Source organism: Odocoileus virginianus, chromosome 15, assembly GCF_023699985.2.
Source record: "Odocoileus virginianus isolate 20LAN1187 ecotype Illinois chromosome 15, Ovbor_1.2, whole genome shotgun sequence".
NCBI classification, from domain to species: Eukaryota; Metazoa; Chordata; class Mammalia; order Artiodactyla; family Cervidae; genus Odocoileus; species Odocoileus virginianus.
Window position 1 is genome coordinate 10,427,053 of NC_069688.1, and position 72,089 is coordinate 10,499,141.

Consider the following 72,089-nt stretch of genomic DNA (forward strand, 5'->3'; position numbering starts at 1 on the left):
AGACATGGTCTTTGTTCCTTAAGAGCACAGACCCCAGAGCTCTCTGGTTCTGCTCAGCTGTGAGTGGGAATCTAGTTTCTGTGCAATAGTGCAACCAGATATGAATGCCCAAACCCGGAGATCAATGTCCCCCTTTATCCAACTGCTTATAACATACACCAGAAATCTTTGTAAAATCCTAGTGTTACCCCCTCAGCCTCCCATATCAGAATGTGGATGAGTTACTAATGCCCAAGGGGATTCTGGTGCAAATGGTCTGCAGAGAAGAGAGCATGTGGGAACCGCTAGTGATGGAGGTCCAGTGAAAGCTGTGCTGAGCCCAGGATAGACACGGCAAGTAAACCGCTGCTTTTTAAAATATATCTCTAAGACCAATTTGCTTTCTCTTCATTTGCCTCTTCCCCCTAACATGTGCCAAAAACACACTCTCAAGAATGTCCAGGTGTTTGAGCTCCAATCAAGCAATTCATTTCTTCTTTCAAACAAGAGCTTCTGTTCTCCTTCCCCACTGAATGTGAGCTCTCATGACTTCCCTGGTTTTGAACAGCACCTGATGGGAAAGAGACAAGTCAGGCCCAGGACCACCTCTGAATAAACAGCTGCCCAGCATGGAGAAGCTGTTCTCTCAACCGGCGGGCCCCTCACACAGATGACCCTACGCCTGTTGTTATGGTACCAAAGCTAAGTGACACCAGTATTGAGGATGTCTGTAAGAGCCTGCTCAAAGAAAGGTCCATGACATTCACTTTCCAGCCATGATTTGTTGCAAAATAAAGACTAATGATTAGTAATAGTAGTAGCAATAGCCAGCATTCACAAGACACAGAACATAAGCCCAGAAATCCCTAAGAACGTCACATATGTCATTTCATTTAATCCAAGTTACTGATTGAATTATTGGTCCCAATTCTCTATGCTTTTTTTTTTTTTTTTTTTTTTTTTTGCCCTTATCCAAGCTCCTTTTCAGATATCTTTGTAGTTCTTCTCCCTAGAGATGGAGTGTACTTCCCTACCCCTTTCCCTCAGACAAGTTTAGACTAAATCAGTCAACCCCCCAGATATGAGTAAGAAAAGTAGTTGTGATGTGAAATCACTGAGTATTGGGATGATCTGTTCCATAGCAACAAATAACCAATTCAGTCCCCTAGAATGCACCAGGATCCAGACCCAGATCTGTGTGACTTGGAAGATTTTCCCCTCATGTAGCTCTAGATTTCCCCTCATGTAGAAATTCCATGAAATATCTGTCCCATTACAGTATAGATCAGCAGGACATTCTGGTCCAGACTGCAGTTTCATCTCATATGCAAATGTAATGATATCTGCAAAAGAAAAGCCCCATAAAATACTCACTGCTAAAATGATGTTAGGTATATAATTGAATCTTGGCTTGATTGAAAAGCACCTCAGCATTTTTCAATGTCTCAAGGCCATTCATACAAACAGCACTTAGGAAAATAATCAAGGAATGTCATGGTTCTTACTTATCTAAATTTCTTGTGGAAGCCATATGGTACATGTCAGAAAGAGAGATAACCAGGCATCATCCAACTCCTGTTGGAAGTACACACCACCACTAACATAGGATTCTTGCCTGAAAATCAAACCTGAATCCAGTCAGGTGCCTAAGTACCATTTACAGAAAATGGAATAAACCACAGGATGCAACCTGAAAATCACAGACAGAACCAACAACTCAGTTTCTTCAACAGATGACATGTGAGGGGAGAGAGAGGCTCTGAGCTGAACTGTGTCTCCTATAAAATCACACGTTGAAGTCCCAACTCCAAGCACCTCTGATTAGTACTACCATTGGAGGTAGAGTCTTCAAAGAAGTAATTAAAATAAAATGAGGTGGATTTCCCCAGTGGTCCAGCGGTTAAGACTCCATCTTCCAATGCAGAGGATGCGGGTTCGAACCCTGGCTGGGGAACTAAGATCCCACATGCCACAGAGTATGGCCAAAAATTTAAATAAATAAAGTTTGAAAGAAAGGAAGGAAATAGAATTTTTAAAGAGTTAAAATGAGGTCATTAGGGTGGGCCCTAATCCACTGTGGCTAGTGTCCTTAGGAAACAATAGGACACACAGGTACAAAAGGAAGACCATGTGAGGATAGGAGAAGCTGGCCATCTACAAGACAAAGTGAGAGGTCTCACAAGAAGCCAGACTCCCAACACCTTCCTCTTGGGTTACTGGTCTCCAGAGCTGTGAGAGAAGAGCATTCTGCTGTTTAAGCCCCCTCCCCTAACCCACCAGCCAATGTACTTTGCTATGGCAGCCCTGGCTAACTAACACAGGAGAGGGGAATCTATGATTGAAAGAAACCTAAGAGATCACTGCCGCAATGGACATGAGTTTGAGCCAACTCTGGGAGACACTGAAGGACAGGGAGGCCTGGCTCACTGCAGCCCATGAGGCCACAAAGAGTTGGACACGACTTAACAAATAAACAACAAAAGAGATACACCAACCAACTGCAATGGACAGACTTCATTCAAATAACGATTCAAACAAAACACTGAATTGCACACACATGTTTGCCGAGCACATAGTAGGTTCTCAATAACTATATAGATGGATGAATTCATATTTGTCCCTTATATCCAGAGTTGGCGATTTGAGCATTATTCAAACATTCATGGAGGTGAAATCAGCTGGTCTTTCATCCCAATTTCTGATACTACCCAGAAAAAAAATCTTACCTCTCTTCCAAATGTGAAGCCTTTCTGTGAGCCATAGGTCTCCTCTTTCCTGCCCTCCACACCTGCTCCATCACCTCTTTCCATCCCCTGCAGTTTCCTCCCTCATCATGCTCTCTGCTCACCCCAGAAAGCCCAGGTCCCCCTCCTTTCTTAAGAACTTGCTGCTCCCTTTGCCAGAGACCAATCTGGCCCCAGCTATCTGCCCAACCCTCTCTTTCACTTTGTTCGGGTCTCTGCCTAAATGGTGCTTCTTTGAAGTGGTTTTCCTGATGCTCCCTGCTATAAGGAGCACGTCCAGTCTCTCTAGTCCTTCTCCTTCATCCTGGGTTACTGCCTTATGCTTTTTGGCAGCACTGTGTGGCATGTGGGATCTTAGTTCCCCAACCAGAGATTGAACCCATGCCTCCTGCAGTGGAAGCGCGGAGTCTTAACCACCGGACCTCCAGGGAAGTCCCACGGCTTCTGTTACAGCACAGATTATACATTCATTTGTACCTTTCCAATCGTCCATCTCCATCCAACAAACTGCAAGCTCCCTGAGAGCAAGGATTCTGTTTGAGCTCTGCTGTGTCTGCAGTACCTAGCACAGACCTTGTCGGATGGCAGAGGCTCCATCAATCCTTCGGCATGAATAGATAAGTGACAGCTGCTGTTTGAGCGGGACTTTCTGGTTCCCGTGACAACTATCATTTTCTATTTTCCTTCTTCCCTTTAAAAGGACTCAGCAAGGAGCCCGGAAGCAGAGGAAGCTCTGTCAGCTGGCCACGCGGCCCCTCGGCATCTTCTCCCACCGGCCAGCCCAGGCTGCTGCCAGACAAGCCCACAGCCACTCTGTGGCCATCTGCAGACCGCCAGGCCCCAGGCAGCGTGGAGCCAGCAGGGGTCCATGTGGCACAGGCTTCACACCACCGGGACACATGCGACTCTCTCCTGCTGGCACTGTTGCTTTGCGTCTGCCCATGTGTATCTTGGCTTGCAAAGCCTCTGTTTACAAATCTGGGTCGAAGAAGGACAGGAATCCCAACAACTCGCGATTCACAGAAGCCGGCCTGGGCCTCCCGTTCCTGTTTTTCCTCGTAAGAAGACAGCGTGGAGAAACGTGGTCATCAACTTGACTTTGAAGCCACGCAGATCCAGGTCACATCCAGCTGTCACCTTTATATACCAACCAAGTGACTTTGGACAAATCACGTAACCTCAGTGAGCTGTGATTTTTTTCATCTTGTAAAGGCAGTTATGCCCACTTATCAGAATTACCACCAAGACATTGAAGAGAGTGGTCCATGGAAGTCCTTCAAAAATTTGACAGTATCATTTACATTTCCAACATGCCCCATTTCAGGCGGAAATCCCAGAGTTGTCCTTGACCCCATTCCCTCACCAAGACAACAGAACTCTACTGGAACCATTCCACCTCCTAGTATGTATCATGAATCCCCCCCTTCTTCTCCCTCACTATGAGGGGCCCCACAAAAGACTGGTGGATACAAGAATAGACCCAGGAGATGTCAGTCTGGAATTCTAATCATGTCTCCACCACTCTCTAGCTGGGTGATCTGAGAAAGTTACTTCTCTTCCATGTGGCTCAGTTTTTGAATCTGCCAAATGGGGATGACGGGGCTAACAGTGGAGCAAACAGGGTTGATAGATTACTTTAAAACCTTCCCCACCTTCTTCCCCTCCCACCCCACTGCGACCTCCCATAAGGAAACCGGAAAGCCGAATCTCAGAGTTCCTAGCTCTCCTTGCAGCCAGGAGTGTGTGTGACTCCTTCTGGCCCCAGAGATACAAGTCAAAGTCAGCCACTAAGTTCTGACAGAGCTCGAGATTTACATGATCAAATTCTTGCAAAAGTTTAGGGCAAGTCTTGACAAATAGTGCATGAGTGCTTGAGGGATGAAGGGAGAAGGGCACAAGCTGTGCATAACTCAGAATTCAGTCAGAGGGATGAGGTGAGGACTGGGGTAGTCCTAGGAGGTTCCCAGGTGGTGGATGGCTCTAGAAGAGAGGATAGGATGAGGGTGGGTGCAGGACGCAGGCTTTGACCAGAAAGGGAAGAACCTGTGTTCAGGCATCCTTGAGCACTGGGCCTGGACACTCCCACCCAGGCTGTCCCAGGACTGTGTCAGAAGAAGCCAGTGCCTGGAGGAAAGCCAGTAAAAGGGTCGACACCAGGGACCCACCATCCACCAACAGACTGTGAGGTGCTTATGAGCTGGCCTCCACATCGCCTGGTCTACCGACAGAGCATTTCAGTCGCCATAAGTGTGAAGAGTGCCTTTCATCTACGCTGCCTGGTGGCCTGCTGGCCAGACAGGGTAAAGCTTTGCGGGCAGCCTGAGGGCAGAGGGCTGCAAACAGCAAGATTCCCGGGGCTGCTCTGGAAGAGCAGCAGTAACCACAGCCCCACTCGGGGTGGGGGTGGAGAGAACTGCCATGCCTGAAAGCCCCCCATGTACCCTGGCCCCAGCCGCAAGCCTGAGCCCAGGCCCTCCAGTGGTACAGAGGTGATGGAGAGCAAAAAGACGAAAATTCTCCTTGAAGGGACCTGCCCTGGCCAAAGAATCCACTCCTCAGCTTCCTGAATCTGGGCAAGAGCCTCCCCCCGACCCAGCCTCCCTCAGGTCAGAACTGCTGATACAGGGGGAGAAGCCGGTCAGCAACCAGTGGGGACCGGTTCCCCTGAAAAAGCAGCTCTGGGGTGTCCCACCAGGGTGACCCATCACTGCTTGGAGGATGTGTCCAGAGGCTGATGCTGATCCTGGCGGGCGCTTGCCCCAGCTTGGAGAGTTCTCAAATATGTAAAAGGTTATATTATGCTGGGCACTCAGTAGCCCTTTTGAAAACATGTTTTAAATGCCTCCAGTGTCCAGTTGCTTGCGGGCTTCACCTGGAACATGACCATGGGGAGTGTTGTTTCCAAAATGCAAACCACACAGAGTGGCTTTCCTGCTCAGAGCCTTTGGTGGCTCTGCTTTAACGATGAAACTGAAGCTTAGCCTGTTTATCTCTGTCTTGTTTTTCTTTGTGTGCTGGACATCTCCCCCTAATTTATACCCCCCAAAATTTATACTTCCAGGTATGCCACTCATACCTGATTGCCTCTGTATATAATTTCATTCATTCATTGAACAAACATCTGTTAAGCAGACACTGAATGCCTTTATGTCAGATGCTAAGGTACAATGAATGAGAATGACTTCCTGTCCTCAGACACCATAGCCTTAGAGGCCGAAGTTCCCGTACCCAGCAGCACAGCACAATCTCCTGCACGACTTCTTAAAGGCAGAGCAGTATCCTGAGACAGGAATAAATCAGCAGGCAAAAATGCTACAAAAGAAAGTGGGAGCTGAGTTCAAATTTCTCCTGTTACCTTCCCAGGACTCCATATGATGAGTGGGAAAACCTGGGTTTTGGAGCTGAAAAGATTGGTTCGAAACAAAAGCATCCTTATATTCTGACCTGCTGAAACATTCCACTTTTACATCTTGTTGCCTGCTGAAATTCCTAAGAGTGCCCCCTTTCACCCTCAAAAGTGCCCTGGCTTGGTTGATAAATTGTATGGTCACCTTATTCTAAAATCAGCTTTACCCATTGTATATACGTACTATATCTTCTTTATCCATTCCTCTGTTGATAGATATTTAGGTTGCCTCCATGTTCTGGCTATTGTAAATAGTGCTGCAATGAACATCGCGGTGTGTGTGTCCTTGGAATTATGGTTTTCTCCAGGTACAGTTAAATATGGGTAAAATAGTATGTTTAATATTATGTGACTTTTAGCACAATAAAACAAAAAAAGCTCTGAACATCAAAGTATGGAGGAGCTTCCTGGTTGATGATATGCTGGGAGAGTGATGCACCCTGATTCTGTAAGGAAAGCATAGCAACTCTGTATTCAGGACCCTGCCAGACCTTGTTCTATGCGCATCTTCATTTGGCTAGTCCTGGTTTGTATCCTTTATGAAAAAAAAAAAAAACTGTAATAATTCTCAAAAAATAGGCTTTACCATTCCTCCCTGTGAGAACCTGGGGAGATTGTTGAAACTCTCCAGCCTCGATCTTGCCGTTTGTGTCCCAAGCTGAGTCATCCTGTGTTAGAAGGCGTAAAAGTGAGGTCACGGCGGCAGCCAGTGCCTGGGCGAGCGGGTGCCTGATGCAGAGCAGCTGCCATTATTCTCTGCCTTGTAGGAAGGAGCCCTCATTTGCTCTGCGTTGTTTCCTGACAAATGAAATGAGACCTTAACGACAAGAACACATTCAGATGAAAAATAGAGCATTTATGTTTGTGGAGAGAATGGACTTGCATCAGCTAGACATCCCTCGGATGGTTGCTGGCCAGGATGGCAAACTTATCTTGAGTATCTCTGTGACAATATTTAACCTTCAGCTCAACCATCTAGAAAGTAAGGCTGTACCACCCTCTTTGTTGGCCAAAATTTCTTATACAGTTGGATCACATGCCTCCAATGATCCCAGATGTAGGCTATTTTGGTGTCGGGGGCCAAGCAGGGTTGATAGAGAGACTGACACATTATCTGTCATGATGACCATCTGCTTGGCCACACTCATGATTCATCAGATGGTGAGAAGGACCTGCCACAGCCTGTCTGCCCAGTGACTCACGGATGCCCACCAGGAAGCCCCCTTTTTTACGTCCTCTTTCTGAGCTCTTCGATGAGCATTTGAGGCCAAAGGGAACCTGGAGGAGAGAAAGACAGAGAGCTCTGCCTGCTAGATGGAGTGTGGTCTGAGGAAGCAGCTGCGAGAGGCAGGCAGAGAGAAGGAAATTCCAACACAGCTGGACCCCCCAGGGTGGAAACTTACAAACAACCAGAAAAAGGAATGCTAATAAAGAAGAGTAAGTATTCATAATATGGCAGAGATCCTTAAAGGTGAAGGATCTCAGCAAGGACAAAAAGAAAGGCCGGAGCTTCCCAGAAATGTAGAAATCTCTTTGGATGAGGTCATAGGAAGGAATAGCAGATTCTTTACAGGTAAAGAATCTGCTTGTAATGCAGAAGATCTGGGTTCCATCCCTGGGTCAGGAAGCTCCCTTTGAGAAGGAAATGGCAACCCACTCCAGTATTCTTGCCTGGAGAATTCCATGGACAGGAGAGCCTGGCAGGCTATGGTCCATGGGGTCACAAAGAGCTGGACATGACTGAGTAACTAACATACACATAGCCACATGAGCAGATTGCTTAAAAGTCTAAGTATATCCATCAAACATGAAATGGATCAACCTGGAGACGGTGTCCGGAGAGTCTAGAATGAAAGAACAAGATGGGAGTTATCCAGCCTTGTTCTAGAAAGACAGGTGTTGTGGCTGGTAGCAATTCAAGTCTCTAGAATTATTCTCCATTCTCTAGCATGAGTCTAAAAGCAGTGATTCATTTTCATACAGTGTGGTGAGCACAACTAAGGCCTATACAGAGGGGAAAAAAAGCACCTTATTTTACTGGTAATGTAGAGGAGCCTGAGGGCTACAGGATACAGGGTCACAAAGAGTCAGACACAACTGAAATGACTTAGCACGCACGAATTCACTGGAGCTTCCAGGTGGTGCTAGTGGTAAAGAACCCACCTGCTAATGCAGGAGACATAAGCAATGTGGGTTCGATCCCTGGGTCAGAAAGATCCCCTAGAGGAGGGCATGCAACCCACTCTAGTATTTTTGCCTGGAGAATCTCATGCACAAAGGAACCACAACTGTAACCACTTAGCATGCAGACAATGTGTTCGTTCATGCCACTTGTATGCTGAAGGCATCATATTACGTGCTATTTTCCTTTGAACAGGATTAAGTCAAAGTATATAAACTTCTCTCTTCAGACACACCAAGCCTCAGTGCCCATGCAATTGTCTCTGCCTTCAGTCTCCTCCAGCCAACCTCCATCCACCCAGATCCTTGCCTGGCAGCTCTCATTCCAACGCCTCCTTCACAGAGCGAGGCTTTCCCTGACCACCATGTCAAACATCATGGGTATCCTGGTGGTTCTCACTCTGATCTGCTGTCTGTTTCTTGTAAAACACGTCCAGTGTCTCATCTCCATACCTTGGTTTGTTTGTTTATTATATATCTCTAGCCTCCAAAACGTAAGCTTCATGAGAGTAATTCCTCTGACTTACTCTTGCCTCAATCCTCAGCATCTTGCCCATTGCTTGGCTCACAATAAGGTTTTTGGGTTTATTTTTTTTTTAATTCTTTATCAAAGTATAGTTGCTTTATAGTGTTGTGTTCATTTCTGCTGTGCAGCAAAGTGAATCAGCTATTCATATACATATATCCTCTCTTAGACCCATAGAAATGAACTGTGGCCTTAAGAGTAGCATTCTTGCATGAGAGAAACAAATATGAGTTGTGGCTAGGGCATGAATTATGTGTCAGCCTGGGTATGGCCGTGGGAGGATGTGAAATGTTTGCTGATAATTACACCCCTCTCCCCTCTGACTGAGCCGCAGACTTAGGAGTTAGGTAGGAACCACCTCTTTGCCTTTTGGTGTAAATGTGGGTGGGAGAACATGTCTTCCTCTTCTGATGGGCTCCCTCACCCAGTTGCAGCTACAGAACTTCAGGGCTTCCTCTCTCCTCCCCTCCCTCTCTTCCTTACCCCTCTCATCCTTCCCTCGCCCGACTCAGTGCAGCCTGCTCCCATGGGCTGAACTTATGTCAAAGGCAGGAACCAAGAGAACACATGTGACTCCAGAGAGAGAGAAAAACAATGAATAGCAGGTTAATGAGAGTCAGGGTCCTGATCTCAGCCTTCTAGGTGTTGTTATTCAGTTGCTCAGTCACGTCTGACTGTTTGTGACCCTGTGGACGGCAGCGTGCCAGGCCTCCCTGTCCTTCACTATCTCCCAGAGTTTGCCTAAACTCATGTCCCTTGAATCGGTGATGCCATCCAACTATCTCATCTTCTTCCACCCTCTTCTGCTCCTGCCCTCAATCTTTCCCAGCATCAGGGTCTTTTCCAATGAATCAGCTCTTCACATCAGGTGGCCAAAGTATTGGAGCTTCAGCTTCAGCATCAGTCCTTCCAGTGAATATTCAGGGTTGATTTCCTTTAGGATTGACTGGTTTGATCTCCTTGCAGTCCAAAGGACTCTCAAGAGTCCTCTCCATCAAAACAGTTTGCAAGCATCAGTTCTTCAGTGATCAGCCTTCTTTATGGTCCAACTCTCACATCCGTACATGACCACTGGAAAAACCACAGCTTTGACTATACGGACCTTTGTTGGCAAAGTGATGTCTTTGCTTTTTAATATGCTTTCTAGGTTGGTCATAGCTTTTCTTCCAAGGAGCAAGTGTCTTTTAATTTCACAGCTGCAGTCACTGTCCACAGTGATTTTGGAGCCCAAGGGAGAAAAAATCTATCACTGTTTCTACTTTTTCCCCTTCTATTTGCCATGAAGTGATGGGACTGGATGCCGTGATCTCAGTCTTTTGAATGTTGAGTTTTAAGCCAGCTTTTTCACTCTCCTCTTTCACCTTCATAAAGAAGCTCTTCAGTTTCTCTTTGCTTTCACTATTAAAGTGGTATCATTTTCATATCTGAGGTTGTTGATATTTCTCGCGGAAGTCTTAATTCCAGCTTGTGCTTCATCCAGCCTGGCATTTGTCATGATATACTCTGCATATAAGTTAAATAATCAGAGTGACAATATATTGCCTTGTGGTACTCCTTTCCTAATTTTGAACCAATCAGTTGTTCCATGTAAGAATCTAATTGTTGCTTCATGACCTGCATACAGGTTTCTCAGGAGATAGGTAAGGTGCTGGTATTTCCATCTCTTTAAGAATTTTCCACACTTTGTTGTAATCCACACAAAGGTTTTAGTGTAGTTAATGAAGCAGAAGTAGATATTTTTCTGGAATTCCCTTGCTCTATGATCCAATGAGTGCTGGCAATTTGATCTCTGGTTTCTATAACTTTTCTAAACCGAGCTTGTACATCTGGAATTTCTCAGTTCACATCCTGCTGAAGCCCAGCTTGAAGGATTTTGAGCATAGCCTTACTAGTATGTGAAACAAGCTCTTCCCCAGTAACATATTGGACACCGTCTGACCTGGGGGGCAAATCTTCTAGTGTCATATATTTTTGCCTTGTCATACTGTTCACGGGTGCGGTTCTCACAGCGAAAATATTGGAGTGGTTTGCTATTCCCTCCTCCAGTGGACCACGTTTTGTCAGAACTCTTCACTATGATGGGTCCATCTTGGATGGTCCTGTATGGCATGGCTCATAGCTTCATTGAGTTACTCAAGACCCTTCACCAAGACAAGGCTGTGTTCTAAGAAGGGGATTCCAGGCTTACCAACAAAAAAGTCATTATTTCATGGAAAGAAGCAAGCCAGGATAGAAGCTTCCTCTCCTAGTGTTCTGAAATTGTAGAAGTTTCTATGTGGAAGTGGACTAACACAGGGATGGTTGGAAAAGAGAACAGTTCTCTGTTCAGTTAATGTCATGGTCATGCATGTGTCTGGGTGAAAAGGGAAGTTAAGAACCACCATGAGCAACCAGGAGCCTCTGGAGGTCATAGGTTATGTCTTTAACCATTACTTGGATATCACTGGCCCTAGCATTTATCTCTGCACCTGGAAAACTGTAGTGGTCAGTAAGTGTGTGCTTAACAATGTGTGCTGAAGGAATGAGAGATTAAATGGATGATTAAATGCATTGCAGGTTGAGTAAAATATATTATACATCAGCCTTTTATCTGGTTAATTGTAATCTAATTTTAATTACTTATCACCTTAAGATACACATCCCAAAATTGAATTTACAAATATTTAAGGCAGAGAACCAGAACTTAGACGGCAGTGACCCCACTAATTTCTGCCCACATTGTGAACCCTCTTAGGAAAACTTTTATGTCCAAACCCGCTGAGTTGCTTAGAGTGAGTGATACACATTATCTGTGGTCAAGCAACAGGCTACTTCTGTCTGCCTCCCATCTCTTGAGCAGGGGTTCCTCATTTGGGTCCATGGATTCGACAAGGATCAGGGGACATAGTTCTGTGGAGATCTGTGAGTTTGGATGAGAAAAAATACAGCTTTATTTTCACTCACATCTAACTGAAATTTAGTACTTTCATTATTTGGCAAAAATATAGGCAAAAAATCCCAATGTATAAACAATATCTGTTATTTTTGTCATCGACAAAAATCCACAGATAATCTCCTATCATATGTCACATTGTTGTTGGTACAGGTAGACCTCATTTCATTGCACTTCACTTTTATGGCACTTCACAGATACTGCAAATTTTCTTTTTACAGATTAAAGTTTTGTGACAACCCTGAGTTGTCAGATGATGGTTAGCTTTTTTTTTTAAGCAATAGTATTTAATTATGGTCTACACCTTTTTTTAAAGACATAATACTATTGTGCACTTAATAGACTACAGTAAGTATGGTATAAACATAGCTTTTATATGCACTGGGAAACAAAAAATTTATGTGACTCACTTTATTGTGATATTTGTTTTACTGCAGGTGTCTGGAACCAAACCTGCAGTATCTCTGAGGTGTGCCTGTACTCAAGTCTACTTCAAAGTCACCTGAGCTACTGAATCTCTTAGATCTTATTTAATGCCTCCATAAATAAGTGCATATTGTGCTTGTGTAGCTGGGCTTCCCTGGTGGCGTGAGTGGTAAAGAACCCGCCTGCCAATTCAGGAGACATAAGAGATACGGATTTGGGTCCTGGGTCAGAAAGATTCCCTGGAGGAGCACATGGCAACCCACTCCAATATTCTTTCCTGGAGAATCCCATGGACAGAGGAGCCTGGTGGGCTATGGTCCATAGGGTTGCAAAGAGTCACACATGACTGAAGCAATGTAGGAGGCACGCAGATACTTTTGTAGCCAGGCTATAGGATGGTCCTTTAGGATCCTCCCCAACCCCACTCATCAGCTATTCATGCCCTGGATAGTCCTCTCCTGTGATTGTGAGCTGAACCTAGTGACTTGCTTCTAAAGAACAGAGTATGGTAAGAGTGAGAGGATGCAACTTATAAGATGAGGGTATCAAAGATGGTGATTTCCGTTTTAGTCCCTATCCCTCTCACTTGGCCACTCTCATGAAGCAGCCACCATGTTGTGATCTGCTCTGCAGGAAAGAACTAAGAACCATCTCGGGTCAACAGTCATTGGGGAATCAAAGCTTTCATTTGACCTCCCATGAGAAACCAAATCCTGCCAACACCCACGAGTGAGCTTTGGAAGCAGATCCACCTCCAGTCGATCTGAAGATGACTGTCATCCTGCTCAGCTCCTGGATGCAGCCTTGTGAGAGATCCTGAACCAGAAGACTCAGCTAGCCACACCCAGACTCTGGACCCACAGAAACCGTGAGAAAAGAGATGTCTGTTGTTTTAATATGTATTTGATTCTCAGTAAAAGATAACAAATATAGTTATCTACCATCTGTCTATGTATCTATCATCTATTATCTATCAACTATCCATTGACTGATAACTATCTCTCAGTTCATTTCCTTTAAAGAGGGGTCATAGACTTCACCAATCTGCCAAGTGGTTCATGCCACCCAGATGTTAAGATCCCCTGCCCCAGACTCTGTTTTGGAGAAGATATGGGTTCTGGAAGGGGCATTAGGTTATAGTGTACATCTGAAGCCACATCCTTCTGACTTTGGGGGTAGTAAACAGCAGGAGTAAGGAGGACCAGGGGGTGGGGTTTGGTTCAGCTGATTAGGTATCACAGGTTGGAGCAGAAGATTCTCATCAAGATAGCAAGAGATGCCAAAGTGAAACAAGGGAGCAGAGAACCCACGTGGCAAGTTTGAGCCAAAAGTCAGAAGGGTGACAGAGAAAAGGGCAGGCCAAGGATGGGGCTGGGTGAGTCAGATCTGGGGAGAAAAGAGCTGGCCTAACTGTGCAGTCTAGGAGTTCCCAGGGAATTCTACACCCTCCAAGTGCTTTTTAAAGGGTAAGGCCAACAAAGAAAATATATCCCATCTCATTGAGAGTATAAATCCTATCTGTGTGATTGGCCTTGTACCCTGCTTTCCTGCATTGTTACCAAAGCCTGCCTTCTTGTCTAGATGGTAAATTCCTTGAGGGCAGGACCTAGGGATCAATGTGCCCCAGAGATCAATCACAGTATAAATTTTCATGAATCAAGTACCTGCCAAGGGACCACTCTGGTCCTTGGGAATGAGAGATGAATTTGATTCAGTCTCAGTCTCAAGCCATTCATGGTCTAGAACAGACTTGTGGACTCTGGAAGAAGGCGAGGGTGGGATGTTTCAAGAGAACAGCATCGAAACATGTATATTATCTAGGGTGAAACAGATCACCAGCCCAGGTTGGATGCATGAGACAAGTGCTCGGACCTGGTGCACTGGGAAGACCCAGAGGGATCGGATGGAGAGGGAAGTGGGAGGGGGGACCGGGATGGGGAATACATGTAAATCCATGGCTAATTCATTTCAATGTATGACAAAAACCACTGCAGTGTTGTAAAGTAATTAGCCTCCAACTAATAAAAATAAATGGAAAAAAAAATAAAGAGCCAGATAAATACTGACATTGATCTTAGAAAACCCCAACTCAAATATGAACTGTACTTCTAATCAGGTCTGGTGGCTCTCCAAGCCTTGATTTTACATGGAATAAAGGAAGGGAGTAACTCATTTCCCTGGTTTGTGGAACATTAAATGAGGTGATATATTTAAATTGCCCCATACATGGCCTGATATGTCACAGGAACTTCTACCTTGCTTCCTATCCTCCTACTGCTTCCAGTCTTCGGTCTCAAGGCCTCCAGGGTTTATGTGAGGTCTGATTCCTGTGTGGGAGCTGTGACAGACTTCTGAAGGTGGGTCCCTCTCCCAGCAGGCTTGCTTTCTCACCAATAGATGATATGAAGCTACACAACATGTTCTCTGAGCTCTCGGAGGCAGGGGCCATGTGTAACTCACTTTTGTAACTCCAGCAAGTAGGAGAGTGCTGCCTCCAGCGAGGGCCTGCTCAGCACGTGTTTGATGAATGATTAAAATGAGAAAAGAGAAATCCTCAAAAACCCTCCAAAACTGAATGCAACAATGCTCTGCAAGAAAGGTTACCATGAAGTGGAAGGGTAAGGGGTTTGGCCTGGCTCTTAAAAATGCAGAAGACTTAGATGAGTAGAAGAAAACTGGAGGTGGTAAAAGGAGAAAGATACGGAAGACAGAACACCAGCCTTAGAACAGGGGCGTCTCTGGGCAGGAAGGAGAGGCGTGTGATGGGGGGAGGGCCACAAAGGGAGCTTTAGTGGCCTCATTTTAAAAAAAGGAAAAAATAATGGAATTCACTGGTAGTCCAGTGGTTAGTGCTACAGCTTCCACTGTGGGGAGCGGGGGGGTGGGGGGGGGGTGGGCATGTGTCAATCCCTGGTGTGAGAACTAAGATCCCGCATGCTGTGTGACATGGCAAAAATAAATAAAATTTAAAAAGCAAACCAAAATATCAGAGGCAATTGTGACAAAATGCCAACATGTGTTAAATTGGACTGCTAGGTGCAAAGGTGATGATTATTCTATTCCCTATGCCTCCTGTTATGTAAGAAATATTTCATGGTAAGAGAGGAAGGAGAAGCAAACACAGAAAGACAGGGAGATTGTGGCAAGTACCCAACAGGGAAGCCCTGGGTTGGAAACCTTCTTCCACAGACTACAGTGTCCCCACTATGGGGGCAGGGAACAAGTTGGAGCTGTCCTTGGTCCTGAACCAAAGCCACCCCCTTGCTGACTGCTATTTTTGTTTATCTGAGAACACTGGGGGTTTCTGCCCAACTCCCCCAGTGCTCATAGGTTTCCTGGGTATTCTCCAACATAATATTTTTAAGTCTGATTTTGCCCAACTGCTGCAAAAACAGAAGTCTAAGAAAAGAATCTGGGTATTTTTCAGCCTAATAGTGTCTACTACTTATCAAGTTCTCACATGCACCAGCTTCTGTGATAGTGGCTTATATACATTGTCTTATACTATTTTAATGATCCCCATTTTGTAGATGAAGAAACACACACAGAATGGTCAAAGTCAGATGGCCCATGAACAACAGAGTGGAGATTAAGCAGGCCACATAAGTATACTTCCCAGGAATTAGCTAATCAGTCCTGTAGCATATGTAAATGAGGCCTTAGCTCAGAGGAAAGTATCTCATGGAGTCACTGTCTTGATACTTCCTAGATTTTTTCCATATACAAAAGCAGAATCATGGATTCCATAAAGAGACAATGGAAGTAAAGGAATCCTGCTGCTAAGTCGCTGCAGTCGTGTCTGACTCTGTGAGACCCCAGAGATGGCAGCCCAACAGGCTTCCCCATCCCTGGGATTCTCCAGGCAAGAACTATAAACTATCAAATCCTCTACAAACGTTGGCAGCTCATTCTCTTTGTTTCTGATAGTAAAGATAATATGCCTTCTGCAGCTATTAACAACATAAACCATATTCTGTTGTTCAAGGAAGTAAGCCATGGCCAAAGAAAGAAAAAAGAAAAAAAGAAGAAGAAGAAGAGGAAACTGAGAAAGCCCCTGAATGGAGAGGGACAGATCTGGATATATGGGCCCTTTTTCAACATGTATTAGCAGTGTGATCATGAGAAAATTATTTGATAACCTCCCAGTCTCCTTGTTCTCAGCTGAGAAATAGTTATGTTAACGCATGCATGTATGCTAAGTTGTGTCCAATTCTTTATGACCCCATGGGCTGTAGCCCACCAGCCTCCTCTGTCCATGGGATTTCTCAGGCAACAATACTAGAATGGGTTGCCATTTTCTCCTACAGAGAATCTTACCGACCCAGGAATCGAACCTGCATCTCTCCTGCCTACTGCATTTACCACTGAGCCACCAGGGAAGCTAGGCTATGTCAGTAAGGTTTCATATTTCCCAGAGTGACCAGGTAGCCTAGGATAACTATGATAACTCTGATGGTGATAAGAGCAACTGTTATTAATGACTGCCTGCTGTCTCATGCCAGACACTGTGCTAGGCATTTTATGCATGTTAGCGTCCATCTTCATAATGGCCCTAGGAAATTTCTATTATTATCTCCATTTCAAAGATGAGTAGACTGAGGTTCAATGAGCCCACTAATAACTATCAGCTAAATCACATCCAAGTCCATTCATCAAGATGACCAGATGGGAAGTAGCTGGGAGGTGGTGGCCCCATTCTTTAATTTTTTTCTAGAATCTAGGCAAGTGTGAGTAGCTCCCATTCAGAGCTGGGGCCTAGAGAGAGAAAGCCTCTCAAGCTGATGCATAATTTATCAACATACCACATTCTAAATATGGTGGAATCCAGTCTGACTCCCCTGATGCTCAAAGAGCAGCTGCCCCTCTGTCCCTTCTCTGCCTCTCCTTTCCCCCAGTATCTGGAGCTAAGGAAAACCTGCTCTCCAGGCTGGCGAGAGCCCACGCAAGGGAGCGAGGCTCCCGCCTCCCTGCACAGGAGCAAGCGAGGGGAAGGGAAGGAATTGTGCCAAAGGTCACACTGTTCCCGGTCAGTGTGTTCCAGCTTTGAAGTTGGAATGCTGTCAGTGCCCAGGCAAGAAAAACGCTGCAGGCAGCTCCACCTGCCAGACCTCTGACAAGACCCAGCTGGGCCCAGGCCTCCATGGCAGCTGCACACTGCAGGGAGGGCTGTGTTCACCCAAGATCCCCTAACCAGCCCTGGCAGCATGAAGCACACAGCAGCCTCAAAGAACGCCCAGGTACCTCGCTCCCAGAGTCTCTCCAAATCAGCCACATGTGCCTCCATCACCAAATCCCACAGGGAGAATAAGTATTTCTACATTCTCCAGCTTTTTCTTCCTTCTCTCCCTTTATTCACAACTTGTCTTTAATTTGTTTCATCTTCGAGCCCCCCACCCCTGCAAAAAAATATATATATATATATTTGTTGTGCACTTACTATGTACCTGACACAGGTCAAGTAATGGTTTAGGTCTAGTTATGAAACTATTGTTGTACCTGTTCATGTTAGAGTTTAGAGAGGGAAGAAGACATTAAACAAGTGAAGGAATTAGTATAGAATGAAGAGTTGTGCCCAGCACCATGAAGGGAAGGGAGCAAAGTGCTTTGAGAGAAGAGAGCCATAGGGAAACCTGAAACTGGAGATCAAGGAAGTACTCCTCAAGGAGGGGCCAATGAAGTTGAGGGCTGGAGGATCAGGAGGAAGCAGCCTTGTGAGACCACCTTGAGTGTGCCGTGAAGTTTGTCTAAGCCACAGCATGTGCAAAGGACCTGAGGCAGCAGAAACAACAGTATGTTTGAGAAACTGTAATAGAGCGTAATGGGTATATGTGAATCCAAGACTAAGCTGAAAACTACACCTAAATGGGCTTCCCAGGTGGCTCAGTGGTAAAGAGTTCACCTGCCAATGCAGAATATGTGGGTTAGATCCCTGTGTTGGGAAAACCTTCTGAAGGAGGAAATGGCAACCCACTCCAAAATTCTTGCCTGGAGAATCCCACCGACAGAGAAGCCTGGTGGGTTACAGTTCATAAGTTTGCAAAGAGTCAGACAGCTGAGTGACCGAGCACACACACATATACCTAAATTCTCTATACTCAGTTTTCTCAAGTAGGATCAGGTAAGGATTCAGGAAGGAGGCACATTTGAGCTGATCAGTCTGGGCAAATTAGAAGGGGAAGAATCAGATGGAAAATATTCTGAGTGAGAGGTACTTAGCAGACATCAAGTGTCTCATAATTAAAAGGGATGGAGTAGCAACTTTAACCCACACCTATTAGCTTAAAGTAAGACACTTTTAAGAGCAACTAAGCATGACCAAGAGTGCTGAAAAATTGACGCTTTTGAACTGTGGTGTTGGAGAAGACTCTTGAGAGTCCATTGGACTGCAAGGAGATCCAACCAGTCCATCCTAAAGGAGATCAGTCCTGGGTGTTCATTGGAAGGACTAATGCTGAAGCTGAAACTGCAATATTTCGGCCACTTCATGTGAAGAGTTGACTCGTTGGAAAAGACCCTGATGCTGGGAGGGATTGGGGGCAGGAGGAGAAGGGGACGACAGAGGATGAGATGGCTGGATGGCATCACCGACTCAATGGGCATGGGTTTGGGTAAACTCCGGGAGTTGGTGATGGACATGGAGGCCTGGCATGCTGCGGTTCATGGGGTCGCAAGAGTCGGACACGACTGAGCGACTGAACTGAACTAAAGCACGCACACACATTAATGTAAAGGCACATATTTTTCTAAGTTTCTTGAGCCAGTCTCCACTATTCTTCAGCTTGGTCTAGAGATACGTTTGAGTACAGACACACACTGGAGAAGCCATGGGAGTTCCACACTGCCTGTTTCCTGTCTCCCTACCACTGGCCGAACTGGCCCACGCAGGGGGGTTCTTGGTAAAGAAATGCCACCACACACATGCTCTGCTTCCTCACCGCCCTGCCCACCCACCGAGAGCAAGCTCAGATGTGGGCACCTTGGTGATTGTCACTTCCTCGTTGTAGGGCAAGGCGGCACTCTCTCTGAGCCCTTGCTCACAAGAAACTGGGGCTGATGATGTAATGAAAATTGGTCCCATGTTGGAAATGCAAAGGGGAAAAGTGTCATGAAAGTGCTAAAATGTAACCCTTTTCCTTTTTGCAACAGTATCTCTCTCAACTTGTCATAGTGTTTCCTTCTTTGTTTGTTTGTTTGTTTGTTTGTTTATTAAGACATGAATCTTACTGAACGAAAAGTCTCCAATGATTAGTTTGGTGTCTCTCTTTGACTTCTGCTAATGCCACTTTGGCACCCCTCCCCCTGCCAGAGAATACAGTGTACCAAGGACAGAGGCTATTTTTGTTTCTAAAGGAGGAAAACAGTTGCACGTGCCAAAGTACAGACTTCTTCAAAACAAGACAAAGTTCCAGACAAGGTCATGGCCCTGGCTTTTAGGAATTGGGAGGGAGGTGTACTTTCCAGTAACCTCTTGGTGGAAGATAATAATGGCATCGCTCAACCAGCACTCCCAAGTCAAGGTCTCCAGCCCTCTGGTCTAGCGCAAGGGTCATGTGCTTCCCTATTTGAAGCTGGGAGATTATCTCGCTTCAAACAACATCAGAACATCAGCCTTTGTCCTTGCAACCCTGGCGCCTTCTTCCCTCACCCTGTAACAAGGGGCTATCATGAACACTCCGAGTGCCTGATCCAGGTCACAAGGCAATCCCTGACTGTGCACCTTTCGATAAGACTCTGGTTTCTCCAAGCCCAACCCAGGCTCACCTTGGTTAACTCATTTTTGCAGTCAACAGACACTTCTTAGGCACCATGAGCCAAGCATCATGCTAGACACTCAGAGACAGACCCACTGAGCAAGATGCAATCTGCTTTTCTGTAAGCCAGACTTTAAAGAGAAGATTTCAGTATACTATGTTAAATGCACTAAGAAGAAAGGAGAGAACCATGGAAACCTAGAAGAATAGAAGTGAGGTTTAGCCCTGTGTGGCAGTTCAGTGTAAGCTGGAGAAGGGACACAGATCTAACCAAGAAAGGAAATGACTATTTTTCACCTGTTACAATGCTGAGTCATTCATCTTACACACATGGATGATGTGACCCTTCTTCCCCCAACCTACTCATATTCTCTTTCAGCTTCTTCATTCCTTTCCCATCTTAGCCCTAGTACTTGTTTCCATAGGTACATATTTTATGTACCATAAGCTCTACAAAGGCAGCAACCAGCTCTGCCGTGTTCTCTGCTACGGTCATAGTAATTAACACGACGCCTGGCATGTAGCAGGCACACGATCAACCCTTATCCCATTGAAGAAAACATCTTTTGATGACATAGGCAAAGGTGATACAACTTAGAAAAATATGCCTAAATAATTAACAATAAAAGTTGACAAATATCAATACTAAATGAGTGGCACAGATTGTCAAAGTTAGAGTGACATGCACTAATCAATTCAATTAAATTCAATCCAGCAAATATTGTGTCTTTTGTATGAAAGAAACAGTCTATGAACAAGGGGGATACAAAAATATATGAGGAAAAGGAAGCCCTGACACCCAACATGTTATCCTACAGGAGAGGATACAAGCGCACAAAAATTCATGATCTATGTAAATTAGAGGCTATGAAGATTCAAGCAGAGGGATTCAGGATTTCAGAAGGTGATCAGGATGCATTTTAAGTAAAGCACTTCTTCCATGCGTGTTCAGATGGAGTAAGAAGAAGAGATCATTCCAAGAAGAGAAAATATCGGAAATGAATAGGAAGAAAGATGGAACATGACTGGTGCTTTTTTGGAAAGTCCAGTTTGACAGCTGTCTAAAGACGGTGCTCAAGAGAAGAAGGAACTTGACCTGCAGCACTCAGTGGCCCACAGACGTCCTAGAGTCACAGACTGGAGCCTCATGACCTCAGATCTCAGTCGCCACACTGAAGCATTGATCCCTTCAGTTCCCTGCAGCAGGGAAGTGGCACAATCAAAATCATGTCTTAAGAACATTCACAGGCATCTGTGCAGTGGATATATCTGCTTTTGTCTGCCCAACACCTCTGCATCTTGAAGGAACTCCCCCCTCCTCTTGCAAACGGTCCTAAAAGAATTTCAATCAGAGTTGCCCACCCCAACCCCCAGGCTCAGGAGTGGATACAAGGAGCCCCATCACAAAAACCAGTCCCCCTACAATAAAGACTTGCCCAGGGAGGGTTCTGTGACTCCGTGGGGACCATTAGTATCTTTTCTTGGATTGATACGCAGACATCAGGAAAGAGATAAGTGGGTAGGAAAATAAAAAGGAGTTCCATTGAGGGAAGCCGTGCAGAGCTGAGAAAAGTTATGGAAATGCACCTTGAGATGCTTAGAGGAGACTGAGTGAGCAAGTATGGATGGAGGCAGCTGTGGCCCAGACACTCAAAAGGGGAAGATGCTGGGGACGAGAGCATTAGGGAGTGTGGGGTGGACATGTGCACATTTAAAATGGATAGTCAACAAGGACCTATTGCACAGCACATGAAACTCTGCTAAGTATCAGGTAGCAGTGTGGATGGGAGGGGGTTTTGAGGGAGAATGGACTCATGTACGTGTATGGCTGAGTCTCTTCACTGCCCACCTGAAGCCATCACAACATTGTTAATCTGCTAGACCCCAACATAAAGCAAAAAGTTCAAGAGGAATAAAGGGGAGGGGGAGAAGGAGTCCTGCTTTTGCGGGTTCGGCTGCCAGGCTTAGAGAATGACTCCCTCCCGAGTGGGCAATGGGGAAAATCACTAAAGGTTTTTGACAAGGGAGGGCGCCTTCACTCTCAGCCTCAGCAGATCATAAGTGCATTCTTCAGGAAAGTATGACAAAGTAGAAACAAGCCTAAGCGGGGGCTCAGGCAGTTGGTCCAAATCCTGGCTCTGCTCTTCCGGTGAGATCACAGGCAACCACAGCAAAGGGGTGAGAGCAGGGAGGGAAGTCAGAAACGCCGAGAGGGGCCCCATCTCCCGAGGGAGGGTTCTAGAACAGGGGCAGCAAGCTACTTTATCCTTGTGAATAAAACTGTATTGGAACACAGACACACTGTCTGTTCACACATTGTCTTGCACATAAAAGGGACAAGACCAGTAACAGGCACAGAGGCCATAAGACTGGCCATGTCTAAAACAAGTATCATCTGGTCCTTTATAAGAATGTGTGCTATCCCTGTTCTAGAATCTCATGGGGTTAAAACGTGATGTCACAGGATGGTCACTGGGCAAAAAGAGAGAAAATGTTCATATAAAAATGACTTCTTGATACACACAGAACAACTTAGGAAGGAGGGAAAGCTAGTGAGATGGAGAATTCCCCCTAGGCTTAGGGGAAAAAATAATTTTCTCCTGACAGTCAATGGCAGTTTTGTTGTTGTTTAGTCACTGAGTCATGTCCAACTCTTTTGCAATCCCTTGGACTGCAGCCCGCCAGACTCCTCTGTCCATGGGATTTCCCAGGCAAGAACACTAGGGTGGGTGGCCATTCCTTTCTCCAGGGGATCTTCCTGACCCAGGGGTCAGACCCATGCCCCCTGCTTGGCAGGGAGATTCTTTACCACTGAACCACCTGGGAGGCCCCAGTGGTAGTTTTATTTGGAGATACAGGACAGAAGCAGAATTGGAGAAATGAAGACAAGAGAAATGGGTGAGCTGAAGGGACTGAAGGAGTCATGGAGACACATGAAGAGAAATAAAGACAGAGATGAGAGCCAGGCAGAAGGAAGGCATGAAGGAAAACACCTGTGATGAGAGATGGGGGGCTGTATACATACATACATAAATTATACTCAGATATATAAACACTTTAGGTAAATCAATCTAGAAATATCTCTACTCATTTTTATAGTTTCTATTTATGTAATTTATATATTTGTTACATGTGAGTATATCTGTATCTATTAACATGCTGAAATTTAACTATGGATTGATAAATGTAGATATCAGCATTGATAGATCATACATATGTGTGTCTGTGTGGCCTGTGTGTGCACACATGTGTGTGTGTATATAAATACATACATACATATATATACATATATATATATATATATATATATATATATAAAGAGAGAGAGAGATGCTGATAGCCTCTCTGGGGTTTTGGTAGAGTATGAAAAAATTTACCTTAACACAAAGAAAACTTCAGAAAGCCATTTCTTCATTCCAAACTGTCCTGAGATAGATAATCAGGATGTATTGACCCAAGGGGTAACCATGTTGACAGAGACCGAGACAAAATCAATACAAGGTTTCGATAGCAAAGTTTGTAGAACATCGAAGTAAATAAGAGCATGTTTCCTGCAGGCTTTTATCAGGAGTATCTGCTTCAGGTTTACAAGGCTTCCTTCCCAGTCTGTCTCTTTCTGAGCATATAGAAAGTGCTTTTAGGGGATGTCTTTACTGATTGCAAATATCACAAATGGGAGTAATGAGATTTCCAAGTCCCCACCCCCGCCCCCAAAACAAAGATATTCAATGGTTTTAGAGACAGGAAGAGGGGCCTATTAGCCTGAGGAAGAAAATTCCTGCCGGCCTCAGAAAAAGTCACAGCCCCTCTCAGAGAGCACCCCATCACCCGAGCCCACAGTCTGATAACTGGACAGGACCAGAAGACCTGACAGGGCTGGAGGAGAGGGCTCGGGATAAAGGGAAGGAGAGGGAGATCGAGGGGGTCTTCGATGCCACTCACTACTTTTGCTCTGAATGATCCATAGTATCTGACGTGGTTGGGCTTCCCACACGGCTCAGGAGATGAAGAGTCCAGCTGCAAAGCAAGAGACGTGGGTTCAAGCCCTGAGTCAGGACGATCGCCTGGAGAAGGGCATGGCAACCCACTCCAGTATTTTCTCCTGGAGAATCCCATAGACGGAGGAGCCTGGCGGGCGAGAGTCCACGGGGTTGAAAAGAGACAGACACGGCTGAAGCCACTGAGCATGCGCACACACGCACGCACGCCTGACATGGACGCAGGCCAGCCAGGATTTGAATCCCAAATCTGACACAGGGGAGCTGGTCGATCATGAGCCGGAAGTTCCTTGAACTCTCCTGGCCTAAGTTTCTTTTGAGGAAGTACAAATAGTTTCCTCTTGTTGAAATAGGCAGCACTTTTGCGAATGTAGCAGGAGACAGTGGTGAAGGTTTTGTAAATACATAATAACAACAATAATAATAACAGCCATCATTTACTGTATGTATCATTTGTGCCCAAAACTGCTTTAGATGCCTTTAAACATAGACTCATTTTATTCTCACAACAGCCTTAAGAAGTGCATCGTTAACTCCCTTAAACAAATGTGCCTTGGAAAGGTTAGTGTGAAAAACCCAAAATTGAATCCAGAAAGCACAGTTTCAAGGTCTGCGCTATTGTCCATGATGACCTGTTGTCTCTACAAGGAGGCTGGAAAAATAAGTAGGAGTTAGATCACTGCATTAATTTCCTAGGTCTGGCATAACAAATTACCACACACTGAGTGGTATAAAATAACAGAAATTTAGACCGTCACAGTCTGGAGGCCAGAAGACTGAAATTGAGGTGTTGGCAGTGTCCTGCTCCTTTGAAGGGTCTAGTGAAGGATCCATCCTTGCCTCTTCCAAATTCTGCTGGCTCCTGGCAGTTTTTCAATTCCTTTACTTTATAGGTGCCTCCCTCTAATCTCTGCTTCCATCTTCATCTGTGCTGTGTCTCTGTGTGTTCCCATGTCTTCTTGTAAGTATAGCAACCATTGGATTTTGGGCCCCCAGCTAATTATTGCAAAGACCCTATTTCAAAATAAGATAACATTGTGAGGTTCCAGGCTGACATGAATCTTAAAGGGACACTATTCAACCCACTACAACGGTGAAGCCCATAAGTTCTAATCTCATCCTGTAGGGGCTGAAGAGACAATGAATTGCTATTATTCAGGCAGGACTCCTTGGGTTATAAGCGACAGAAATGCAGCTCAAATTGGCATAAGCATAAAAGAAATTTAAGGGCTTAGGTAACTAAAAAGTCTAGGTATAAATTTAGCTGTAAAAATGCCAGGCGTATCTGCTTTCAGAAGCCCAAATGAATGCCTTATCTCATCTCTCGAGTCTAATTTCTCTTGTGTTGGTTTCTCTGAAACAGACTTTTGCCAAGAGATGTCAAGGCAGCGTCCATAGATCCAGAAATAGGATTGAAAGGACAAAGGGCCATCTCTACATTTTTATTTTATTTTTTTATTTTTATCTGCAGTTATTGGTACTATAAAGTTGCATATGTTTGTTGGTCACTCAGTTGTGTTTGACTCTTTGCAACCCCATGGACTGTAGCCCGCCAGGCTCCTCTGTCCTTGGGGTTCTCCTGGCAAGAACACTGGAGTGGGTTGCCATGCCCTTCTTCACAGGATCTTCCTAACCCAAAGATCGAACCTGTGTATCCTGCATAACAGGCAAATGATTCTTTACCATCTGAGCCACCAGGGAAGCCCTGCTGTAAAGTTAGTAAAGATTATATCCCATCTTCTCATCAGTTCCAAATGAAGGACTTCTTCTTCCCTAAGTTTCTAACAAAAGTCTGGGGAATGAATCTCAGTGGACCAACTTGGATCACATCTCATGCTTTAACTAATGATTGTATTCAGAGGAGGGGATATTCTAATTAGCCTGAACACAGGCCCAGCCCCACTCAATCACAGCTTATGCGGTTGATTCCAAGATGGTTCCCCAAGGAAAAATTGGAATGTTGGACCAGAAGGTAGGGTAGGTATTTGGCAGGCAAAAACAATACATGCCGGTCATAGATTCGAGAGAGGAGAGTGACAGGGTTGAATAAACTTGGGTTTGCAAAAGAAAGCAGACAGGTGTTTTCCATGACATGCAGCCTTACATCTCTAAATCAATGTATTGCAAAGCAAATGGCACCTGAACAGCAGCACAATGGCTGGCAGCATGTTACTCAGCATTAAACTGTGAAAGTTCCTGCAGGTCCATCCACTCGTCACCCCAGTGATGCTGACTTCTCCTTATAGGAAGGGTTCTGATCCCTATTGCCTCTCTGCTTCCTCTAGCTCAACTGTGTATAGAGCCCCAACCTCCTTACACATTACTTGGGGACAGCCTCTATAACTTACACAGAAGACTAAAAGAAATGAAATGAGACCAAAGGTCAAAGAAGAGACTCAGCTCAGCAAGATGTCTGAAGTAGACAGACACGTCACCCCACCCTGAACACGTTACATTTTTCTCGGAGTCAAATCCAAGTAGAACCAACAGCCCAAGAATGGAATAGTCACATGATTCCTCCTGCGGATGACTATTATAAAAACCAAGTAAAAACAAAAATTCCTTAAAGGCTTTGGAAAGCATCCAAAAGCAGAAGCCAGAGAAGAGCTTAATTAAAAAAAAAAAAAACCCACAACTGTAAGGAAAAGAATTGGGAACTTGTGGCTTCCTGACCCAAAACTGCTCCACAGTCACCAGGGCTGCAACTGTGAAAACCCACATCCTCTGTGACCCAGGGTACCAGAAATCAGAATACAGGGCTAGGAAAGCAGGTGAAAATTTAAGGAGGAATTCCTGGCAACAAAAGAATGACAGAAGTAGTGAGATTCAAGTGCTGACTGTAATCTCTGCCCAAATCCCTGGCTGACACTAAAGGATACACGTTTAAAGAGATGCCGAGGGACCAGGAAAAAGCATGGAGAAATCAGAAAGAAGCCTATTCTTCAAAGGCAGAGCTGCAGAGGGTGAAATCTGTGAGTTTTCTGGGTGGTTTTGCTTTGTTGTTTTCTTTTTTTAAATCAATTTTTATTGGAGTATAGTTTCTTTACAATGTTGTGTTAGTTTGTTATTGTTGTTGTTTAGCTGGTTAAGTCATGTCCGACTCTTTCGCAACTCTATGGACTGTAGCCTGCCAGGCTTCTTTGTCCGTGGGATTTCCCAAGCAAGAGTGCTAGAGCGGGTTGTCATTCCTTCTCCAAGGGATCTTCCAGACCCAGGGATTGAACTCACATCTCCTGCGTCGGCTGGTGGGCTCTTCACCACTCCACTTGGGAACACCTGTCTTAGTTCCTACTGTACAGCCAAATAAATCAGCCATAAACATACATATGCCCCCTCCCTTTTGGACTTTCTCCTCATTCAGGCCACGACAGAGCACTGAGCAGAATTCCTTGTGCTATGCAGTTTGTTCTCATTAGTTATCTATTTTATACACAGATCCAATGGACATGACTTTGAGCAGCCTCTGGAAGACAGTGAAAGCAGAGAAGCCTGGCATGCTGCAGTCCATAGAGTCGCAAAGAGTTGGACATGACTGAGTGCCTGAAAAACAGCAATCAATAGTATATATCTATGTCAATTCCTCTCTCGCAATTCCTCCCACCCATCCCCTTCCCCCCTTGGTATCCATATATTTGTTCTCTACATCTGGGTCTCTATTCCTGCTTGGAGAATGTGATCATCTTTAACTCTGTGTTTGATCAATTTTGCATAGCTTGGGTAGCAGAAAACTAGCTTTATGGGCTTGACATGTCAGTAGATAGGACCTGAGGTTAGCAGACAAACCGGAAACTAGGAGGGAAATCCTGGGGAAAAAAAAGAACTACTGAAAATGTGAGTCCCATTACTGCCCAAATTCTTGCTAATAACCAACTTACACAGGCACCTGGGAGAGAGCAGAGAGCCAGGCTAAGGGCGCAGTAGTGGAAAGCCATAAGAATAGAGGAAAACTCTCAGGTGCTATGTACCTTTGAATCCAGGCAAGTTGAGTGCTTACTATAATCCAAATCCAATAATCCTCAGAAGAACACAGCAGAATACAGATGTACTATTATATATTATCTGCAATATCCAGTTTTCAACCAAAAATTACTATACATGCAAAGAGACAGAAAAGAGGAATGCATACTCAGGAAAAGGTCAGGCAATAGAAAAGGTCATTGCATAGGAAAGGATATAGTAATTATCCGACAAAAGTTTAAAATAAGATATCAATGAAGGAGCAGATAAGGAATGAAGAAAACAGCCATAAATATGTAATAGAAGACAGATCATTAGAAACTATCCAACCCAAACAAAAGAGATTTAAAAACATGGAGGGAAAATATGTAGGAGCACTGAGACCTGGGACAAAGTCAAGCACTGTCTAACATGTGAGTAACTAGAACCCAAAAAGAAGCAAAGAGAGAAGGGGGCAGAAAATGGTTTGAATATATAATGGTCTCAAGCTTTCCAACCGGATGCAAAGACAGTAGTCAGCTTTCTCTACATAAACTCAGATCTCCATCAGGATGGAATTAGCCTCAAGAACATTTGTCTCAAAGACTCACAACTGAAGGATAGGCTTTTAAGTTGTGACCGCTGTTTTCTGAGGCTTCCCTGGTGGTTCAGACGGTAAAGAATCTGCCTGCAATGGGAAGACTCAGGCCCAATCCCTGGGTCTGGAAGATTCCCTGGAGAAGGAAATGGCTATCCACTCCAGTATTCTTGCCTGGAGAATTCCATGGACAGAGGAGCCTGGGTGGGTACAGTCCATGGAGCCACAAAAAGTCAGGCACGACTGAGCGACTAACACACACACACACACACACACACACACACACACACACAGACTTCTGTGGGGGAAGTAATCTGGGAATCAGAAAAATCTAACTTGGAAAGCTCAAGTCTTCCTTGTTACCTGTTATATGACCCTGGGTTGAGTCAGTTCACGTCTCCAATTTGTAGTTTCCTCATCTTTAATATTGAGGTTATACTATGCAGAACATCTTGCCATCCTGCCCTGAAGTAGAACATGTGAAACATAGATTTGACTAATATTTTTTTTGTCTCTCCCACCAGGACATAAATACCAGAAATGTGGGGGCTCTTTTGTCTGATTGTTCACTTTTCTATCCCCAGAACCAAGGGAGGATATGTACCCAATAAATATTGGTTAGAAAGAGACGCGCATGACTATATCACAATGAATGAATTGCCGGCAGAGCCTGGTTCATGTAGAGGCTCCATGAATGCTATTTTCCTGCTCTGTTTTCCTTTCCTCCCACATTCCAGGAAAGGAATCTGCCAGTGATTGTGAGGCTAAGTTCACAGCTCTGAACCCATTCTCATCCCAGTCAAAATAACATGATTATTTGGCTGAGTGAGACAGGAAGTGACCAATAGCCACAACTAATGACACAGTCCCTGGCCAGGGAGACAAAAGAATGGCTTCTGTGCAGCGTAAGCAGCAAGGAGCCACAGGAATGTGAGACAGAAACATTTTTAATGATTATTTTTAATAAAATGATACAGCTTGCCTTCCAGTTATCCTTTGATAAAACTGAAACTCAACTTATGCAACTCAACTGCGATTTAGTCAGACTGAGATCTCCTTGCCTCTACACCCACTTCTTCTGGCAAAAGGGTAAGTCATACTCAACCAAGAGAGTTCAAGTTCCTCCTCTCTAGGGTGTCACAGGACTTTTCCAGGACCTCATGAATAGCACAGATCCTCTACCCATGGGGGGAAAAATACACATACAATGTTTGGCATACATTTCAGGGAAATAAGGATCCCATCCTTCAGATCCATGAGCCAGGTGGTCTGAAGTGAAGTGCTCCACTTTACAGATGAAAACACCAGGGGACAGAGCAAGGGAAAAAAATGTATCCCAAGGTTACATAATAAGGTTGTTTGTAAGAAACAGCTGCAGACTGACCCCATAGCTCCTAATACCAAATCCAATGTAATTCTCATTACTTAATAATTATTTTGATTTTTCTTAAGCAGCCAAAATTTCTGTAGTCATCTCTGATGAGTCAGGTGTATGACTCAGCTTGTAAATATCCATTTTGGTAGGTAAAGTATGAGCAGAAAATAATGGCATTAGGGTTTGTGCCTCTGAAGAATGCAGATTTGAGTCTTGACCATCCTCTTAACTGTGCGATCTTGAATCATTAGCGAGCATTTCTGAGGTTGTGTTTCTCTGGTCTGGAAAATGGAAATTAAGAGAACATACCTCATGGGGCTGTTGTCAAGATTAAATAAGATAATGCTTGTAAAGCATTAGCTGTTATCAACAAAAGTAGTAATTTTATCATTTTAAAGCAGTTCACAAAATGGAAGTTTTACAAAATATTTTCAGTATTGACAATATCATTGGGATAAGTGACCAGCTATCTACAGTATAACTAGTCTGCTCAGGGGAGCACTAATCTTGTAATATTCAATAGAAAGAATGTTTCCACCAGGATAAACTGTTGTCTCCTGAACTGAATGATCCTCCATGGCATGAAGGCTTGCAACAATAGAGATTTCTTTCTTATTCACATGGCTTGCCCACCAGAAGTTCCAGGACTTAGTTGCGGGAGCAGATTCTGTCTAGAATATACTTCAGCATCAGATCAGAAAGGGGCTTCCTTGCTGGCTCAGGGGTAAAAGAATCTGCCTGCCAATGCAGGAGATGCAAGAGACAAGGGTTCGATCCCTGAGTTGAGAAGATCCCCAGAGAAGGAAAACGCAATCCACTCCAGTATTCTTGCCAGAAAAAGTCCCATGGACAGAGGAGCCTGGCAGGCTACAATCCTTGGGGTCACAAGAGTCGGACACGACTGAGAACGCAAGTACACAGGTCAGAGGTGAAAGAAACAGATAACAAACCACATGTCTGCCTGGTGGTAACAGGTATTGCTTCCACTTACATGTCATTGGCCAGAGAAAAACTACAAGGCTGGGCTATACATTCAGGTAGCATCATCCTACCTCCATGAGATGCAGTGACTATTTGTGAATCATCATGCAGTCTGCCTTAGTCGATGGAAGCTGTTCTCTGCAGAGACTATCCTAAGCAATGAAATGTAACTATGGAGCTGAAATAGTCAAGTCTAATCAAAATGACCAGGTGAGAAAAAAAGAGTCCTCAGATAGCATAGAGTAAAAGCCAAGACCAAATCAAAATAATCCCAAAGAGGCAAATCTGAAAGAAGAAGTAATTTAGTACAAAGACCATAGTCTACACAAAGCTGAAAAAAGTGGGAGGGTGGGGAGGGCTGGATGGGGCAGTGCAAACTGTGAATGTCACTGTCATCGCTCAGAAGACAGAGTGCTAATCATTTGACAAGAATATCTTGATGTGCTTGACAACTATGATTTTGCCTGGGTGAAATCTATAAGATGGGGTCATAATAATTTAGACCTCTCGGAGTGTTTGTTAACTGAAATAATAATTGTGATGTGCTTAACACAGTGTCTGGTCTGTATTATGTGCTCATTGAATGCTAACTTCTAGAGACAGATAGAAACAGAGATACAAACATAGATTTAGATGTAGATATAGATACATTTTCCCCGGGATCTGAGATCTGGACCCCATAAGACTGAGTCTCAGTCCTGACCTGACCCTGGTGATGCCTTCTGTCACAACACAGCTTGGCCTGGAAGCCTGAAAATCTATACTGTGCCTTGACATTTGCAAAGTTCATTCTTATCCATTTTTTCCCCATTTAATCCTTACATGTGCAAGAAGTACCAGGTCCCATGGCTTGTAAGCAGCAAAGCCAAACTCCAATGCTAACTTCATCTGAGGTCTTTGGGCTCCAAATTCCATTCTCTTTCTCCAATGATAGCCTGCCTGAAGCAGAGTTCTTGCCACATCCTTTGATCTCTCCCTCTCTCTCCATCTCTCTCCCTTCTCACCCTCTCTCTCTGCCATAGTTACTCCAAAGGGACAATATTTGAAAAATAATGATACTCAGCCACCCTATTTTTCGTTCAGTGTGTGAATCTCCCTCTCAACTCTCCAGTGCATCTGACCAAAGATGTAACTGACTTTGGGTGGTGTGGGTCCCTGTTCTGGGCTCCATATGCCCTGGCACAGAAGGCCGGGCCTTCTTCTCATTGTAACAAAGTTGCACTAATTAGCTGCATTTGATTTTGCATATGGAGAGTGGATGCAAATGAATGCAAAGCAGTATGCAAATAAGCAGCATCCTGGCTCCTCAAGAGAAAGAGCCGGCAATACTGATGTCATGAGGATGCTTATTAATAGTCTGTCCCAGCAAGGCATGCTATTTTTTCCAAAACGGGCAGGCATTTGGGTTTTTATTCTTGGGCTGGGGAACGGGGGAATTAGTAGTGACTTTATATTGAATTCCAAGTTTATGATCCTTGATAAGAAGTCTATTGGCCACAATGCTATGTTCTCTATAGAAGATTCTCATAGGTAATGGGGTTGGCTGCAAAGAGGCACAGGCTGGGGATCTGAGCCACCTGGACTGGGATTCAGAGTCCTGTCCTTTGCCTGGGTTGAGACCTGAGACTTAACTTTCCCAGCTGTCAATGGGGTTAGCCATCCTCCCGCCTATGGAGCTGTTGGTGAGGACAGAATGAGGCAACAGGTGCCTGGCACACAGTAGGTGCTCTGTAATGCTCACCCCATCCTCCACACTCACTCTTTCCTCCCTGGGGAGTCCAAATAGGCAGATAGAGGAGGCAGTTCTTGCTAATCCTTGCTGGCCCTGCCCTGCTCACCACCCCACTTCATCATCTTTCAGGCACAAAGCTGGATCACAGCCCAGTCATTTTTTAAATATAATTTTATTTATTTATTTTTTGGCCGTGCTGGGTCTTTGTTGTTACGTGGGCTTTTCTCTAGCTGCAGTGAGAAGGGGCTACTCTCTAGCCGCAGTGTGTGGGCTTCTCATTGCAGTCGCTTCTCTTGTTGCAAAGCATAAGCTCTAGGGGTCGTTGGCTTCGGTAATAGCGGCTCACAGGCTCTAGAGCACAGGCTCGGCACTTGTGGTGCATGAGCTCAGATGGTCTGCAGCATGTGGGATCTTCCCAGATCAGTGATCAAACCGTGTCTCCTACATCGGCAGACAGACTCTTTACCACTGAGCCTCCAGGGAAGCCTCAGACAAGTCACTTTTAATCAAGATCCTATGACCTCTTAGAATCCTCCAAACAGGAGTAGATGACTATCCTATGCCCCAAAGTACCATCTCCTAAAAAAAAAAAAAGGCAGCCACTATCCTGACAAAGCTGGTGAATTTCTTGACTTTTAAGACTCAGTTCAAGCATCACTATATCCTGGAAGGCTTTCATGGGGCCCCTGAGATTAGGGGCTCCCCTCTTTGCCCCCAGAATGTGCTGTGTCTCCTCCACTGCTGCATTCAGTTACTGCAGCTTGCTTTATCTTTTCCCCAAAATACACTGGCTGTTTCTCACTGATGGGGACTATTTCTGAATCATCTTTGCATCCTTAGCCCATGGCACAGGGCCTGGCAAAGAGAAGATGCACAGTGTGTGTGAGAGGGATGGAGGGAAGGAGGGGAGGGGGAGGGATAAAAGGAAAGACGCATCAGCACAAACTCACCTGGAGCCAAGAGCACACACACAGTTACCCACAGCGAAACCCTGGTTAAAATCAGACAGATTCTGGAAATGCGTGATCACCTGAGTTTGAGTTTCCGGCCACCAGGTCCCATCTCAGAGCAGAACGAGGCCACAGGGAACAAAGCTGCTCGCAGGCAAAGACCTCACTCTCACACCAGCAGTATGTGGATAGAGGGGCTTCTGCTCAAGGCACCAAGCTGCCCAGACCAGCCTCATCCACTCCGCTGAACATCTGAACATTCTGACCATATGCTAAGGATTCATTCTGTAACTGGACCCTCTAGCTGGATGCAAAATAAGTGGTGGCTGTTGTTCAAACTGCCTACCACCCACCCAGGGGGAAGGTGCGCATGCACACACTCATACACACACACGATTGCCATGTGCACATGTAGGCGTGCTTACGTGTACACAGACCTACCTACTATATACATGTACACGCACACAGACGCTCATGTGTACGCACAGACTCATCTTCATACTGTCCAGTCACAGACACAGAGACACAGGAGCGTGTACGTGTGCACAGACCCACCTTCACACTATACAAACACACTCAGAGGCACCCATTCAGAGCTCCTCACAGGCAGCAGACACACACCGGAGACTAGCTTTAGCTTCCCCTTTGGTTTAAGCACCCAGGCACCGCTCTCCACAGGTATTGGCATTTCTGAAAACTCCCCAGCCAGAAATGGTAAAGACAGAGCCACAGGGCCCCGCCCGCTCCACCTGCCCGAGCCCACGGCTCTCGGCGGGCCTCCTAGGGCTCCACTTCGATGGCTGGTAATACACTTCAGGGCCGCACGGCAGAGGTGTCAGCTGAGTGATCTGGATGACCAGCGGGAAGGAATCTCTCTACCGCCCTCACCAGCGTCTTTTCATCACGGCTCTGGGCAGACTGATTCTCACTCTGCAAGTGAAGAAACTGAGATGAAGTGAGATGCCTGGGGGCCACGCAGCTACGAGGCCCGGAGCTGGAGCCGGACCCGAGACCAGCAACAACCGGGCCCTGGGGCTGGCCTTGCTCCCCTACTCTGAGCTCCTTGCCAGATAAGCTGGCAGGAAGGCAACAGTCCGAAGACCTAGGGTGATACTTCCCAGCAGCCCCCCACACCGCCCCACAGAGGCTTCTGAGGACCCCTCCCCAGGGGCGGACACCCACTGCCCTTCCCCTGGGAGAGCAAAAGCTCTGGTTCTGCTCGCTGCTGGCAGGAAGCTGAGTGGAAGGAGGAGAAGGCAGAGGAATCTGAGGAGTCGATGAAGGAAAAAGAGAAGGAGAGAGAGAAAGAGATAGGAGAGAGGAAAGGCAGGCAATTTACCTTCGCGAAGAGTGGGTTCTCCATGGAAACAAAAGTGCCTGTTTGTCTTAAGATGCCACTAAAGAGGAAAATTGTAAATCACTTTCCACCCAGGAGACAGAGATGATTGCCTGGCTTTGACAGCTGAATTTGGAAAACATTCCTATCCATCACCCCAATCCTGGCTCCCACCTCGGCCAGGTGCTATGGGGCCTATTTTTAAAATGGCAGGCCTCTCACACCCTATTTTATCTTAAACCTTTCTTTTAGACAAATAGTATTCTGGGATCATTTGATCACTTCTTCCATCTTCAACTGCAAAGAAAAAGAAGGGAGAAACAGAGGGAAGGACCTAATAGAGAGATGTGGGCAAAATCCATGTACTTTTCCGTGACACTGGGAAGTCTTTCATCCAGACAAAGGTAAAGAAGGTGGACAGACTTGAATCTGAAACTCAACAGCCCTTGTGCCAAGCAACAGGGCCTGAGGCCGCTCCTCAGCCTCTGACTCTCTTATCTGGGAAGAAGAGGTAATTGACTCCTTAACTCTGGTGGGAGAGAATCTCCACTTAGTTTACACATGGCTGGGGCTTCCCTGGTGGCTCAGATGGTAAAGAAATCCACTTGCAATGCAGGAGACTTGGGTTTGATCCCTAGGTTGGGAAAAGTCCCCTGGAGGAGGGAATGGCAACCTACTCCAGTATCCTTGCCTGGAGAATCCTGTGGACAGAGGAGCCTGGCAGGCCACAATCCATGGGGTCGCAAAGGGTCAGACACAAGTAAGCAACTAAAATTTTCACTTTTTCTTTCTGTGAAAAAATGTGGTGGAGGGTCAGGAACAGTGAGACTGCCCCAAAATGCCTTTCCTTTCTTCCCACATGCAGGATATATGGAAACATGCTTGTGAAATGCGTTGTACCTTCTTTAAGCTAGAAACCCTCTTCCCTAGAGAATCTATGCTGATGAGCAGGTTGTCTTTCCCTTCAATGTTCTTACAGTCTGCTGTTCAGAAACAATGCATGTCCTAGTTATTCTCCGTTTGCCTCAGACCCACCCAGATTCTCTGTGCCCAAGGAGGCTCGCCTCCACCCCCAGCTCCAAAATGACATCTCCTGGTCTCCTTGCTTCCTGGTTTCTGGCTAGGCTCAGCCAAAAAGAAGGCCTGGAAGGAAACTGGAGGGAAGAAGAGAGAGAGATTGGAGGACTTCCTTCTCCCCACTATTCGGTCTCAGCTGCAGTTCTGTGGTTTGGGGGTTCTGGGGCAGCCCCCTCTGAGGCTCCAGCCCCCACAGGGTTCCTGTAACAACACTGCCGCTCTGCTGCGGGAACTCCCACCTTGCTAGTTCCTGGAGGTCTCGGTACTTCTTGGTTCTTCAACTCTTTTAGGTTAATTATATACTCATAAGAAACCACACTAGGGGCTTCCCTGGTGGTCCAGTGGTGAAGAATCCTCCTGCCAATGCAGGACACAGGGGTTCAATCCCTGGTCCAGGAGGATCCCACATGCCACGGGGCAGCTAAGCCTGTGTGCCACTACTACTGTGCCTATGCTCTAGAGCCTGTGCTCCGCCGCAAGAGAATCCACTGCAACGAGAAGCCTGCACACCGCAATGAAGAGTGGCCCCTGCTCGCCACAACTAGAGAAAAGCCTGCATCGCAGCAGTGAAGACCCAGCGCAGCCAAAAATAAATAAATAAACAATTTTTCCATAAAAAAGGTTTAAAAAAGAAACAACTCTAAGGTTTGATGGCTTGAAACATTAACCAGTTTTTATAAAATTCATAATTCTGTGGGTTGGTAATTTGAGCAGGGCTCAGCTAGTAAGTTCTTCTGATCAAAGTGGTCATGGCTGGACTCACTCACTATACATTTATAACCAACTGGTGGTCAGTTAGAGGCCAGCTGGTCCCAGATGGCCTCACCCATGTGTCTGGTGGCGGGTGTTGGCTGGTGGTTGGGCCTTTATTTCCATGATGCCTCCAGCAGCCTTCTCTATGTGATATCAGAAGCATTCCAAAAGGGTGAAGGCAGAAATTTCAAGGCCTCTGGAATTTACTCCAAGTCACTTTCACCACAATCTACTCATTCAAACAAGTCACAAAATCAGTCCCAATGAAAAGGGGAGGAAAAATAATTCCACCTCTGGAAGAAAGGAGCAACAAAGGGAGAATACCTAATGGAATGGGAGGAATCTGTGGCCACGAAACAATCTATCACACCTGCCACCCCTCTGAACAGCACTTTCCTTTCCTGCTCTTTAGAATTCCAAGCATGCCTTTTGTTTCCTGCTGGAACTCTGACTGGCACAACATATTATTTATGACATCATACTCTACCCTACCCTTCTTCAAAGGGCTTTTTCTGCTGAGCATTATGTTTTTGAGCTTCATCTGTATTTGCTACACGGAGCTCTAGTTCATTTATTTTCACTCCTCCATCATACTCTTTGTATGAGTTTATTTTGTCCATCCTCCTGTGGATGGACATTTAGCTTAGCAGTTCTTTTTTTTGCATTACAAATAGTTCATTTCTCTTTCGCACATGAGAGTTCTCTGGGGAGTATAATTAGGAGTAAAGTTGCTCTAGTGTAAGACTGCCAAATTACTCTCCAAAGTCAATATGGTCTTTAATAGAACAAATAGAATCTGAGAGCTGAACGTAGTTGAAAAACTGGGTTCATTTTACATTATGCAATTAGCTGTGTTTTGAAGAACCATAGCAATGGCTGGTTGGAATGAGCTTCCCACCCAATATAAGAATCCTTTCAACCGTGTTCCCGGGAGATGGTCAAACAATCCTTGCTTGAACTCTTGAGAATACACAGGGGAAGCTTGTTACTTTCACTGCGATTCTCTCTGCAAAGCAAGAATAATTTTGGGTAAAGAATAATCCTTTCCTCTTGCAGTGTGGCTGAAGCTCAGGGAACATGGCCTAAAGGGGAAAGAGCAAGAGATGATGAAGGAAGGAGAGGAAGCTGGGGGAGGCCACAGGGGGACAGTTCTGCCCTGGCATGGAGGGTATACTTATCCTGGGGGCAGTGGGGAGTCAGGGAAAGAGGCTGGGCAGGAAAGAAGTAGGTTCAGATTTGGTTTTTCAAAAGTCAGTCTGTCTGCAGTGTCCAGAATGGAAAGAATGGAGGCAAAGGGCCAAAGACAGAACAGTAACGGTGACCCCAAGAGGAAATGATGATGCTCAAGTGAAGAGGTATTAAGGATGGGGAAAGGAACTGGTTCCCAGTGGTTGAAACTGAAATCTGGCATGAAACTCCCATATAGTGTTTACATACACTGCTTACTTCCTTGGACATTTGCTTCTTTATCTGTAAAACAAGGATAATAATAGTACCTATTTCATAGGGCTGGTGTGATGATAAAATCGGATCTTACATTTAAAAACTTAGTGTCTGCTTCATAGTGTATGCTCAATAAATGTTGGCTGTTCTTATCATGGAAGAGCCATGGACAAGACCACAGTAGTCTGGGTAGACTAAATGGCTATCGCTGAGGGACCCAGAAATGCATAGGATTACAGTGCTACAGTCGGGCGGCAAGCGGGAGGGAGGCTCCAGAGGGAGGGGACGTATGTATATACCTGTGGCTGATTCATGTTGATGTGTGGCAGAAACCAACACAACACTGTGAAGTAATCCTCCAATTAAGGAATAAATAAAAGTTTTAAAAACTACAGTCCATTTCTTATTCCCATGACAGTCTAAGGAGAGCATCTCTGGTGGGGAGACAGCTCTCCCGGGTGTGATTTAGGGCCCCAGGTGGTTCTGCTGTCACCTGGGGCCTTGTTCTCTTCCTCCAACCTACGGAAGCAGAAAGAGGTGTATGTGCTTATTAAAAGCCCTGCACCTGGGTGTGGGCACTGCACTCCTGTTCACACTCCATTGGCAAGAACCAGTCACATGACCACACCCAGCTGCACAGAAAGCTGGGAAAAGCAGTCACTGGCTGAGAAGCCCCTTCGGTGTCCAGCTCAGCACGGTTGGCATTGGAGGCTGGGTGAGTCCTTGAGGTGGGGCTGCCCTGTGCCCAGTAGGATGTCAGGTAACGTCCTTGGCTTCTACCTCCTACATGCTAGCAACACACACATACCCAGCTCATGGCAAACAAAACTATCTCCAGACATTGTCAAATGTTTTCTGGGAGCAAAATCACCCCCTAGTTGAGAAATGCTACTCTATCACAGAAGAGGAAAATTCTGGGGTGCTGCTGGCCAACTCTGTAAGCGAGAGAAAATTCAAACTAATGGCTCAATTCCTAGTCCCCACTAGGCGGTGAGCTCCCTCGAGGCAGGAGTCTCCTGGATTTTGTTTGCTGCCGAACTCTCACCCTCATCCTCTGCACCCAGAGCAACATCGGACCCCATAGAAGACACTTAGTAAATAGCTATCAACTAACCAGATGTGCTGTATCAACTAACCAGACTGGACCAACATTCACCATTCAAACATTTTCTGGGTGCTTTCCATGAAGCAAGCCCTGTGCTCATAAAGGATGCCCACTCTCCTTGCATCAGGAAATGTTATTAATAATAATATTAATCACCATTTTAAAAGCTCAGAGCCACCGGAAGCAGAATATCACATGGGACCTGCCCACTCCCACCACACCTCTGCAGATATTGAGCCCCTGGTACTCAAGGTAAAGAGATCCCAGCTCAGGCTGCTCCTCCATGGTGGCTGATTTCCTCTTCTTGAAGGACCTCCTGGTGCAAATCCCCCTGCCACGCCTAATGTCAAGCTATTGCCTTCTCTGAAGGAGAACCTGATTATGCCGGAGGCAGCCACCTGCAATTTCCCGTCTGCTAAGTGAGGCTCCATGGGGTTTTAATTCTCTTGTTCACTTCAGAGGCCCTCATTCCTTCTTTTAAGTACCACTCCTCCTCCCAGCTCTGAATCTCTGTCAACATCAGCATACAGGGGCAGGAGACACATGACAACAGTATGGTTGCCAAGATTTAACTGAATGGCTATATTAATTTCTTGGTTACATCTGCTCCAAAAGAGCCATGAAGAATCAGCCCTTCAGGGTCTGGAAAGATTTTTTTAAAAAGCCTAGTGTACATTTTCCTTTCCTTCTGGGATATAATAACTACAAACAAATTAGTGTTTGAGCCCAGGGTTTGGAAGCATTTACTACAGCAGACCATGAAACAAAAGCACGGCAGTCTAGGCACATCATGTGTAATATCAAAGAAACCAAAGGCCCAAATAGCCTGAAAAGGAACCTGCAAGTAGATATAAGGCAGGACGATAAAGGGGCAGACAGATTATATGTGTAATGAAAAGACACTTGACGGCTCCATGAAATTAAAATTTCTGAGCCACAATTCCCTCACCTGTAACCTGGAGATAATATCTACCTTGCAGGATTATCATGAAGAATAAATGAGGCAATAGGTGTGAAAATAGCCCAAAAAAGTCTCTGACACATACTAAAATCTTAATATTATATTTGCTTCATAGAGGGGAAGAAAAGTGAATATCCAGAAAATATCCCTGGCTGTAGGAAGGACAATTGTTAGGAAGAAGTAAAAGTTGTGTCATCAAAACAACCTTCCATAGATAGTATTAGAGAAAAAAGAAACCTGTCCATAAAATGATATACAATTCCTCCATGACATAAACAGGCAGAAGCTCATACATCCCTGTGAAGGGACCACGTGGGATGGAAGTCAGACTCGGTCCTTCCAGTCCCCAGTCCCATCACCAGCACAAGAAGTTCTACCCTGGACCACCCTGGGGGAGCCAACCTCCCACCCTGGGGGAGCCAACCTCCCATCCTGCTACCCCAAGAGGCCAACGAACCACGCAATTACAGACGGTAAGATAGAAAGAAGGCAGACTGAGTTTTAGAGCAGGCTTGCGAAGCAAGACTGGACCTCAGCTGCCAAAAAAATACAATTCATGAAAGAAAGGCCTGAAGGGCTGTTTGGGCAGAATGTCGCTATCCATACCATTAGACTAGAAACACTATCATTTTGCCTCCAAACCTTATCTCTCAGATGTGGCCAGTGGGAAAGGCACTCCTCCTTCCTCACATCCTTCCTTCCCTCCTTCCTCTTTCTCTCTCTCCCTCCCTCCTTGATTTCCAGGCCCTGGGTTCTAGAAGACCCTGAGACAAATGTTCTGATGTGGGTCAGCAAGCATGGTAGTTAAGAAGTGTCTCATGAGTCTGGAGATGGTCCAAGAAACACAAGTGCAAATGACATCCTCTTGCACTTTTCAGAGAGCCCCACCGATCATTTTAAACTTGGTCAAGCAGTACCAGGGAAAGCTTTCTGGATTGGAAAAAAAGTGAAAATTCCAGATATGCTGATTAAAAGTGACTCTCCTCCACTGGGAATTTTTGGTGATATGAATACAGAGTGATTTGGTTTCCTGTGAGAGAAAGAGAACCTGGGTGAGTACCTACAACATCCTAGGCATTGAGGCCAGATTTGGAGATAAGTAACATTTGTGCATTTGTTCAACAAATATTTATTAAGCTCCTACTACATGTCATATATAATATCAGTTTAGTCACTAAGTCATGTCTGACTCTTTGTGACCCCATGGGCTGTGGACTGCCAGGCAAAGATACTGGAGTGAGTTGCTATTTCCTTCTCCAGGTAATCCTCCCCATTAGGAACTGGATTCAGAGCAGTTAAATCCAGTGGGGAAAATCCAGTATGACTAACTATATCAAGTTAGTCACAGAGATACAGAAAAAGAAAATGGACTGCAAAACAAGAATGGTGAATCCGGTGGGGCTGTCCAGGAAGGGCTGACTGAGTTGAGTCTCCGGTGTGAGTAGTTGGGAGCTCAGCAGAAACTTTGTTAAGTGAACAAATGAAAGGGTGACAGTAGGGACCTACACCACCAAGTGCAAAAGCAAGCACGCAGACATGCAAACTCACCAAAACTGTCAGCAAGGAAGTAAGTTGGTGTGGTCAGTGTGTGCCAAGGTTGAGAGGTAGTAACAAGAGTAGTGATGACAACAGAAAGATGCTTGGCATTTCTTGACTGTTTCCCATGCCCCTGGCACTGTTCAGAGGGCTTTAGGTACATTATTTCACTGAATTCATATAACATGAATAGTCCATCTGTACAGATGGGAAAACTGCAGTCTAGCAAAGCTAAGAATTTGCCCAAACTTGCACAAGTAGCAGCGCTGGGACTCTAACCCATGCTGGAGTCTTCACTCTTCACCTCTGGGGAGGGTTTTGTATTTCACAGGAATGTTCTGTGAAACACTTCTGACCTTAGTGCTGCAGGTAATGAAGAAGACAGTAAAGGAGGCCATGTGGCCCTTGCTCTTAAACATCTCTTGTTCTTCAAGAAGAAACAGGCATAGGCAGGAGCCTTTAGAGTCTACACAGGCCCTGACAAACACCAGACCACAGGCAGAGACAGAGAGACCCACCTCTGCCTCTAGTCCAAAGTGTGGGCAAGTTGAATGTTCATTTGACTAAGTGAAGAAGGCTTCAGGGAGCTGGTGTCACTTGAATCTGGAGGGAATAGAGGGCATTCAGGCAGATACCACAGTGTATACAAAGGCTATGACAGCAGCCATGAAATTAAAGGATGCTTGCTCCTTGGAAGAAAAGTTATGACCAACATAGACAGCATATTAAGAAGCAGAGACATTACTTTGACAACAAAGGTCTGTCTAGTCAAGGCTATGATTTTTCCAATAGTCATGTACGGATGTGAGTTGGACTCTAAAGAAAGCTGAGTGCTGAAGAATTGATGTTTTAGAACTGTGGTATTGGAGAAGACTCTTGAGAGTCCCTTGGACTGCAAGGAGATCCAACCAGTCAATCCTAAAGGAAATCAGTCCTGAATATACATTGGAAGGACTGATGCTGAAGCTGAAACTCCAATTCTTTGGCCACCTGATGTGAAGAACTGACTAGTTGAAAAAGACCCTGATGCTGGGAAGGATTGAAGGCAGGAGGAGAAGGGGATGACAAAGGATGAAATGGTTGGATGGCATCACCAACTCAATGGACATGAGTTTGAGTAAACTCCAGGAGTTGGTGATGGACAGGGAGGCCTGGCGTGCTGCAGTCCATGGGGTCGCAAAAGTTGGACATGACTGAGCAACTGAACAGAACTGAACTGAACAAAGGCTTGAGAACTAGAAACAGCAGATCCTGGAGGCAGCTGCCTTTGGAAAGTCTGGAGAGGGGGTTGAGGGGAAGCAGAAGCAGTAGGCTTTCCACCTGGAGCTTGTCTGTGGACCCCAAGTCCAGGCTTTAGGCCATGAAGAAGCATAGCCAGGGATCTCCTCCAACATTGGAGGGGCCGGCCCTGTGTTGCTTAAGATGGTGGAAATGAAATTCGTGCAAGAAACCCCTACAGGCTTTCAATGTGCTTGGCAGCTGTTAATCTGAGCACCTGGGCCCCTCAGAAGATGCTGTTGGCAAGAGAATGCTCTGAAAGACCCAAGAAATTGTTCTTTCCTCTTCTCTTTTTTCAATTTTTACAGGAAAAAAAGCCCCTTGACTCTGGCTGATGTGAGAAAGCCCACTGAAAGCACTTGAACCAGGGAAAAAGCAATAGATAAAGGGGGAAAACACCTGAGGTCAAGCCCTAGCCTGGCTCTGATCAGCTGTGTGCTCATCACAGCATAGCCTCTTCCTTAGGAAGACTACATTTCCCAGCCTCCCTTGCAGTTGCTTGGTGCCACGTGACTGAGTTTTGGCCAACGGAGTGTGAGCAAAAGGCAGGAAATCCACTTCCAGACCTTGCCCTTTACTCTACAAGACCCTCTTGAGCTCTTTTTTCTTCCATGGTGACTTTGGGGAACCATGCGCTCCAAATAGAGTCAACTAAAACCAACAAGACTGAGACTTGGGCATAAAATACATTTGATCTGTTAATCCACAGGGCTTCCCAGGTGGCTTAGATGGTAAAGAATCTGCCTGCAATGCAGGAGACCTGGGTTCAATCCCTGGATTGAGATGATCCCCTGGAGAAGGGCACAGCAACCCACTCCAGTATTCTTGCCTGGAAAATCCTATGGACAATGGAACTGGACTGGCTACAGTCCACAGGGTCACAAAGAGTCAGACATGACTGAAGTGACTTAGCACACACGCACGTTGTTAATCCAATAACATTTCAGGCTTCTACTGTCCCTGCAACATTGATTCTCCAGTGGTTCTAAAAGCAAGGTCCACAGACCTGCAGCATCAACTTCACCTGAGAACTTCTTGGAAATGCAAATTCTCCAGCCCCACACTAGACCTATTGAATCAAAAAAATTCTGTGCATGAGGCCTAGAAACTCTCTTTGGGGAATTTTTGATGCAACCAAAGTCAAGAACCACTGGTTTATTCTAATATGCTACCATGTGGCTTTCATCTTTTAAGGCTCAGTAACCTCCTCTGTCAAATGAGGGTGAGAACACCTCCCCTTACTGAGTTCAGGTGAGGGGTAAATGTTACAACTTGGTGTGATGTGTATAAAGAGTCTGGCTCAGGAGCCCACGTGGTCTACCTGCAATCCAGAGCCGGGTGACTTGGGAGAGTCAGAGAAATAGTAGCTGGGAGCCCTGCCTTCAGGCACGGTGGGGGGCAGCCTCTACCATGGCCCCCGTGATCTCACCTCTCAGTATCCAAGCCCTTGAGTAACCCCCTCCAGGGTCTGGGCTGGACCTGGTGAGTCAGATCTGATGAACAGAATGCACAAGAGCAATGCTCCTTTCAAGGCTCAAGAGGAGAACTCTGCCTCTTGCAGTGTCTGAGAGCTGCAAGCATCCCTTGGCCTGTGGCTATACAACTCATCTCTGCCTCTATCCTCACACGGCCTTCCTCTCTTCTGTCTTCCCTTCTGTTTCTTGTAAGGACGGTCGTCATGGATTTAGGGCCACCCAGGTAGTCCAGGAACTTCCCTGTTGGCTCAAGTGGTAAAGAATCCACCTGCAATGCAGGAGACTCAGTAGACACAAGTTTGATCCCTGATTGGGAGGATCTCCTGGAGAAGGAAACGGAAACCCACTCTAGCTTTCTTGCTTGGAGAATCCCATGGACAAGGGACCCTGGTCGGCCACAGTCCACAGGGTCGTAAAGAGCCAGACATGACTGAGCACGCATGCCAAAGTAACCCAAGATGATCTCAAGAGCCTTAACTACATTACAAAAGCCCTCTTGTCAAACGAGCTCATGTTCCTAAGTTCTGGGATGTGGATATATCTTTCAGTGGGGAGGTCACCATTCACCCCACCACATGGCCCAAAGACAGGGATGAGTCTTGTTCAACATTATATTCCCCTAGTCTAGGCACTTCGTGCAATGCTTGACACAAATGAGAATTTGACACAAGTTTGTGAACAGAAAGGCAGCAGAGCGTTTAAGTGATTGAGCTTTAGAATCAGCTAAACCTCTATTCAAACCTCAGCCGCTTACAAATGATGTGACGTTAGGCAAATTACTTAACCTCTCTGAACCTCAGTTTCCTCCTGTGGGCATTCTACTAGTATTGATCTCATGGAGTTACTATGAGCATTAAGTTAGTAAGTACAAACCACCCACACCATATGTAGCATCTAATGGGGATGCCAAATGCAGGCACAGTGCCTGGCACACAGGGATCCTCAATTAAGGCTTCTTATTCTGACTAGCATATTGATGGTTGGTGTGGCTGTCCCACTCTCACAAACCTCCCAGCCTTTCACTCTGACTACCTTGGAGGCCCCTTCTGCTCAGAGTCCCTCAGGGCACCCAGCAGCCCTTCTTGGAGGCAGCTGTGGATGAATATCTGAGCCCCAGCCTTCTACTCCCAGGCTGCCTTCCCTTCCCACTGCCTGGCTGGCCTCCTCCAGAGATGCCTCCCAGAGCAGGGCTGGCAGCAAGCTTGCCTGGGCCCCTCATTGTTATTCCTGGCAGGAGGTAATCCTGCCAGCACCCTCAGAGGCCTGTAAAAATACCCACAGTTTGTCTTTCATGGGAGCAGCTCAAAGCCTCGTGGCATTCTCCCGAAAAGACAGTGCTCCCGACTGGGTTCTAGGAGCCAGCTACTTCCCAGGATGGTCTGGTATTTGCAAGGCAGAGGGAGCGAGTATGAACTGAAATAACCCAGTCCAGGCACTGATGTAGCCAGGCTGCTAGGGAAATACAAGTCTTCGTGTATAGAGAGATTCTCCCTGGAATTTTCCAGATGTCAAAGCTCTGAGTCACACACCAGTGGGTCTGCATTCCCACTCTGCTATTGAGTAGCTGTGTGACGTTGGGCATTTTCTTAGCTTCTCTGTGCTTCAGTTTCTGCCTCTCTGAAGCAAAGTGGAGATGAATCCGCTTCTGGGATTCCTGTAAGGATTAAAAGGGATAGCATAGACACAGACAGAAGAGATTTGCAGCACATATATCTGACAAAGAGCTTGTATCTAGAATCTGTTAACAACTTTTGTAAAGCAATAAGACAAACAAGCCCCTTCCTCCAATGTGGGTAAGATTTAAACAGAAGATATATATGATATATACATGAAAAAATGTGAAGGTCTCTATAGTCATCAGTGAAATGCAAATCACAGTGACAAGACATAATTTCACACCCACTAGAGTGGCCAAAATGAAGAAGAATGTCAATATCAAGTGCTGGTGAAGATGTGAGGCAATTGGAACTCTTACACACTCATGGTGGGAGTGAAAAACTGATATGACCACTTGGAAAAACAGTTTGGTGGTTGCTTTTAAAGTTAAAAATACACTTAACATATGACCCAACGATTCCACTCCTAGGTATTTCCCCAAGACACACGTCTATAAAAAGGCTTGTATGTGAAAACACACAGGAGACATTCATAACGACCAAAAAACTGAAACGAATGCCCGACAGTGGATCAAAGGATAAACAGACTATTAGATAGCAATAGAAAGAAACAGTCACCAGTATACACGGCTGAACGCCGTAAACACTACGTGGAGTCAAAGAAGGGAGACATGGGGGACTTGGGCAAACCTATGACTGATTGTTGGTGTTTGGTAGAAACCAACGCACCGCTGTAAAGCAATTACCCTTCATTTAAAAATAAATAAATGTAAGAAAATAATAATTAAAAAAGAAGAGAGACACGGAAGAGCAGAACTTACGTCGAAAGTTCGAGAAGAGAGAAACAATCTGTGGAGGCAGAAGTCAGACCAGTGGGCTGCCTTTGTTTGTGGTTGGGGAGGGAGGGCAAATGGAAACAGGGAGAGAAAGCGTTTTGGGGTGGTAGAAACACCCTGTATTCCTGTACTGGGGTGACAGGCGCATGGGTGTACGCATCCATCAAAACTCACCAAAATCTGTACTTCATGCTCCTTGCACTTGGCTGTATGTAAATTAAATCTCAATACAAAAGGTTAGGAAGGGACCATGCATGTTGAAAGCTCAGCAAGGAGGCCAAGGTGATAGACAGAACTCAGTACAGGTCAATGACTATTAGAAAACAGTGAAAAAAAAAAAGCAAGAAGCATTTCAATTATTCAACTGTAGGTTGGGAGTTCAACATGCTAATCTGGATTCTGATCTTAGAGCCCTGTCTGAGATGTGGCAAAACCCACCAAAAAGCACTAAGTCTTTGTGCCCTCCTCCCCGCTCTTCCCACCCTTCCTGCTGTGGATGGAGAAGTGGGAGAGGAGTGCTTTGCTGCCTGAGGATGCCGTTCTTAGGAGCAGTGGGGCGCAGGAAAGGATACCTTTGGGGGAGGGCTGGAAACAGGCTGACTAACAACAAAGCTGCCCAGAGGCCTCCGTGGGCCCAGGGCCCACACTGCTATCCGGGGTTTCAAGATGCCAGCTTGGAAACGAGACTGGCCCAGCTGCTTAGGCACCAGGCTCCTGAAGACAGGATGGAGTCCAAAGTCAGGCAACTGGCTGAGGCCCGGCTGTCCCCCAGACTCAAGTGCAATCCCAGGCCCACTCTCCCCGTGACTGGTCTCCCCTGGCAGCATCTTCCTGTGTCCCTCGCTCTCTCTGGACTCTCCATCCTCACGATGTCGTGGATGTGGCGGCCTGCACCCAGGCAAGGAGACACTGCTCCCACGCGAGCGCATCGGCCATCATACTCTTATCTGAGGCCTCGCACTGGCTGCCTGTCTCCAGTGACCCTGCAATCTCCCCCAGTTGCTTTTGGTTAGGCCCCCAGTGGTCTTCATCTCTTAGACGTGAGACTGACCAGGAGCTCTCCCTCCCCATCACTCTGAGATCCCACCCTCTTCTAGCACTGCGCCTGAGTCGTCTCCCAGGAGCCCTGAGGGTGGCATCGAGAGCTTCGAGCCCAACGGCAGGGCCTCCCTGCCCAGCCCACGCAGTCCACCTTCCAGACCTCGGAGGCCTGACTCCAGCCTGGCGAGACACAGAGAGGCCCATATTTGCATAAAGTAGTCGCCCACAGCATCTTTTAAAGAGAACACTCTTCGTTGGGGATTACAGCCACAGAAGGAGGAAAAACAAAAAACAAGATTTCTCCATCTTCCACTACCAAACAGGGCTGCTGGCTAGGAAACAACACATATTGAAGATGCAAATCACATAAGGACTCAGGAAGCTTCGGGGAAGCCATCATCGTGGGAAGCGGCAAGCAGGCCCCACTCTTAGGGCCTTTATCAAAAGACTTTGTCTCTCCCTTCTGATCAGAAGTAAGAACAGACTGCCCTGAATGACTGAACCTGGCATGTGCATTTGCTGTTGTTGTTTTGAAGGGAAAAGGAGCTACCATTTCATTTCCGCCCATGACTTGCTATGTACCCAGGGCCACCTGCATAACTAGCAAGGCCCATCCAGTGCAAAATGAAAATGTAAATCCTCTTGTTCAAAGAGAAAAAGAAAAGCTCTTTACTTTATTCTGCGCCCTCTGTCTTAATCGGCGGTGGGGTTTTAATTTGCTGGTTCATGTCGTGTGCCCTCCAGCTCGGGATACTTGAAGACTGGGCGCAGCTGCTCACAGATGCCCTCGGCTTTGCTCTCCCTGCTCCCGGGTCCCCATGAAAAGCAGAGGGCAGCTGCTTGGTGTGGCGAAGGCAGGGGACGAGACAGCCAGGAACCCATCTGGGGTGGTGAGAAGGTAACCAGGAGAGGACTTCACTTATGAAGCATAAATTCAAAGATTAAATTATTAAGAATTTCAAGATGGCTATGTGCTGCTCAGATGCTCAGCCGTGTCTGACTCTTCGTGACCTCATGGACTGTAGCCCACCAGACTCCTCTGTCCATGGTATTCTCCAGGTTAGAATACTGGAGTAGGTTGCCATGCCCTCCTTCAGGGGATCTCCCCAGCCCAGGGATCGAACCCACCTCTCTTACATATCCTGCTTTGGCAAGCAGGTTCTTTACCACTAGCGCCTCTTGGGAAGTCCCAGATGGCTATGGCAGACCTTTAAACCCCAAGAGTGGACCTCCTTCATCTCTGCCAGTCATTATAGCTTAAGATTAAGACCCCGACAGCCAGCATGAAGGGAGACGTGTGCTCTTCCCCCTTTAAAAAATAAGGATCATAACAGGACCCCCTACATTCAGCTGATTTGAGAATTAGATGACCTAATAAGAATTCCTGGCTCTTATATAGCACACTATTTTATGTGCTCTACAGATAGGAACTTACTTAAGCCTCATAAAAAGCTGACGGTAGGTTGGTACCATTTACACTTTACAAAAGATGAAACTGAGACACAGCAAAGTAAAGCAACTTGCCCAAACCCACACAACTGGTAAGCAGGTAAATCTTGGCTTTAAGAGTTGCAGCCAAGATGTGAACACATCTGCAGAGCTCCAGAGTCTGGGTCAAGACTGCATAGTTCAAGGCCCCTGGAAAGTAACAATGTTACTGTTCCATTTCATGCAGTCCTCACAATGAGCCAATGAGGTGGGGTTTTATACTCATTAGGGATCATTTCAGAGTGGACACAGAACCTCAGAGAGGCAAAGACACTTACCCTAGGGCCTCAACAGGATCAACTCCAGGAGAGGAGAGGGGTGAGCTAGAGCAATGAGGAGAGACAGTGAGAGCTGGGCATCTGGCAGAAGGGACTTGCCCAGGTGCCTTGGAAGTTTGGTGTGGGTACTCTTTCCACCCCCTTCTGATGTCTATGTCAGAAGCTTTCTCTATCTCCTTTATACTTCAATGAAACTTTATTGCACAAAAGCTCTGAGTGATCCAGCCTCACCTCTGGCCCCGGATTGAATTCTTCTCCTCTGGAGGCCAAGAACCCCGGCGTCTTTGCATGATTCAGAAACAACCTTTCATCTTGGGGGCTCGTCCAGGGTCCTTTAGGATAAGACTTTGTACTTTTCAGATGGGCCTGATAATCTATGTGAGCCTACTTATGCTGACTCCAAAAATCCTGAGTCTGCCATTTGATCCTCAAGACAATGCCTTCCTGTCCTGGGCTCACTCCTACGCTGCATTCCATAATTGGTCTAACTGCTGGGTCTGTGGACCACTCCCTTCTTCATTCGTGGAAGGCTTCCCATGGTGGACATCTCCACTTCAAGGAAAGGACTTTCTCCAAGTCTGCAAATACAATTGCATGTGATGCCTCTTTTTAAACTGATGACATCTAACAACCCTAAAATGGACTGATGTAACTATGGACATAATGTGACTTTTCATTTTGATGACTATTTTGCCTTACATTTGTAACTGTATAATGGGATTTTCTAACTGTCTAAAAGCTTTTAATTTACAAAAAAAAAAAGAAAGTTTTGGTGTGAGCTGTGGGCTCTAGATATAATTGAAAGGTTTGAGCTTAAGAGGTATGGAAGAATAGGGTATTGTAGCCTCAGAATGCTAAAACCCTAGATCATCAGGGCAGGAGAACAGTGTAAAGATCATTGAATCTGCATCCTGATTTTATGACTGGAGACAGGCTGGAAAAGAGATGTAGCTAGCCTGATGTCCCAGAGTCAGAAATCATAGTCCCAGGAGCAGATGACTTCCAGCCAGTGTTTGCCAGGTCTGTAGAGTGTCCTGAGCTCATACCAAGTGTCCCGGGTTCATAAACCCGACAAGTCAAAATTGCTCCCAAGAGGCTACTGCTTGATAACCACTGACACAGCAAAATTCTTATATAATAAAGCCCCTTGCTACTAAATAGGCAATTTCTAGTTAGGGTTGCTTTGATCAGTTGTAAAATTTAGCTTAAAAGCCCCACTACTTTTGAAGTCAGACAGACTAGATTTGAAAGGGCTCTGCCACATGTGGCTGTGTGACCTCAGGCAAATTGCTTAACCTCTCTGAGTTTCAGTGCTCTCATCAGTAATACGTCTCCAAAAGGACATCATTTTTAGTGAACATGAATTTCTGGAACAGATTCAATGAAAAAAACACCTACAGAGTGTAAACTTGCCTAGTGTGAAAGCTGGCACATATTAGGTACTCAATAAAGGCCATCCTGAATCCATCAGAGGCCAAAGCTACATACCATGTGACAGACAAGTCTCAGGGGAGATGTCAATTCTAAAAGAACTAAAAAGTCTATGGGCGCCATTTTTTTTTCCAACAGCATTTGCTCACTTCTTGCCCCTGTGTCACATTTTGGTACTCATAATTCTTGCAATATTTCAAACTTCATTATCATTGTATTTGTTATGGTGATTGGTGATCAATGATCTTTGATGCTTTTATTGTAGTTGTTTGGGAATTTCATTTTTTTTTTTGGCAGTGAGGTTGTTTTAAGATTTATTTATTTATTTATTCGTTTAGTAGCTCTGATGGGTCTTCGCTGCGACAAGCGGGTTTTTTCTAGTCGTGGGGAACAGGGGCTACTCCCCATTGCGGTGGCCTCTCTTATTGTGGAGCACGGGCTCTAGGCACACAGGCTTCAGTAGCTGCGGCTCAAGGGCCCTAGAGCACTGGCTCAGTAGTTGTGGCACATGGGCTTAGCTGCTCCACAGCACGTGGGATCATCCCAGACCCATTTCCCGTGCATTGGCAGGTGGATTCTTAACCACTAGACCACTAGGGAAGCCCAGTGAGATGTTTTTGAATTAAGATCTATGCATTTTGGAGGCAAAGGATACTTTTGCACACTTGGTAGACTATAGTACACTGTGAGAAAAACTTTTATAAGCCCTGGGGAAAAATGAATGAATAAATAAAAGGACTGAAAAGCATCTACCAGACATCCCCATCTGCACACCCCAGGAGGGAAAACAGGCGAATTTGAAGTCCACCATTCATCATGACCCAGGAGCCAAGCCTGGGAGGTCCTGGTGGATGGGAGGTGGGGAGGGGAAGTTTGAGGTGGGAGGGCAGTGTGAGAGAACTGACAGTTTTGGAGTTTCTTTTCTATTTAAGGTTTGGCTAACCCTTTGGTAAAACTCATTTCTGGTTCATGCTCTTAGCAGGAAAATACATTCACGCTAAACAGTAAGAATGGACCCTGGCTTGGAAAGTTCTCAAAGGTTCTCACATCTCTCTTGTGTTTCCTGCAACTGAGGGGTGACATGAGTTGTGACTCGATTTGAATAATTGTACGCTGACGATTTACAGGGGAAACACCCAGGGCAACTTTCTGACTGGGGATCTTATGACACAGATGGATTTAAAGAAAATCTGTATCTGTAAGTGAGGAAGGCTCTCCCTGGATGCAAAGACTGGGAACACACAGTGAACAACAGGGATGCCCCAGAGCATGGACATTATCAGAAGGAGCATCTAAAAGAGAACGGCACAGGGTCCTAAGTACCAGGTAGAGAAAAAGTAAAATGTGTTGCAAGTATGTAACTAGAGCTGGGGCTGGGAGTTCAGGCAAAGTCTTCCAAAATGTAACATTTCAGGCAAGAAGCAAAGGCTGTGGATGAGCTTCCCAGGGCTGTTGTCACAAAGTATCATGCACTGGGTGGCTTAAAACAACAGAAATAAACTCTCAGTTTTGGAGGTGAGAAGTCTAAAATTAAGGGTACAGCAGGGCCACCCTCACTCTAAAACCTGTGGGGTAAGATCCTTCCTAAGACTTCCCTGGTGGCTCAGCGGTAAAGAATCCACCTGCAATGCAGGAGACGTGGGTTTGATCCCTGGGTCAGGAAGATCCCCTGGGGGATAAAATGGCAACCCACTGCAGTATTCTTGTCTGGAGAATTCCATGGACAGAGGAGCCTGGTGGGCTACAGTCCATAGGGTTGCAAAGAGTCAGACACTACTTAGGAACTAAATAACAACAAGAAGATCCTTCCTTGCCTCTTCCAGCCTCTAGTGGTCCTGCCGGCAATACTTGGCATTCTGTGGCTTGTAGCAGCATCACTCCAATCTCCGCCTCCATCTTCAAGTGGCCTTCTCCCCTCTGCATCTGTGCCTTTCTTATAAGGACTCCCAGTCATTGGTTAGTTGGGGTTGGCCAATGTCATTAGTCACTAGTGGCCAACCCCATTAGTCATTGGGGTTGGCCACCCCAATCCCTGTCCAACCTCATCTGAACTGGATCACATCTGCAAAGACTCGGTTTCCAAATAAGGTCGCATTTACAGGTGCCGCGGGCTAAGACCTGAATCTATCGTGTGTGTATGTGTGTGTGTGTGTGCGTGTATGTGTGTGTGTGTGTGTGTGTGTGCGTGTGTGTGTGTGTGTGGACAGGGGAGACCCATTGTATGGAGTTCAGGGAGCAACACAGTTGCCTGAGCAGCTGCCCAAACCCTGAGCTAGAGCTGGAAGGGTGGGAGATGGAGCCTCTGGGGACGTGAAGAAGCCAGCGTGCCTAGAGCACAGTGAGCAGAGGGAAAGCCAGATTCCACGGTCCTGGGGGACAGGGAGGATCTAGGCGGATTCAGCACTCTCTGAGAAAGGCACGCCTTTTCCAGTTCATGCCAAAGTGGACTGAAAGAGGCTGACGCAGGCAGCAGGGAGGGAGGGAGGCAGGCAGGGAGTCGCGGCCACTGGTGCTTTCATAGTCTGATGCACCGCACCTGCGCCCAGCCTGCCGCTCTGGAGAAGCGGACGTGAGGCAGAAGGCTCCTGGCAGGGGTGTGTTCTCTGCTCTGGAAAACCAGAGGTTAAAATTGTCCCCTTTACCGCACAGTTGCTGCCTGAGTGCATCCTGACAGGCAGCCGGGGAAACCAGAAAATGTTTTCCTGTGCAAAAATTATGGTCCCTTGGCTATATATAACAAATGTATTTTGGTCTTTGAGATATATATATAATGTATATCTTGATAGATATGCTGTATATATACATATAGCAATATTGAAAGTTTCAAGCATATATTAATATATAAAACACATGTATCTTATCACTTTATATATATATCATGCAGACCAAAAGGTTTATGCTTGACATAAAAGTTTATGTTCTGTGCAGGCTGTCCTTGGTATTTATTCCACAAGTATTTACTGAGTGCCTACCACATCATACATGCTGTTCAAGGCAGGGGCTGAAATGAAAACTCCTGCCCTCTTGGAGCTGACTTTTTAGTGGGATTGCAGAAACTAATGGATCACCCAAAACAATAGTAAAGCATGTTAAAAGGCACCAAGGGCCACAGAGGAACATCCAGCCAGGAAAGGAAAGAATGGCCAGCCTGGAGTGTGGTTGAGTTTGGGTATTAAATACAGTGGCCATGCTGGCCTTGCTGGTGGAGATGTCAGAGCAAAGATGTGAAGGAGGTGAGGAAGTGGGAGGTGAGGGCCAGGAGGAGACTGCGGGTGCAGAACCCCAAGGCAGAGCTCACAGGGAGTCCGCAGGATAACCCGCAGGAGGGCAGGGTGGGATGTGTTCAATGGAAAGAACTAGAACATGATGGGGGCATCAGAGCTGGATGCCATGGACTTCGTAGACCATTGTAAGGCCTCCCTGAACAGGATGGGAACCTGTGGGGGTGGGGCTTGAAGCAGAGAGCTTTGATGCTCTGGCTTCCATTTCAAAGAGTCGCCCAGGCTGTCTTGAGATTGTAAAGCGGCAGGGGCAGAGGCGGGAAGGATAAAGAGCTTTCATAATAACGCAGGCAAGAAATACAACGCTGGCACCAAGGCCGGCGCGGTGGGGAGTGGGAGGAGTTAATAATCCAGGTATACGTTGCTGACCACCGGGAAGTGATGCGTGAGTGCGAGGAGTCTGACACCAAGGTTGACTGACACCAAGGCTGCATGGAGCCTGAGCAGCTGAAAGATGGCGCTGCCATTACTGGTGATGGAGAGGACCACACGTGAGGAGCTGAGAGGAAGATAGGAAGTTTGCGATGACGGTTAGACACCCAGGTGGAGACGTGAGGGAGGCAGCTGAAAGCCCCCAGGCTGGAGGGGGACGGAGCATTTGGAAGATGTCTGAGTAAGGAGGACAAGCTATCCCTGAGACCAACGGAGCTCTCCAAAGACTTGTGCGTAGATATTGGTTGGCCAAAAATTTGTTTGGATTTTTTCATAGGATGTTATGGAATAGAAAGTAGAATATATTTTAGAAAACAGAGATAAATTAGAAAAGAAAGGCAACTAAGAATCAAGGCCTCAAGGCAACAGTTGTGATTCTCTAAGACGTAAGTTCAGGAAAAGAAGGAAACATGGGCTAAGGGACCTGGGTGGAGCAGCTGGGGGCAAGGAGGCAATCCAGGAAGGCAGATGAGGGAGCTGCTTCAAGGAGGGTTTACTGACTGCGTCAAAGACAGTTGACTGTCAAATCAAACAAGACTGGGAACAAACACTGGCGAGTACACTTAGATTTTGGAAATGAGGACAAGATGCCTCCTGGCACACATGGATTTTCTGTTCTTACTTCTTGCTCCAGACACAATAATAACTAGGTTATCTTAAGTCTGAGTACAATCTTAGTTTCTGTCAATCCTTCTGGCCAGAAGTCCATTCATTCCTAGTATTATAACACTCCTGGTGTTATAGGCTGCATTGTGTTCCTCCGTATTCACATGCTGAAGTCTTCACTTCCAGTATTTCTGGATGTGACCTTATTTGGAAGTTGCGTGTGTGCTCAGTCGCTAAACCATACCCAACTCTTTGCGACCTCATGGACTGCAGCCTCCTCTGTCCCTGGGACTTCCCAGGCAAGAATACTGGAGTGCGTTGCCTTTCCTTCTCCAAGGGATCTTCCAGACCCAGGGATCAAACCCAAGTCTCCTGCATTGGCAGGTGGGCTCTTTACCACCGAGTCACCAGGGAAGCCCCTTTCTTTGGAAACAAGATCTTTAAAGAGGTGAGTAAGTTAAAATGAAGCCACTTAGGGTGAGATCATAATCCATAAGAGAGACATTGGAGATTCACACAGAGAAAAGGCCATGTGAGGACACAGAAAATGGCTGCCTGCAAGCCAAGGAGAGAGGCCTCAGAAGAAACCAAGTCCTCTGACACCTATCTTGGACTTCTAGGCTTCAGAACTGTGAGAAAATAAATTTCTCTTTAAGCCTCTCAGTCTGCGACATTTTGTTACAGCATCTCTAGCAAACAAATCCAACTGAAAAATAGGAAATTATTCTTTATCTTTGCATCTCTTACACCTAACAAAATCATGGCTCCTATGATCATAAAGCAGATGATTATTGAATAAAAGGGCAAGAGGGCTTTTGATTTCCAACATACAGCATTGTGATTGGCTGTATTCCTTAAAATAAGGTTTGACTATCAAACGAGATGAAATGTATTTTCTCTTAATATACATGACGTCAAGAGAGAGGGAGTTTAGAACTAGCAAAGGACTTTCTAGTTTTGGAGATTCTTTAATACTGTTATATTACATTCTACCTCATGGTTCAATATAGCTGCTTAACACTTAAGTGCCAACAATCACTTCTACATTCTAATGAGCTGGAAAAAAGAAGGGGTGCTCCCTCTTTCTTTCCCATTAGGAAATCTTCAAAAGACACATTCAAGAAGGATACTTGTGTTTCTATCCTAGTGATGAGAAACTAGTCATGTGACCACATCTCGCAGCAAAGGAGGCTGGGAAGTTTAGCCTTTATTCTGGGCAACCAAGTGCACAGCTGAAAGACAGAGATTCTATTATTAATATGAGAGGAAAGTGTAACCCTTCTGGGCACTACTCTTCCATGAGTTCTCCCGGTAGAATTCTGCAACCAGCACAGCAGCCCAACCAGCCTTCTCAGGGGCCTCTCTGCATAGCATCCCAGGGAGCAGGCTGGAAACTACTAAGTCTAGATCAACAGAGCGAGAATCTCCTCTGCAAACGGGACATGCCACCTCTAGAGGTCCTCACTGGGATCCAGTGGCTGGGAAAGAGGAAATGGCAGAATACAAATGATATGTGCAAGACTTAGAGAACGAGCTTATGGTTGTCAAGGAGAGAGAAGGATGGGGGATGGAATAATCTGGGACTTTGGGAAGGTCATGTACATACTGGTATATTTAAAAATAGATAACCAACAATGGCCTAGCGTATAGCACATGGAACTCTGCCCAATGTTACGTGCCAGCCTGGATGGGAAAGGGTTTGTGGGAAAATGGATATGTGTGTATGTAAGACTGAGTTCCTTTGCTGCTCACCTGAAACTATCACAACATTATTAATCCTCTCTATTCCAATACAAAATAAAAAGTTAGAAGAATGATCTGTGCAGACTCCCTGAGGGGCTATTTGGGGCAGGGAGTGCAAAAGAGTGTGTGTTGGGGGTTGAGGGGACATGGATAACCAGCCTCTCCTGTCCCAGAGATGAGATGTGATGGAACCTGTCCTGGAGTCAATGAGCCGCGTCACCAACCTGGATGCACAGGCAGGAAGAGATGATGAGGGAGGCCGAGGGAAGCCCCCTCCAGTTCTGGACATGTCCCAGAGAGATCTGCCTGCCTCCTTAAGCGTGTCTAGGTGCCAACCATCAGAAGGCAACACTACTGTACCTCCGCAGGTCCAATGGGGGGTCAGCTGGAGCATCAGCCATGGAGGGCCTGGAAGTCATGCCTCCTTGAGCTTGGACAGGAGTCTGTCGGGGCCACCGGAGAATCGCTATGAAAGTCCTCCTGGGGCAGCTGACAGCTCCTCACAGAAACTACAGAGCACACTCTTAACAGGTGAGGTTAAACATAGCATCCTACTAGGAGAGCCCAGGGTGGGAACAGGCTGGAAAAAAGACACAAGGAGCTCTGACGCGGGGGAGCTGCCTCCTTTCAAGTTCTGGTCCGCCACTTGCCAGCGAGGTGACCTTAGGCAGGCCACCTCCCTTTGTTGAGGCTCAGTCTCTAAAGCTAAAAGTGACAAGACTGAATCGAATCACACCTGGGCTTCGAGTCAGCTCTGGAATTTCAACTTTGGCTCTGTGTGATTCTGCGTTACAACCACAGCGGTTGTTGTCGTTCAATGGCTAAGTTGTGTCCAACTCTGTGATCCCATTGACTGCAGCACGCCAGGCTCCTCTGTCCTCCACAGAAGGTGGTAACAAGAGGAACACACCTGTGAGTTCTTCCTGGAATCCCCAGCCTTCCATATTATTTTTTGCTGCCCCATTTTCCAGTGTCCTTGGCTTGTAGCTCCTTCAATGCTCCAAAATAAAGTTTGTCTTCTTATATTTTCCAAGTCCCAGAGGCTTCATTTATTCCCTCCCCAATCAAAGATCAATTTCCACACGGCAGCTAGAGTGACCCTAAAATGCAAATTACCCACAGAAAGTCCCTTGCTGACAGTCCACTGCTCTTAATGTAAAGCCAGTCTCCATACTAGGACCTACAAGCCCAGCATCGCTTGGCTCCTGCCCACCCCCCAGCGTCCCAACGGACATCTTGCTCCCTCCTTGTTACCCAAGGCCACACCATCTCTTCAGTTTCTCAACGCTGCCAAAGTGTCTCCCATCTCAGGACCTTGGCCTGAACATCTTCCCCATTCCCTGTAGCTGATCCTTCAGGTTTTGGCTTCAAGCTCACCTCTGCAGAGAAGGCTTCACTGGGCCCCCATCTCATCTTGTGTGTTCCCTGTTTCATCTTTCTCAGCCCGGTGTTTACTCCTGTTGTATTTAAACTGCTTTAGTGATCTATTTACTTTTCCTTTATTGATTTAATTTGGGTTGGCACACCCAGGGGAGCAGGGATCTGGTCCATAAATATGTATAATACTATATGCTAAGGGCTAAGTGCTGGAGGCAGTCACAGGATATTGAAATAAATGTGTGTTTGCATAAATATCTAAAACATTTATCAATGCATATGTTGAAGAAAGGACAGAGAGAGGAAGAGAGGATGGGAGGGAAGGGGAAAGAGGAAGGAAGGATGCAAAATCTGGGATTTGCAGAACTGAAATCTAGGTCTGTCTACCTCAAATCTCACTTACTTCCCATGCCCTGCTTTGTCATCAATCAATGAACAAACCATCCTGAGGCTGGCACCAAGCTGGGGAATATGGATAATTAAGGCGCTTACAATGTAATTGAGGAAGCAAAACTAGCACACATATAACAGGACAGTGGACGTGAAAAACAAAAAGAAGGCATTAGCAAAGTTTTTTGTAGAAGCATATTAATTATGGAGAATGATACTTAATGACACATTTTTAACTAAAAGCAAATTAGAAAGCAGCATGTTTTCTATGTGTGTATATACACATATAGACAAAGAAAAGTGTTCTGGATGATTAAACAGCAAAATGTCAACTGACTATAATCAAATAAGGTGATTACTTGTATTAATTGTGTTTATTGCTGTTGATTTAAATTTTATGTAGCTATTATGTTTTTTTTTTTTTTTTTGGAACAAGAAAATTGTAGTCAAAGTTACTTTTTATATAACAAGTTACTTTTAAACACACATGTAAGTCCATAGGAAGCTGCAATGGTCCACTGTGATTCCCATAGGAAGGGTAAGCCAATGGTCAAGAGTGGCTTCTAGAAGGAGGGGAAGGCATGAACTGAAGTGGTTCAGGCAGGAAGGGAGGACATTTCCTGCTGTCATTTGTTCACAATGACCCTGGCAGCGGTGCCTGACCCCTCATCAGTGCTCTGCTCCTTCAGGCCTTAAAGCAGAAGTGTGACATGTTGGCTGGGCCGTTGAGAGGCCTCTCTGGTCTGACCTTGACCTAGAGTCTTTCTACACACCCTCAAATCCAAAGTGTCTTGATAGCATCCTTTCTTGGAAAAGCTCATGATTTTGTATCACCCGGGAAGAAGGAGCGAGTGAACCAGGTGGCGCCCTATGCAATGACGTGGAGAGAGGGAATTGAGTGAAGTGGCCTTGGTGGGTGACCAGCTCCCCATCGGTCAGCTGGTTGACCCTGGGCAAGTCACTTAATCTCGGAGCTTCCGGTAACTCATTTGTAAAATGGCACAATGGCTCTCTCACGGGGCTCTTGGGCCAAGTGGGACAAGTTCTGTGAAATGAATGAGAAAAGGGTAGAAACAGTTGCTTTCTAAGCAATAACTGTCCACACATGCTGCTGCTGCTGCTACTGCTAAGTCACTTCAGCCGTGTCCGACTCTGTGCGACCCCATCCCTGGGATTCTGCAGGCAAGCACATTGGAGTGGGTTGCCATTTCCTTCTCCAATGCATAAAAGTGAAAAGTGAAAGTGAGGTCGCTCAGTCATGTCCGACTCTCCGAGACCCCGTGGACTGCAGCCCACCAGGCTCCTCCGTCGGTGGGATTTTCCAGGCAGGAGTACTGGAGTGGGGTGCCATTGCCTTCTCGGGTCCACACGGGTTAGCAAGTAATTATCCTGTGGAAATTCACCAGGAGGAGCAGCAGCACATTTCTGTTGAATAACCAAGAGGGAAGGTACGTCACAGTCCCTGCCCCTTCTGACCTCTGAGCTCTGACCTCTGGAGATTGAGATGTCTGGGCAGATGGCCATAGAGGGAATACCCATAGAACGTGCTCAGGAGGAAATCAAGTGCTGCCGGTTTGCTGGTCAGAAAGGAAACCTCTCCAAAGAAGGGGTTGGTGGAGGAAGAGGAGCCTTGCAGAAAACATTTTCCTACTGAGCACCTACTGTGTGCCAGGAACCGGATTCTAATATAAGACCCTACCAGGAGTTGGCTTCCCAGGCAGTGCTAGTGGTGAAGAATCTGCCTGCCAATGCAGGAGACATAAGAGATGCGGGTTCAATCCCTGGGTCAGGAAGATCCTCTGGAGGAGGGCGTGGCAACCCACTCCAATACTCTTGCCTGGAGAATCCCATGGACAGAGGAGTCTGGTGGGCTACAGTCCATAGGGTCGCAAAGAGTCGGGCCAGACTGAAGGGACTTAGTATGCACCATGTAGTTATCATCACCACCACCTGAAAAAAGAGGAGAGTGAGGTGCAGAGCATGCGGATCACGCAGCCAGAAAATGGCCTCTCTGCTTTCACTCTGCTCACAGCGATCAGTCTCCACCAGAGTGGAGGGGTCTCCACCAGAGTGGAGGGGCCACCACCGGAAGCTCGGGTTTTGTCGAAAGACTGATGGGCGGTAAAGGGGGACAGGGGTGACTTGAGAAGCTCTCTGTTTCCCTCGGCAGCTGTTTTTCCATTCTCACCTGTGCCCTGCATCGACCCTGTTGATCGCAGAGGCACCATCCCACCATCAGCTTTGAAAGTGCACAGTTCCCCTGGTGTTCGAAGCTTCCTGCACTCTTCTTTGTGAGGTTCTAAACCCCGGGGCTTTTCTCTCTCTCCCCAGAATGTGAGGGTCTCAGCCACAGCCCTGGGGCTACAGAAGGGCCAAGGCTCAGGAGCAGGAGTCAGCCACACCTTACCATCTTCACCTTTGTCCTCTCTCTGGGGTTAGGAGTGTCTGTTGTCCTGACCTTCTGGAGGAAAAAGAAGAAAAAGATCTGCTGAGTATGAAATGGTAGCAAAACAAGGGCGTAGCCCACATCTCTCAGCTGGCACAATGGGCAGAAATCCTTTCAAGTAAAGACTGCAGAGTGCTCGATAAGTGCCACCCAATCTAGAAAGATCCCCATCACCACATCACAAAATCAAGATCCTGAGAGGTTTCTAACTGTGTGTCTAGACTCTCAAGAGGAAAGACAACATATAACACAGATCTTTGACGATTTCTCTCCCAAACCAGCAAATATATGACTTACTGTGCTATAAAAATAGCTAGCTAGTTACAATGTTTTGGGCACCTGATACACTAGCTGATTTAATATCCACAGCCACCCAACTTGGTAAGTATCACTGTTGCCACTTTACAGACTGGAATATTGAGGCTAAGTGAGGATAACTACAGTGTCCTAGGTCATTCCAGTCATAACAATGGGAGAGTGAATCAGAAACCTAAGTACTTTGTGCCCTGGACAGAGTGGATCCCTTCTGCTCCCTGTCAACATCCTATCCATGGGTACCATGTAGTCAGCTGTATCTAGTGGGTCATCCCTTTTTATCTTGACTCATCTCCTATGTGGTTCCCTAAGCCTGGACTTGTTGCAGGACACAAGGCCAATCCCTAATGGGTCTGCGAACAACTCACTAGCGGCTTGAGTTTCTTTTCACACAGAAATGAAAGTAACACCCTCTTAAATAGGAGAGTAGGAAAGCACAGAAAAGTCAGTTCTGCCCATGCCGGAATAATGTGGTAGAATTAGAGCGTCAAAGGAAAAATTAAGCATCTTAGAGAGGGCATTGAGAATATGTGCTAGCTGCTTGTTTTCAGTTGGTAACTGCCCACACACCTGCAATCAGGGGAAAATGAAATCTGTGGTCACCTACAGACAGGGTGCCCTTGACATTCTGAGCAGGAGCCACAAAGATTTGCTATTAAGAGTCTGATAGTATATATCTGAGGTTTTGTAGGTCATACATTTCTCTCACAATTACTCAACTCCATCCCTGTGGCAGAAAAGCAGCCCTAGACAATTTATAAATGAATGGGCAAAGCTGTGTTTCAATAAAACTTTATTAACAAAATCAAGCAATGGGCCATTCTTGGTGTGTGAGCCATAGTTCGCTGATTCCTGGCTTAGAACAGACACAACAATAGACTATTTAATGAGAATTGGTAGTATGGCAGGCACTCCACATATTTGATAGGTGCACTTCACAAAGACATTTGTGCACTTTGTGCACCCACAAAGACATTGTGGGTTCAGTGCCAGACCACTGCAAAATGGCAAATATCACAATAAATTGAGTCACATGAAGTTTTTATTTTCTCAGTTCACATAAAAGTTGCATTTGCACTATGCTGTAGTATGTTAACTGTGCAACAGCAGTATGTTTAAAAAACAAGGCACAGGACTTCCTTGGTAGCACAATGGATAAGAATCCACCTGCTAATGCAGGGGACCATGTTCAATCCCTGGTCCAGGAAGATTCCACGTGACTCGGAACAACTAGTCCAAGAACTGCAACTGCTGAAGCCTGCGCACCTAGCGCCTATGCTCGGCAACCAGAGAAGCCACAGCAATGAGAAGCCCACGCACCTCAACAAAGAGTAGCCCTGCTCTCTGCAACTAGAGAAAGCTAACGCAGCAATGGAGAACCAGTGCAGCCAAAAATAAAGAAATATAATTATTTTTTTTAAAATGTATATGACTCGATTAAAACATACTTTACTGCTATGGATGATGAGGGTTGTAGGACAATGTGACTGTACTTAGTACTCTGAACTGCACTGTTAAATATGGTTAAAATACCATGTTTTATATTATGAGACTTTTACCACAATTTAAAAAAAAATTTTAAACTTTATTGCTAAAAAAATTGCCAAACCTGAAAATGCAAAGCTGTCACAAATCTTCAATTTGTAAAAAATATAGTATCTGCAAAGCATAATAAAACCAGGCATGCCTGTATCTCCTTCCACTAATAGGTGTTTGCTGTGTGCTTACCACAGGCCAGGCACTATTCTAGGCACAGGACTTCAATTCGGTAAAAGACAAAACCCAGCTCCCCAAGCTTACCTGACAGGGAAGCCTGTCTCCACCCCTCCCCAGAAGAAATCATCACCCCCGCTTTCCAGATGCAGGAAAAAGATTCAGAGAGGAAACATCCCAGAGCCCGTGAAGGTGCAGAGCTAGGATGCCAGGCTAGATCCCATATCTCAGTTCTTGGTACCACTTCATGCCACCCCTCACTTTAGAATCAAGACCCTCGATTCACCCTCCATGCCAGCCCCAGGTCCCACTCTTCTAAGCTGTCAACCCTGCGCTGAGCTAAACTGCAACTGTGGGAAACTTCAGTACAGTGTAAGCCTCCATTTCAAAACCTAAGGCAAGAGAGGATGCAGTGGAAACCACCGACCTCTAAGAAATCCAGAGCCGCAGCCTCATCTATGTCTGGGATGCAGACATTCCCACCACCGCCCCAGCCTCTCCCACAGGGTCCCACAGACCTCGGCCTCGAGGGCCTGGAGCAGGAGGAGGCGCTAAGAAACACAGCCCTGTTGTCTGAAGGCCACTGTGCAGGGCCCTGTGCCCCAGCGGGCTGGCCATCCTCTTCTGGTTTGTGTGTGTGTGTGTGTGTGTGTGTGGCTTGGATCTCCAAATAAAAGAGCTCTCTGTGGGAGTGAATTAAGACAGGAAGGGAAAGAGAGGGGAAGAATGGACTTTTCTTGAGCTTCCACTTGATGCTCGTTCTTTAAGAGCCATTCCGTCCCCAGACAAGGGGCTGGGTACACGCCGCTGCTCTCATTTCATAGACCAGGGATCCGTAGACTTTTTTTTGTAAAAGGCCAGGTAGTAAATATTTTTGATTTTGCGAGCCACGCAGCCTCTCTCAAAGCTACTCAACTGCGCCGTTATCATGTGAAAGCTCTTCACACATTGTCTGTTACTGTGTAGACAGTACATACATGAAGAAGCATGGCTGTTTATCAATAAAACTTTATTTATAGACACCAAAGTCTGATTTTCCTCTAATTTCCATGTGTTATGAAATAGTCTTCTTTTGGTTTTTTTAATTCAAAAGATGTAAAGATGTTTACGTTTCCATTTAAGTTAATTTGCTTTTAAAATGTACATTCCGAGACATAACATTTTAAAGGTAAAAATCATTTAAAATGCAGCTCCCATTCCTAGTTCGTGGGCTTCCTACAAAGGTGTAATAGGTTGGATGCCGTCCAGAGGTCACAGTTTGCTGGCCTCTGCCCTAGATGATGTCACTGCTATGCAGGAATGTTGGGCTCATGCCTTAATCACATGGTATAAAAGTCTAACCCAGAACCTAAGCTTGCAAGTGGTTGTTTTTGTTCAGTCCCTAAGTCATGTCCAACTCTTTTGCGACCCCGTGGACTGTAGCCTGTCAGGCTCCTCTGTCCATGGGATTTCCCAAGCAAGAATACTGGAGTGGGTTGCCATTTCCTTCTCCAGGGGATCTTCCTGACCCAGGGATGGAATTCGAGTCTCCAGCCTGGCAGGCGATTCTTTACCACTGAGTCACCAGGGAAGCCCTAAGTTTGCAGATTACTGGTGTAGAATTCCTAGGGTTTTAGCAAAAGCTTAACTGACTTGACAATTGCAGGTAAAACAGTAAAGGCTTTCACTCATTCATTTATTCATTGATCCTTTAAAATGTGCAGATCCAAGAGGTGGAAACTATTCATGTCAAGAGCCCCGTTTAAGCCTTAAAACAATTCTTGAGACAGTTGATTATTTACCACATTTATCTCCATTTTTCCAGATGAGAGCACAGAGGTATAGAGAGATGCCGTGTTCTTTCCATTTTCTCAGCTGCTTAGTCATTGTGGGGGTGAGACTTTTTCCTTAAGGTGCTAAAGCATAACTGAAATACGCAAAATCAGAAGAACAGAAAAGAGAGAGAGATTTGAAAGTTTAAAAATACATATACCGTTCCAGCTGGAGCCAATGGGAAAATCTCAGTGGAGGACGGATTTGGACTGAGCGGCATTTCAACCATCAGAGATGGAGTGCCCTGGGCAACAAGGAGCAGAAACAACAAGGTCCCAGAGAGGGGATGGAAGGCTGTATGGAGAGCAAGGGATTTACTAGGCTGTGCAAAAGTTACCAAAGACCCTGGGCAGATAGGCTGGGCTGGCCAGGGGAAGACCTGAGACTCCTGCCTAGGGGAGGGGATGAGCTTCAGGGAGCTGGAAATTCCTGGGGGCCAAGTGCCTTAGTTTAGGAGTGTGACTGGTTTCAGAAGGTACTAGAAGGGGGTGTTGAAAACGGGTAGGGGAGAAAATTCCACACAGGAGAGGAGCTGACCACCAGCTGGACATTCTCGGCCAGAGAGTTTGCCGCCCTCATGGCGCTGGGAGGGTTTGCTGAGCCCACCTTCTTGCCTTAACAAGTGAGCTGGTGAAAATGGAGGTAGCTGGCTCTTCCAGGTTTAAGCTCAGGCACCTGGCGCACAGACAGGAGCAGAGCTCTGTACAATTCTTGACCCTGGGGAAGCCCAGCTTCTTCACCCCCTTTTATATCCTGATATTCACACCAGGGCGGCCATCAGCAGTCCGGCTTGAGGTTGTGAAACTGAGACCCTGAGGTCACAAAGTCTTGATTGAAGATACATCCTAAGTTTTCCCTGTGACTGTGAATAATGATCGCACTTGGAGATCAAACCAGTCAATCTTAAAGGAAATCAACCCTGGATATTACCAGAAAGACTGATGCTGAAGCTCCAATGCTTTGGCCACCTGATACAAAGAGCCAACTCATTGGAAAAGACCCTGATGCTGGAAAAGATTGAAGGCAATAGGAGAAGGGGACTACAGAGGATGAGATGGCTGGATGGCATCACTGACTCAACATATATGAGTTTGAGCAAGCTCTGGAGATAGTTAAGGACAGGGAAGCCTGATGTGCCGCTATTCATGGGGTCGCAAAGAATCACACAAGAGTGACTGAATAACAAATAATAAATAAAGGTTAGTATTGAGTGCTGGTGGCATGTTTTCACAGGCTATCCTATTTAACTATTTAATCTTTATAACCTGATAAGAAGTTATTATATATATATATTATATATATGTCATATTACATGATATGCCACCAAAGAATCTTAAGTGTAAGCCGTCGCTCTGTACCGTGCTGAGTCCACAGCTAGTATTAAACCCAGGCTGTTGGATGCTACAACCTTTGTCTTTCAAAAACTTTTCACATCTTTACGATACCCCTCTGGTGTATGAGACACAGCCCAGGGGATATTCAGTAGAAGAGAGAAAGAGATGAAGGACGAATCTGAGTCTGGGGGACACCGGAGTCCCTGCTGTCTCCCCGGATGAGAAGACCACGTGCGTGAAGGGGAGGAGCCGGTAAATGAACAGCTGGGTGACGTGGGCGTTGGAAGGCGATTCTGAGTAAAGGTCAAGCTTTCCAAAGCAAGAGAGCAGGCAGAAGGGTAGTGACTCTATCCAAGCGGCACTGGCTTAGTAGGCTGCCAAGGCGAGTACTGAACTTGGCCTGGCACGTATCGTTGTATAATCATCTCAGCCTTGCTGGGTCACTCAAGAACACCAGGGCAAACTTCGTACCAGAAAAACAAGCTCACGAACGCCTGCCAGTTAGGACAGTCAGAGGAGTAAACACAAGAGGAATCACACACCTGGGAAGCCCTAGCAGCCCCCCTGTCCCGCTGGGCTGATAATAATCACATTCCAGCATTTACAGAGCACGTGCACGACCGGCTTGGGAGGCCTCAGAAGCTGCACATGCACTGTCTCTTAGACATCAAGAGAAGGCCTTGGCACTTCCCTGGCAGTCTAGTGGTTAGGACTCTGCGCTTCTACAGTGGGGCAGGGATTGGGTAATAGGTTGGGGAACTAAAATCCCACATGCAGAGCAACATGGCAAAAAAAAAAAAGAGTATAAAAATAGAAGTCCATAAAGAAAGTACTAAAATCATCCCATTTTACAGATGACGGTCAAGAATTTGCCATGGATCCTCGAGCTATTCCACAGTGGAGCTGGAATTTGACCCCAGGCAACCTGATCCCAGCAGGTACACCCATGGCCTCTGTGCTAAAAAGGGGCAACTGGGCACAGGGTCATGGAAAGAAAGATCCCAGATTCTGGGACTGTGTGGAATCTGATCTCAGCTCTACCGCTTCTAGCTAGACCTGGGTGACCTTGGATTAACTATGCTCAGTGTCTGTTAGTTAATGGATAAAACACAGATTCCTGGGTTCTAGGGTAGTGGTGAGAATGAGGTATATAAGCAAAGTGGCTGCCAATAGTTCCTTCCTAACTGGTGTCTGGTTCTCATGGGGAACACTGCCTCTGCCACCTACCAGAGTACAGCATGGGTCTTCTCTGAACCTCAGGTTCCTCTTCAGCTCCCATCAGGAGTCACCTCCCCCCAAATCTAAAGAGTCATTCCACTCTCCTGGGCTGCACTCTCTGTTTAGTGAACGCTCAGCTAGAGTTGCATCAGGTGACCCCAAAGGCTACCCCCAAAACATGTTCTCTGATCATCCAGCCCCAGGTGTTCCTCCAGCACAGCACAATCAGCCTTTAACCCCACCTATTCATTCTGTTCTGGAAGAGATGGGAATACCAGACCACCTGACCTGCCTCTTGAGAAACCTATATGCAGGTCAGGAAGCAACAGTTAAAACTGGACATGGAACAACACACTGGTTCCAACTCAGGAAAGGAGTACGTCAAGGCTGTATATTGTCACCCTGCTTATTTAACTTATATGCAGAGTACATCATGAGAAACACTGAGCTAGAAGAAGAACAAGCTGGAATCAAGATTGCCAGGAGAAATATCAATAACCTCAGATATACAGATGTCACCAGCCTTATGGCAAAAAGTGAAGATGAGCTAAAAAGCCTCTCGATGAAAGTGAAAGAGGAGAGTGAAAAAGTTGGCTTAAAGCTCAACATTCAGAAAACTAAGATCATGGCATCTGGTCCCATCACTTCATGGGAAATAGATGGGGAAACAGTGGAAGCAGTGTCAGATGTTTTTTGGGGGGGCTCCAAAATCACTGCAAATGGTGATTGCAGCCATGAAATTAAAAGACGCTTACTCATTGGAAGGAAAGTTATGACCAACCTAGATAGCATATTAAAAACAAGAAACATTACTTTGCCAACAAAGGTCCATCTAGTCAAGGCTATGGTTTTTCCAGTGGTCATGTATGGATGTGAGAGTTGGACTGTGAAGAAAGCTGAGTGCCGAAAAATTGATGCTTTTGAACTATGTATGGTGTTGAAGAAGACTCTTGAGAGTCCCTTGGACTGCAAGGAGAGCCAACCAGTCCAACCTGAAGGAGATCAGTCCTGGGTGTTCATTGGAAGGACTGATGTTGAAGCTGAAACTCCAGTACTTTGGCCACCTCATGTGAAGAATTGACTCATTGGAAAAGACCCTGATGTTGGGAGGGATTGGGGGCAGGAGGCGAAGGGGATGACGGAGGGGATGAGATGGTTGGATGGCATCACCGACTTGATGGACATGGGTTTGAGTAGACTCCAGGAGTTGGTGATGGACAGGGAGGCCTGGCGTGCTGAGATTCATGGGGTGGCAAAGGGTTGGACACAACCAAGTGACTGAACTGAACTGATTCTTTCTCTTGCCAGTTCATTACCCTTCCTTCACTCAGCGAATAACCAAGGAAACTTAAAAGGTAGAAAATTCAGCTGAGGCAATCTGGCTTACTTCTAGAAGTTAAGACACTCAATCTGGAGTGCAAAAATTAGAAATCTTGAACTCACCAAAGGCAGGTGAAGACAGTCTTCTGTAAGGCTTCCCTGATAGTTCAGTCAGTAATGAATCCACCTGCAATACAAGAAACCCTGGTTGGATTCCTGGGTCTGGAAGATCCGCTGGAGAAGGGATAGGCTGCCCACTCCAGTATTCTTGGGCTTCCCTGGTGGCTCAGCTGGTAAAGAATCTGCCTGCAATGCGGGAGACCTGGGTTCGATCCCTGGAGAGGGGAAAGGCTACCCCCGCCAGTATTTCCCAAACCTATTTGAAAGCAAAACCTCCCATCCTGCCTGCCTCAGAGGTAATCAGTCCCATAAACATAGAATTACCAACCTCAGGAGACACTATGTTTCCTCGTCAACCAAGAATCCTGCCACCCCTTCCTAAAAGCCAGGGCCCCCTCTCCTGGGAAGGGGCAGGGAGGTCCATACATAGAACTGTGTTTCCACATAATTGCTCTCCTTTGTAATCCTGAGTGTTCTATAATATGCATTTTAATATGCATTTTGAAAGCATTATTCTGAAAAGTCAAAAGGGTCCAAGGCACAAAAAAAAAAAAAAAAAAAATCCAAAACTCTCTGAACCTGGAAGGACCAGACCTTAGGAATGCATGAGTCCCTTGTGCTTCAAGAGATAATTCCCTGAAGGTTTCTAATAGGTCTCCAGATAGCAGCATGTTGCCCCACTTTTCAGCTTCCTGGTGGAAACCCTCCTGCTTTGCCTGTGGATGTGCACAACCAAGAGGAGAGACAAAGCAAGAATGACTCTATTCCGATATGCACATCCTTTCTCATGATGCCTCTTGCCCTGCTAGGCATCACTGAACGTATTCCTCACAGCCTGCAAATTTGAGGAGGGTGGGGGCCAAGCTGAATCTTACAAATAAGCACCTATATCTGCAACTAGGAAGAGCAAGTCTCTGATAAGTGTTTGCTGAATGCACAAGAGAGCAGGTGGGGAGAGTGAACTCTCTTCGAGTCCATGGGGAAATTTCCCTTCCCTCCAGCAAATTCCTAAGATATTTTCTCTAGGCCTTAGAGTTCTGTTTAGAATTGTGGCCTTTTCTTCTCACTTAGGCTATGCATATGACGGGTTGGCATAAGATGTGTATGACGGGGATGGCATAAGATCTGCCTCCTGGGGTCAGGGGCTGAGCGTGTCCCCTCACCCACATAGACAGCCGGTCCCTCATCCCCCCACCCCCAACCCCGAGGACCACGCAGTGTGATGACATTTGTCCATCAGTCAGACAACGGGGCCTTGCACAGTTACCATCCTGGGAACACCCCTACCCCAAACCTGTAGGGTATGCCTTCAAGTGCATGGGCAACATTCCTTAAGGCCAACCATATGCTGAGCCATAAAATATGTCTCAGTACATTTCAAAGAACTAAAATCATGCAGAACACCTCTGAGCACAATGGGAAAAAAATAAAAGTTAGCAAGAGTAGATATGGAGAAAATCCCCAACTGTTTGGAAGAACGCTCTTAGTGCTGGACACAGAGCAGGTCCTCAAGCATTTCCCCCCAGTGTCTTCCTCCATTATGTCTATGATCCTTCCATGGCTGCTGGAGTGAAGGTCGACTGCCAGCTAAGGACACAGCTGCACCCTATCACGGCACTCGCTGCCCCGTCTGTGCAGTGAGCTGGGGCAATGTGCTTATTTGGGGCCCCCTGAGCCCCTCAACTTTCACCAGGTGCACAATGAGACAGGATGCCACCATGCTGCCAAAATGGGGTCCCTCCCCACTCTCCACTCTCAGGGCCCCCAAGCTTCTCTAGGGGCTGCCCAGGTGTGGGGCAAGAGCTTCACTTGGCAATGCCTTTTACTCTATTTACTCAGAATGTTCTTTGGCAAACAGAATCTAATTCATTTTGTTGAGGGAGTTTAATTAACATTTCTTGAGGAAGAAGTATGCAGGTCAAGAGATGTATGCAGGAAGAAGTATGCAGGTCTGAGAAATCTGTATGCAAGTCAAGAAGCAATAGTTAGAACTGGACATGGAACAACACACTGGTTCCAAGTAAGGAAAGGAGTACGTCAAGGCTGTATATTGTCACCCTGCTTATTTAATTTATATGCAGAGTATGTCATGAGAAATGCTGGGCTGGATGAAGCACAAGCTGGAATCAAGATTGCTGGGAGAAATATCAATAACCTCAGATACGCAGATGATTCCAGTCTTACGGCAGAAAGTGAAGAACTAAAGAGCCTCTTGATAAAATTGAAAGAGGAGAGTGAAAAAGTTGGCTTAAAACTAAACTTTCAGAAAACTAAGATCATGACATCCAGTCCCATCATTCACGACAAATAGATGGGGAAGAGTGGAAACAGTGACAGACTTTATTTTGGGGGCTCCAAAATCACTTTAGATGGTAACTGCAGCCATGAAATTAAAAGACACTTGCTCCTTGGAAGACAAGTTATGACCAACCTAGACAGCATATTAAAAAGCAGAGGCATTACTTTGACAACAGAAGTCCATCTAATCAAAGCTACGGTTTTTCCAGTAGCCACGTATGGATGTGAGAGTTGGACTATAAAGAAAGCTGAGCGCTGAAGAATTGATGCTTTAGAACTGTGGTGTTGGAGAAGACTCTTGAGAGTTCCTTGGACTGCAAGGAGATCTCACCAGTCCATTCTAAAGGAAATCAGTCCTGAATATTCATTAGAAGGACTGATGCTGAAGCTGAAACTCCAATAGTTTGGCCACCTGATAAGAAGAGCTGACGCATAGGAAAAGATCCTGATGCTGGGAAAAATTGAAGACAGGAGGAGAAGGGGACGACAGAGGATAAAATGGTTGGATGGCATCA